The 72,089-nt window shown below is 44.3% G+C and overlaps 1 protein-coding gene and 1 long non-coding RNA gene across 3 annotated transcripts; one reads left to right on the top strand and one right to left on the bottom strand.

The window, feature by feature from the left end:
* Positions 1-22,100: 22,100 nt before the first annotated feature.
* Positions 22,101-52,153, bottom strand: C18H16orf72 (chromosome 18 C16orf72 homolog). 2 transcript variants are annotated; one of them, XM_032460744.1, is made up of 4 exons: positions 51,536-52,153; positions 50,820-50,900; positions 41,598-41,873; positions 22,101-22,442 (listed from the first exon to the last, which is right to left on the bottom strand). In XM_032460744.1, exons 1-4 carry the CDS (start codon positions 51,759-51,761, stop codon positions 22,180-22,182), a joined length of 846 nt encoding a protein of 281 aa, XP_032316635.1. In that variant the 5' UTR covers positions 51,762-52,153; the 3' UTR covers positions 22,101-22,179. The 2 variants fall into 2 exon arrangements, with proteins under 2 accessions (XP_032316635.1, XP_032316637.1); XM_032460746.1 differs by lacking the exon at positions 22,101-22,442 and adding an exon at positions 26,544-29,595 and having other exon boundaries at positions 51,536-52,146.
* A 19-nt stretch (positions 52,154-52,172) lies between these two features.
* On the top strand, positions 52,173-54,371 carry LOC116657580. Its single transcript, XR_004312741.1, has 2 exons — positions 52,173-52,695; positions 52,780-54,371. It is a non-coding gene; the product is annotated as an uncharacterized LOC116657580 (long non-coding RNA).
* The last annotated feature ends 17,718 nt before the right edge of the window (positions 54,372-72,089 follow it).

Genomic DNA, 72,089 nt, shown 5'->3' with positions numbered 1-72,089 from the left:
TCCTTTATGTCTACGTCTTTATCCAAGTCTGTATCTACATATAGAGAGAGGCGTCCATATCTAAGGCATGACAATCTATATCTACATCTGTCTACATCTGTATCTATCCGTGTCTGTCTATATTCATATTTATGTAATAGTCTGACAAAGAAAATACCATCAAGAGACAAGGTGAAGGCAACTTTCACTGGTCACTCCAGATGTTTCTGTGTTGTTAGAGTTTTTTCACCTATTTGTATATTACTGATACAAATCTCAAATTCACATGGCCCTGAGCCATGTCATATATCCAAGTGAGGCGGTCTTTCTTCCTGCCCCAGGGTCCCCCAGCCACAGTCACACCGGGAACGTCGGTCCCGGCCAGTGTCACGGGAGACAGAAATAGAGACATGGCCGTGGACTAAGGAGGAATCTGTCCCGACACACCGCCCCGAGGCCAGCTGCCCCGCAGGCCAGGACCAGCTCCTGAGAGAAGAACCCTCCTGGAGCTCAGGACACAAGGTGCGTGTGCTGTTCTCCAGAGAGGAGCTCAGAAGCGGGAGGCCCCTGCAGAGAGCACTGGTGCTTCCCGGGCCTCTCTGTGCAGTGGCGGAAACAGCTGAGGTGCCCCTGCAGTGGCCAAGACAGAGCTGGACCAGAAAGACGATATCACTTTGACCTGCACGAGCCAGACCCAAGGACCAGAGAAACCAGGTCATCTCAGCCCGGAAAGGCACTCAGTCATGACCCCACCAGGCCGGGGCTCACAGAAGCCCCAGCCCGCACGGAGGAGCCACAAGGACCCTGCAGACGAAGGTGACGGCCAGTCCACCAGGCAACGGGCTGAGGGCTTCATTCAGGCATGGTTACTTTGCCTGCACAGTGGAGGCTGTGAATCAAGGTCCTCACACTACACAGTGCACACACACACACACACCCACACACACACACACACGTGCATACCAGCAGTCCAGATTTGCTGGGCCTGTCTCAGAAGCCGACTCTGAGATGGAAATTCAAGTGCCAGTTGCTTATCAGAGACAAGACCCCAGGAAACACAGGCAGGGGGATGAGGCATGAGACGGAGCAGGGCAGTCAAGGCAGGATGTGCTTGTCAAAAGGTGACTGCTGTGGGCAGCCAGGCTCCGCCCTGCGGGGGCTCTCTGGGAGACAGTGCACCCCCCAGGGAGCTGAGGTGTTTATCCACCAGCTCCCATCAATCACTGGTGGAAGGACACTCCCTGGGGATGGGAGGCAGTGTTAAACCCCTGTGTTAGTTTCCTGTGGCAGCTGAACACAGAAGCACACACCGGACAGCTTCAATAACAGACACTGTCTCACGGTCCTGGAGGCTGGAAGGCCAAGGTCAAAGTGTTAGCAGAGGTGGCTTCTTAGGGGCTGGGACGGAGACTACATTCCCTGTGTCTGTGCTAGCGTCTGGGGGTTACTGGCGACCTGCAGCATTCCTTGGCTTGTAGCTGCCTCACTCCGATCTCTGCCATCGTCTTCACAAGGCGCTTTTCCTGTGGGCAAATCTAGGTCCAAATTCCCTTTTTTTTTCAATAAGATCAAAATTGTACTGGATGAGGGCCCACCCTAATGACCTCATCTTCACTTCATCATCCACAAAGTCCCTGTTTCCTAACAAGGTCACATTCACGGGTCCCGGGATAGGACTTCAACACGATTCAGCTCACAACATCCTCCCGGCCCTTCCAGCCATGCGCAGGCCAGCAAGGAAAGCCCCCTGCAGAGTCTCGGGCGTCATGGGTGCTGGAAGATGGAAGACCCTGGGACCAAGGGGACATGGGCAGGACAGCAGCAGGATCTGCTGCAGCCTCTGAGCTGGTGAGGCACATTCTCCTGGCTGCACTGCCAAAGCAGAGCAAATTGGGTTAGCGCCGAAAAGGCCAGCCACCCCTCAAGCATGACTAAAACATTAAGCGTTGTGCCTTAAAAGCAAAACCCAAGCGTTCGATCGGGCCACAGCTCCAGCCGGCTCAGCTGCCAAGCGGTTATCTGCCTAGTAACGGGAAGAGCTTCCTAATGGCCCTTCAAATCATTTCATTAAAAGTCACAGTGATGTCTACCGCTGAATCGAGTCACGCTGGGAAGGCCATTAGGTTAATCAAAATACGAGGGCAGCTCACCATCTACTCTTAATTAACAAATTAGGTCCTGCTGCCGACTCAGCAAAACCGAGAGCTGGCCAATGACCCTCGGGGCAGTCAGGGCACTCAGAGCATCCTTCCATCACTGACAGCCGGTCAGAACGTAAAGGAGGACCTCAGGGCCTGGCCGGGAGGATGATTCTCACGGTAAGCGACTTGGAAGACTTCCAAGATGGCTCTTTTACCACGAAATCCCTAACATGCGTTAATATTTGTTTATCCGTTTCCTCCATGCTAAAATTCAAGCTCTGAGGCTGACCACCCATCCTAGTTTACACAGGACTGGGGAGTTTTCTGTGACAACGGAGCTCCAGCGCTAACACCAGGGCGGTGCGGGGCACGCCGGGACAGTCGGTCACTCCAGCTGCATGAAAGCAGCAATTTGGTCTGTTTTGTTCAAGGCTGTGTCCCCAGGGCTACAAGGCCTGACACATAGCTGACCTTAAATCAGGATGAATTGGATGGAAAACATGAACAAATGAATGAATGAGATTATGAATGAATAAATGAATGAATGAGTTTCTCCCTGTCTCCAGTCCCACAGGAAACCAATTCAAACAGCCTGGAATGTATTCTTCCATGCTTTGCTATGCCCACCCCTCCACACACACACAAGTACATAGTATAGTATGAAGGCTGTTTTTCCTCAAAAGAAAAAAAAGAATCATGTCACAGGCATGAATCAGGAATTTGCTTTTTCACTTAATAATATATGCTACATCTCTCTCCAGATCAGTACGTATAGATCTCCCTAATTCTTTGTCATGGCTCATGGCATTCCATAATACGGAATGCTCCATAATTTATTCTGTTATTCACCTACTGGTAAAGTTATGTTTCCAGTTTTTTCCAGGGTGCACAATGCACCAATAAATATCTTCGCACATGTGTCCTATCATACTGGTGATTCATCTGTATCATGAGAGGTTCTTAAGGTCAAGGGGACTGTGCATTTTTAATTTAAACAGGCATCAGGGCTGACCTGGGTGAAGACAGCAGAGAAAGGTCGCCCCAGGCCAGTCCCAGCAAGCCTGAAAGGTGAGAAATCCAGTACCGAGCATCTCAGAGGCCCATTTCGCCCAGCTCTCACCCAGGGCTAGGGCATACCTAAGGGACTGATAATTCTCTGGGATGCAAATAAAATATATTGTGGTCCCTGCTTGAAAAATTTCCACAGTCCAAGAAAAGGGAGCAGGGAAGGGGAGCTATCATGTGCTGAACCCCCCCTGGGAGCCCAGTATTGTTCCAGGTGCTTCCATACACGGGATGCTCGCTGCACCTCCATCTTTAAACAATCCTGCAAGGGAAAAAAGATCATCTCGATTCTTCAGAAGAGGACGTGGGGGTCAGAGAAGTGACATGCTTTGCTCAGGGACAAACAGTTAATAAGTGATAAAGCTGGGATTTGAACTTGGGTGTGACGAGCCCCAAAACCGCTTGAGGCTACACCGGTAGGCTCGCCCTTGGCCATATTGGAGTCGCACAGGAAGCTTCAAAAATACCCCAGATGTTGGTTCCCACCCTAGAGGGTCTGATGTAATGGATCCCGGGTGTGGTCCCGCATCAAGGCTTTAAAAAGCTGGGTGATGCCAAGGCTGAAAACGGCTACAAGACCCCAGTGTTCTCACACTTAGCATGCATCACACCCACCTGGAGGGCTTGTCGGGGGCCAGTTGCAGCCCCCATCCCCAGTGTCTGATTTCAGGGCATGTAGGGTGGGGCCCGAGAACATGCATTTCTAAGAAGGTGCCACTGCTGCTGCCGGTCTGAGGTCCATGCGATGGAAACAACCCCCTGCACCATGGACCCACCTGTGCTCTCTCTCCATCCCCGCTTCACAGATGAGGACACTAGGAATCATTACTGACCAAGAGAACCCAGGCGGCCATCGGGGGTAGTCATACGGTCTCAGCCTCATAGCTTTCTTTGCGGTTTTAAAGGCTGAGAGAGCGACATTTGTTTGTAGGTCTTTGGTGCCCAGTCCCGGCCCAATCTGACCATTTTCTTTTTGCTTGGCATTTGTCACATGCTTAATGGGCCTGCCTTTATTTAAAGAAAGCCCTGGCTTTTTTGTCATTAATTCCTCTATAAATACATATGTACTAACCAAGAGGAGTGAGAAAGGTAACACATAAACTCCAGGATGACTGCCACCTGCACCAAAGGCAGCGTTTTCATTTTATTTCATCTCCAGGGAAAGGGGGCTGCTCTACAAAGCTCCCGGCTGCTGCCAGCTAGTTCACGGCAGTGCATCCCCGAGCCTCCCTCTGCAAAAAAGAGCCGAGATTCAATGGGCAGAAAAGACACTCAGAGGTCATCTGGGCCATCTCCCAGCATCTCCCATCTCCTGGCGGCATGACTTCCCGCTGCCCAGACACCCAGAGGAAAGCGGTCCCCCAGTGCCCCCTGCTGGCTGAGCTGGGAATGGCTGTGCAGCCAAAATTAACAGGGACTTCCAAGGTCTGTGGTCCCCAGGCTCCCAGCTATCCCTGCCTCCTCTCCTAGGATGCAAATTCCCCCAGAAGGGGCTTCATTCTTTCCAAAAGTGCCTTGTGTACCTGCAACATGCCTGCCTGATCATATACATATTCCCAACTTTCCCCCACAATTGTGTCTCTGAGAGTGAGATAGATGGACATTCATTATCTCAGCTGTTCACTAAACGTTCACTGGGGCTGCAGAGGTCTGACCTGCACGAGGCACTGAGAATATAAAGGAAATTACACTTAGGAGACATTCACAGTCTAACAGGGACCAGCAAACTCCGGCCAGTTGGCCAGATCTAGCCCATTGTGTTTTTGTGCAACCCGCAAGTCAGAATGGTTTTTGCATCTTAAAATTGTTTTAAAAATCAATATTTTATGATGTGAAAAGTATAGGAAATTCACCTTTCAAAGTGCATAATGTTGAATCAGATGAACACAGCTCATGTGTTTACATACTGTCTGTGGCTGCTTTCCTGCTACAGCAGCAGAGTTGAGCAGCTGTGACAGAGAAAGTGTGGCTCGCAAAGCCTAAAATATTCTCTCTGTCCCTTTCCAGAAAAAAGTGTCCCGATCCCTGGCATACTAGAAAGACAGGAGAGTTAAGAGGGAACTGGGTTTAGCTGAGCACCTGCTGTATGTCAATTTTGTGCAAGACGCACTACAGACACGATCCTGTGAATCTCCAGGACAGCCCCTTAGGCTGCCCTGATTACCCACACGTTACAGGTAAGGAAACTAAAGCTCAGAGAGGTCGCTCCACGTACCCAAGCCCACACAGCTAAGAGGTGGCAGAGCTGAGTTCCAACTCAGCTCTCCAAAAATGACTCCAAAAGTCGTGTTTATTCTACTCCCCTAAGCTGCCTCCCAGCTCACAATCTTAGCATGGAGTCCCACTTCGCAGACGAGAAATCTGTGGCTCACAGAGGTCCCGTGAGCACCCAGGTAGTGGTGGAGGAGAGACTTGAACCCCAGTGTCTGGCTACAATCCAGTGCTCCGTCCTAGACTGAGGCTCTGAACATGTGATTGGGAATCAGTTCATCAGGCTGATTCTCTGTAATAATAAAACCTTGGAACGTAAGAGTAGATACCAAGATGGAAGGAAGTGACAGATCTCCCGTTACTCCCGCCAGCCCCAGAGTGATGGCTGTTCTGCAAAATGGGTCTAACCCTCCAGTGCTGTGGTTTGTAAACCGTGCCCTATGGAAGGCACCAAGGGCAACAGGTTAGGTGAGAAAAAGGATGTCAGAACAGCGGAGCCAGGCGGCTCCGCCCTCCACTTCAATCAGCTGAAACAACGCTGCTTTTCTGTTTGGTAGACTAAGATGTCCGACAAGGTTTCATTTGGAAAAGACAGCTGTGTGATTAAGGAAATAAAGCTTGAAAAGGACCCCTCACCGGAGTCATTCTGAGCTGGCCCCAAGGTCCTGGGGCAGAGTGGGAACGTGTATTACCTCGAGGGCTGCAGGGCAAAATACCGCAGACTGGGCAGAAACAGAAGTGCGTCTCTCACAGTCCAGGAGGCAGGACGTCCAAGATCAAGGCGTTGGCAGGCTGGTTTCTTCGGAGGTCTCCTCCTCGGCTTGTAGGTGGCTGTCTGTGTGTTTATGTGGCATTTCTCCCCACGTGTGTCTATGTCCAAATCTCCTCTTATATGGATGCCAGCTGTGTTAGATTGAGGTCCCTCTAAAGACCTCATTTTAGGGTAATTCCCTCTCTAAAGACCCCATCTCCAGAGTCACATTCTGAGGTACTGGGGTGGGTGGGACACATTTTAGCCCATAACAGAGTATATCCTATAGGGCAAGCAGTGTCACCTGCTCCTCTCTCCCACAGGGTCCACCTAAAGGGACAGGAGGGACTGCAAGGAGGAGGTAGGGCTGCTTCCGGCCGGAGAAGTGAGTGTCCAGCATGGCTGCATCGGATCCTCAGCCTGCTGGGCACCCAGACTTCAGTGAACAGGATTTATCACCACAGTCACCAGGGTAATTGGAGAAAAGCAGGCTGTAGGAGCAGGTCCTGAGGACAGTATTTCAGCCACGAGTCCCCTGCCCCAGCCCCTCCAAGCTCCCTGAGTTATCGCCCCACACTCCCAACCTCCCCCTCCCCAGTTCTGAGGGTGCAGAGGCGAGTGTTTGTCTTTATGAAGGGCTTCTCAAAGTTGCCTGTCCGAGCAGCTGGCCCTGGTCACTGTCTCCAGGGATGCTGCTGCCAGACGGGCCTCCAGCTCAGCTGGGCTCCACCTTCACTGCACGCAGCCACCACCTAGAGCCCCCCCCACTCGCCCCCCAGCAGGTCTGACTTAATGGATCTGGGATGCGAGGCTAAGAGTGACACCGCCTTTCTCCCACGACCTGGTTTCCAGATCTGAGCAGAGAACTGCCCAACTTGAGATCCTGCCCAACTGCCCCTAAGATCGTGCTCCTCCCCAGCTGGACTCCCATCCCTGCCCTGGGCCCCCTCCCCCTCCCCTAGCCTCTCCCTTTATCATCGCCTCCCCAGGTGAGAGGCCACCCCTCAGTCCTCTGATTTCTATCCCCGGATCCCAGCACCACTGGACTCAGGTGGCCCCTCTTGGAAAGATACCTCATCAGGGCCCTTCGCCCTGATGGGCCATCAGGAAAATGTGAGATGTGTATCAGGAAGAGATGGGGGCTGCCATGTCCGCCTGGAACCTCAGATGTGGCCTTATTTGGAACCAGCATCTTCACAGATGCAATAGTTGAGATGAGGTCATAAGAGGTTGGGGAAGAGGAGGTCCTAAATCCAGTGACTGGTGTCTTTATAAGAAGAGGGAAATCTGCACACAGACACACAGGGAGAGGCCACGTGAAGCCATCGGCAGAGATGGAGTGAGGCAGCACCAAGCCCAGAAACACCCAGACTGCCGGCACTCACAGCCGGGGGAGGCGGGGATGGAATCTCCCTCGGAGCCCCCAGAAGGAGCCAACCCTCAACACCTCGGTTTCGGTTTCCTAGGCTCCAGACCCTGAGAGAATAAAGTCCTGTTGTTTGAAGCCCCGCGTTGTGTGGTCTTTTGTCATGGCAGCCCCGGGAAGCTGACAAAGGGCCCAAGAGCAGGTGCAGCCAGAAAACCCCAAACAGACCTCGAACAAAGCTGACCTCAGACTTTGACAACCAAGGGGTGGGGAACAGGCCTGGGGGAACTGACCTGTGCTGTACCAGGTGAGAGGTACCAGGGACTCCCCCCAACACAGACACACAATTCAGGGGAGTCCCGGTGTACAAACACAGGGCCCAGAAAGACGTAGCAGCTGGGAGATGCTCACTCAACCTCAGGGTCTTCCTCCCTGAAATGGGGTGTGGGCATCTACCCCCCCCGGGTGTGGCTTGGACAGCCGGAGGGTCAGCGTGTGTATCTGATGACCAGCAAGGAGGACATAACAGGCAGCTCCGGGACGGGGGAGGAGAGGCAGGGAGGACTGTGTCAGCATTTCATCCAGTATTAACTTCCTCTAGGACACAGCTAAAACCAAAGCCTTCTGCTCCCAAGGCGCCGCCCCCAGCCTATCTTTAAATACCTGGCAGTTCTGTGAGTGTCTGCAACAGGTGGGTGCCTCGTTAGTGGAATTTACTTTCAGGATTTTAATAAAAAGGGGATCTCACATGAGCTTCAGCTGATATCCCCAAAGCGGAAAGCTCAGAGGGACATGGGTTACACTCTCCTCCCCAAGAAGTTCCACAGAAAAAAAGCATGAAGTTTGATTGCTGAAAACTCCATGATCCTGGGCCTCTGGGAGAAGGGTATCAGAGGGGACACGATGACTTACCCTTGAATGATTAGAAAAGCTCCTAAGCAGGAGCTGGGGACCTGGTCTGTGGGAAGAGCAGCGTCGGGCCATCTCGATCATGACGGGGCGTCAGGTATCGAAAGCCCACTTGCAGGGTGAGCTGGTGAGCGCGCAGGGTACCTCCCGCCCTTGAACTCTAACCTTCACCCAGGCCCAGCGGGGTAGTGGGAGCGGCCACCCTGGGGCAGGCAAGCAGGGGCTACTACATTGCCTACACACAGAACTGAAGCTAAAAATAAAATCGACCACGAGCTGGGCCGCTTTTTATCCTCACCGCAGCAATTCTCCTCCCAAAAAATAATCTTTCATTGGTCTAAGTTCTAAACAGTTGCCGCAGTTACCGTTAAGTTTTAATAACATACACATAAACTTCAAATCAGCACGTTTTTAGTACTTTTCCCTTAATAAATCCCTTAATAAGCTTATCCCTTAATAAAATATTCTACACTGCGGTTAATTCTGAGAACGCCCGGCCACACAGCCAAACAGACTCAGCTCCCTGAGTCTGTCGGGAGTAAGTTTCTACCTCCTGGGCATTGTTCCCTCCAGGTGCGGTCTGAGAAGCCAGCCCGCCCTGGTGCTTCGTGTCCCTGCGTGCAAACAGCAGAGTCCACAGACCAAGGGCACCAAGCTGGAGTTATGTCCTAAAATCTTGGCATTTTGATTTGCTGTTGAGAGTTTAGGACAGTGGGACAGGGCAGCCTGTGAAGTGCACTATTTTTGCTCAGATAAGAGCAAATTCTAGTTCACACATGAAATACCTTCCTGAATTCAGAGAACATCTTTAAAAATGAGGGGGGAGGGTATAGCTCAGTGGTAGAGCACATGCTTAGCATGCACAAGGTCCTGGGTTCAATCCCCAGTACCTCATTAAATAAATAAACCTAATTATCTCCTCCCTCCAAAAAAAAAGAAAGAAAGAAAGAAAAAAGAAATGCATGCCTTTCTTTTAGTTGTTAATCACTTGTTTTAAAATGAAAGAACCAATCGAGAAGATGATGATTGTTAATGGCATCAGAGATCATTTTGCCATAAAGAGGAGGTGCTAACGTCATTAATGCCACTGATTCGTACACTTAAAAAGGGTCAAAACGGTGCATGTCATGTGATATATATTTTACAACAAATTTTTAAATTAATAATGTGCCAAAAACCACTGAATGGTATAATTCAGTGGGTGAATTATGTGGGATGTGAATATATCTGAATTAAGCTGTTTTTAAAGAGGTATGGGGGTACTTTTAAAAGATGATCCACTCTAGGCATCATATAAGCTAGATACGTCACTGAGTGGTGTTATTCCTATTCTACAGAAGAGGAAACAGAAGCTCAGAGAGGTGAAGTGACTTGCTCAAGGTCACACAGCAGGTAAGTGGCAGGCTCTGGATTCCAAGTCATGTCTCTGTGAGCCCTTTCTGCTCTGCCATCCTGTGGCCTTCAGCACCTGCCGTGGCCCCCTCCCACCAGGGACCATGGCAGTGGGGTCTAGCCAGAGCAGCCACTCCATGGCTCAGCTGGGGAAGGGAGTCAGGGCCAAACGTGGCGATCGAGGGAGTGGGCGGTAATGTGCTGTGGAAATGCACGTCCAGGTCAGGGAGCGGGTCCACGCTTGGGTTTCCCAGGCAGCGTGGTTCGCAAGATAGCTTAGAATTTACATGTGGCTAACCCCAGTTACATCAGCCCTCTTGGCCAGAGTCCAGGCCACAGGGAATTCAGCAGACTCTTGGCACTTAATTTGTTCACAAATTCAGGTTCCAGTGAGAGCCGGGAAGGCTCATGATATGCAGTAGTTACTCAACGGCTGAGGCAACTTTTGGACCAGGACACTGGTCATAGGCCACCCTTACTGGTGTTTATCCAAAGCCCAAAAGAATGGGTCTCAATGAGAGGCTGGACTTAAGCCCAGGAATCTCCAGACGTAACAAGTCCCACCCCCACCCTGTGACCCTTCAGGGGCTCCGAGACCCAGGAGCAGAACCAGGCAATGTTCTTCTCGGCCTCATTCCCACTCTTTTGCCAGCTCGTGGCTCCACCCCATGGAAGCTGAGAAGGAGGCAGAGTAGAGGCCAGACGTGCAAGGTGATGGGACAAAGCCTGGCTTCCCAGCCCTGGGGACAGCTCAGCCCTGATTATTGGCTCCTGTTTGCCAGAGACAGAGAGAGAGAGCCAATGAAAGAGAGAGAGATGAAGGGGACAGACCAGTGGTTCTCCAGGGAACTGTGTCCCCCAGAGGACAGCTGGCAGTGTCTGGAGACATTCTGTGTCATCACCACTGGGGAGGGGGTGCTACTAGGTAGAGGATAAGGATGCTGCTGGACATTCCACAGCACCCAGGGCAGCCCCAGCCCCACAACATAGAAGTACCCAGCCCCAAATGTCAATATTGCTGGAGTCAAGACAGAGATAAAGAGAGAGAATACAGAAACAGTGAGACACAGACACAGAAACAGGCATTATTTGGGGAGAACAAAACTAGGAAGGAACTTGCCAGTGGGGGAGGAGGGATTGGAGAAGAAGGGATGGGGAGAGGAGGGATGGGGGAGGGATGTGGGGAGGAAAAGAACTTGATCCAAAAGCCCCATCTGATTCAAGTTCCAAATTCAATAGGCTAACATTTGAAAGATTTGAATAATAATTAAAAAAAAAAGTCTGCTCTTCAGAAGAATATATTATCTGTATCTCTCCCAAAGGCTGGTAGAGTTCTGCCTGTAGCGATGCAGGAGAAGGCAAAAGAACTAAATTCAGCCACCAGTGGGCACAGGAGATAAAGAGACCCAGGTGCACAGCGGGCTTCAATCACCCCTAGGAAAATGAATTTTAAGTCATTTCTAATAAATAAGCCACTAGAGGTTGCAAGAGTGTATTTGCGGAGGGGAAGGTATAGCTCAAGTGGTAGAGTGCATGCTTAGCTTGCACAAGGACCTGGGTTCAATCCCCAGGGCCTCCCCTAAAAATAAATAAACCTACTTACCTCCCCCACAAAAACAAACAAACAAACAAACAAACAAAAAGAGTGTAATTGCTTCCAAAGGCTTTCAGAGCACTGGTTTCTGGTCTCAAACGCAGACCCAGATACACCCCAAAGACTCCCCACATCTGGCCCCTCTACAAACCTCCAGTGTCCCTCAAGGGCAGGGCTGAGCTCTTCAAAGCCTGAGCTGTCCCAAAACCCAGATGGTTCCCGGGACAAGGCAGAGCCCCAAAAGTATGTGTGGAATGTTTACAATGGCTAAACTTGACCTCTTTGTAAGTCCAAGTTCCTTCCAGCAGCCTCCATTCCTCTCTGCCTTCACTTCCTCCTCTCTCTGCTCCCCTGCTGGGCTCCAGCCACACTGGTTTCCATCTCATCCCTCAAACCCACCAGTCACCCTCCTGCCCCAGGGCCTTTTGCTCATCCTGTGCCTTCGTGGCTCACTCCCTCCTCCCCTTCAGGTCTTTAAAAATTGCCACCCCCTCTCTTTCCCTTTCCACTTCATTCCCATTCTCTGCTTTGTTTCTCCTTGTAGCACTTACCTGCTTCCAACTTGCTAAAAATTCCCTCATTCGTTTAGTGTTTATCTCTAGATAGACTCCTGCAGTAGAGATAAATATTTGCTGAATGAATAAATGGTCCTCTAAGCCTCACAATGACCCTCTGTGATCAGGAATATCATTCACCCCATTTAAAGATGGCGAGACAGAAACTCAGGGACCTGAAGCCCATTGGTCACCAGAGATCACACATCCGAGAAGTGAACCAGGATTCTGACTACAAGCCAAGTCTCTATGAAGGACAAGGATCACAGTGACCCTTGGAGGAATGGCCCTGAGATGGACGGACAGCTGGCTAACCCTGAGATGGACGGTCGCCGAGAGCCAGGCACAGTGCTGATCACCCTGTACACAGCCCTTCTTCTGACCCTCACGATGAGTACCATTCATAGCACTGCTTTACAGGTGAGGACACTGAGGCTCAGTGAGGTCATGTGACCTGCTCAAGAGTTCCAGGAGATGGATTCCAGCTTGGGCAGGAGGCCCGAGGTTTTCCTTCGCAACCACATGGCTGTGGGGCCTCCCAGGCAAAGCCTTTCCCCAGTGTCCTGTTCTGTCCCCGGGTCCAAGGACTTTGGGTGGGTTCCTTGCCCTGGGCTTGCTTGCCTAGAAAGGGGGCCATCTGGACTCGTTCAAAGATCCTTCAAAGATTCCCATATTAAAGCCAGAAAAAAAAAAAAAAGAAAAATACCATATAATACCATTTCTCTGTGGAATCTAAAACAAAATGACACAAATGAACTTATTTACAAAACAGAAGCAAACTCGCAGACATAGAAAACAAACTTATGGTCACCAGAGAGGAGAGGGGGAGGGGAAGGGTAAATTAGGAGTTTGGGATTTGCAGATACACACTACTATATATGAAATAAATAAATGACAAGTTTCTTCTGTATAGCACAGGGGAAAACATTTGGTATCTTATAATAACCTATAATGAAAAATATGAAAACAAATATATATATATGTGCATGTATGACAGAAACATTATGCTGTACACCAGAAATTGACACAACATTGTAAACTGACTATACTTTAATTTAAAAAATTAAAAACTAAATTTAAAAAAATTTTCCACATTAAAGATTTTATAAGACTCCTGGCAGTTTTCAGTCCCCTTTCATGTGGGTAAATGCTGCACTCTAGGGAGACGAGATGTGGTGTATGGAAAGTCAGAGAGAGCTGGGTGCTCGCCGTGGCCGGCCACACATTTGTGGGAACTTCCTTGAGGAGAGTGGATGCTGTGGGTTGAGCTGGGCAGCTAAAACCTTGCTATGGATTGGTTGACCTAAAGAAAAATAATCAGACGAAACACAAGAGTAAGAGGGAAGACTAAGAGGAATTCCACTTCGTACAACTTAGTTTTAAGAAAAGCATGGTTATCTCAATAAATGAAGCTGAAGTTTCTCCTGGACCTCAGAATTCAAACTATATTTATAAGTATCTAATTCAGCTACTATCCAGTTTAAATGGGCCTGTTGGGCCAGCTTGGGAAATGGTATCATTTTACTATTTTCTACAGAGAAAATATTTTCTAATTTACCTAACAAACAATTGATGAGTTTTTAAAACACAACCGATTTTTAAAGTGAAGCTGTCTATTTAGCAGTTTTTCTACAGTTCTATATGAAATATTTTCTCTTTCTGTAAAATTGAATTAACATACAAAATACTGCTTTATGCCATAATAAAAATATTAGACTTACTGTTTTCCTAATTATATCACTATAGAGTAATAACAGGCTTTATCGTCTCTGCAAGTGTTGTTAATATCGTTAATTTTTAAACATTAAAGAGTAACCAGATTGATCTTTTTCTTCTCTTTCCTTTCATCCATCGATAACAAATCTTGAAACAAATGTTCCTTCTTCAGTTTTATTCTCCTTGCTCTTTTCCCCTTGGAATTCTTTAGGAATCAAGGTTCGCATTCTAAAGACAGGCAATATTTTGCAGAATCAGATCAAATATTTTGCAGAGCTAAATGGGATCTTTTTAGAAACTCAGTCGAGTCAAACAAATGTTAACGGGACACAGTAGATATCATTGAATATTTGATAAATAGACCATCCATAGGTTACAAAAGCACAACGTTGGACTGGGGCCATTAATTCCTGGAAAACATTCCAACATGTTTTCTAAACCAGAGAAAGCCAAGGAGAAGAATGCACCTAAATTGTTTTGAAAGGCTGGGTTTCAAATGTGGGACAGTTGAGCTATGTGTTTGTAAACACAGCTATTTTAAAAAATGTATGACTTGTCTTCCAGTTAAAATACCGTGCAAATTCGTAAGGCTGAGCTTTGTCAGCTAAAATTAGTAAACAGAAGAACGGAAGAGCTCAGAAGAAATCATTTCTAGTCGAATGTATTGTTCATGGTGATAATGTTTTCTCTTTTGTAATTGTTTAGGACCAACAAAATCTTGATCATTATTCTTTCCGGAAAGACTGCCCTCTAGAGCTCTCACTGTGAATGAAGGACAGCTACAATTAGACACTAGAGAAGCTACAATAAGAAGCTAACATTTGCTGAGTGTTTATAATGTGCCAGCTACTGTGAGAGGCAAGTTGTACATAGCATCTCATCTAATCTTTCCAAGAAATCTGAGGTCTTGCATTTATTAGGACCAAGTTCAGGTATAAGCAACAGAGACCCAAAATGAGAGTTGCCTAATTAAGACAGAAGTTCACTTTTCTGTAACAAAAAAAATCTGATAGGAAGTGGTCCAGGGCTTGTGTAGCAGCTCCAGGAGGGCATGCCCTCCCTTCTCCGTTCCTAAAATGATTTCGTGTTCCAGATGGCTGCTCCATCTCCAGCCATTAAGCCTGCAATCCAGCTCAGGGAAAGAGGAAAAGAGAGAAAGAGGGAAAGGGAACACCCCCTCCCAGCAGTTTCCCTACACCACTTTTATCTACACCCTATTGGCCAGAACTTGGTCACGTGGCTACACATAGCTGCAAAGGAAGCTGGGAAATGTAGCCTTCATTTGGCGCAGCCCCAGCTAAAATCCAGAGAGAAAGAATCTTGGGGGAAAAGGAGCAGTCTTTGCCACAGTTAAGATTCCATCGTCAATCCTCTTTCACAGATGAGAAAACTTGGAAGTTATTAACTTGACCAAGGTCACAGCCTTAATAAGTGATGAGCTAGGATTTGCAAAATCCTATTTTGTGACATTGTTTCACATGCATCTGGCAATGGTAAGATATGAGTTATTAACTCTTCTATGTTGCTCAGAAGAAATGCTACAAAATGGTGCATTTAGAATTTTACTTTTTTACACTTTTATTTTCTCAAATAGATATTTTTAAAGTGCAGCTATCCCTGCGACTAACAAAAATGAGATTTCCTCCTCCAGAGGAGCCAGCCCCCTCATGCCCCAGAGGGTTGGCGAGCAGGTCCGCATTCTCCCTCTCCAGTGCTCACTGTGGCTATGACTGCAGCATCTTACACCCTTCACAGAAATTTACTCAAAATGGATCACACCTAAATGTAAAGAATAAAACGCCCAGAAGATAGCATAGGAAAAAGCCTAGATAGATCATCTTGGGCGAGTGATGACTTCTCAGTGATATTCAGCACCCCTCACCCCCAGCAAGGTTGGGATGGGCCCTGGATCTTTATTATTAAGTCTCCCAGTAGCTGACACCTACGCAGGTTCAAGGACCACATTTTAAGAAACACGGCCCCAAAGGCTTCCTTGATCCCTGTCTTGACATAATGCATCTTGAAGGGTCTTTCTAGCATTGTTCTCAGGAGATTCCAGAAAACAAGCAGCCTCCCAGGGGGCGGGTGCAGGATGACAGGGCCCTCTCCAGCCCTGGGGCTGGAGCCCAGTGTCAGGGGAGAGGTTGCAAGGGACAGCTGCCCTGTGGGCCAAGAGCCTCTAGATGGCAGTGCTCAGCCAGGAACAGGGCCGGTGGAAGGTCCAGGGACCCGCCCAGACATAAGGAGGAGCCCGGGCCACCACGCCCACCACCTTCCCCATTGGCTAACACGGAGCGGGCCAGGCAGGGAGCCCCAACACTCAGATAGGCATCAGGTGAGCAATGGATGAAGGAACATTTATTTGAGGCTTGGCATTATCAAGAATGATAGTAGCACATTTATTGAAAACTAGCTGCCTGGCACTGTTCTAGCCAAATTAAGATCATGCTGCGTGTATTTCCTGTTATAAGCATTTCCCCATTTCTTGAAAGTCTTCAAGGGCATGCTTTATAAAGGCTTCATAATTTCCTACCTAATGAAACTAATAAGATGCGTCCAATCAGTCCCCTATTATTAGGTTTTTATGTTATTTCTCTGTGTCATCTATCCCAAATATTACACTTTATATGGTCGCATAAGAAGCAGTTTCCAGAACTATATTCAATATCTTGTTGAAACCTACGGTGAAAAAGAATACGAAAACAAAGATATGTACGTTCACATATGACTGAAGCAGTGTGCTGTACACCAGAAATTGACACAACATTGTAAACTGACTAGACTTCAATAAGAATATATATATACACATTGAAGAAAAAGAGTACAAACAAACAAAAAGAAGCAGTTTCCACAACTCTGATTATTCCCTTCTTGGGATTAATGTTTGGAAATGGAATAGGATCAAAAGCTAGGACCTGTTTTTAAAGATCCTGATATATACAGCCAACTTGTTTTTTGGAATATTGTAAATTTGCCCTTTCAGGCGTAGCACACGTGAAGGCACAGCATCCCCGACACCCCAGCGCTGAGTCGTGTCCACTTACCTTTTCCAAACTGTATTCAAAACACAGCACCTCTTTTTAAAATCGGAATTTCACCAAGTCAGGTTGAACTTTTTAATCAAATATTGATTGGCCATTTGTATTTCTGTTTCTGAATTCTCTGTTCATATCCTCCTCCCCCCACTTGTCATTGTCCTATTTTCCTTTCAATTTTGTTTCTATTGGTGATGAACAAAAGGTTAAATTTATGCTCATAATCTTTTGTTTTAAAAAAATTGTCCATTTCTTTGTGCTTATACGGTTAAATATTCACATATATTTTCTTCCACTTTTTAACTGTTTATGCTTTACATTTAACTAATCTCTCAATGTATCTGGGAGCATGAGTTGATGCTCTAACATTTTTTCCCCCAAATACTCAATTTTCCCTGACACCACTTGTTGACTAACCCATCTCTTCCCTGTCATTTTGTGCCATCTTCTGATGGAATACCAGGTATTTTCTGGAGTATCTATCCTGTTTCACTGTTTGTGCCAACACCTAACTTTTGATTATTACCATTCTATAAGTTTTAAATTCTATCTTTTACTTCAAAACTTCGTTAGCTAATCTCAGCTATGAATTCTTTCAGCTGTGCTTAAATACTTCTGACCCATTTCCAAAAATCCCTTTGGACTTTTATTCTAAGTTCATCTGGAACAAATCAACACTCACGTGTGGAGAGGGTGTGGGGAGATGGGTGCTCGCAGACCTTGCTGGAGGTAGTATAAACTGGCCTTTCGGGAAGATGATTTGATAGTCTCTATCAAACTTAAATATATGTACGCTTTGACCCAGAATTTCTACTTCTTGGTATCTAGAAATCTCATACATAAGCACAAAAGATGTTCACTGCAACACTTTGTACAATCGACTGCAGGGAAATAAATGAAATGACATCACCAAGATAGGCTAATAAATTATGGGACGGCCAAGCTCTGAGATACTAGCAGTAGGCTGGTCCTCACGTACAGAGAAGGAAAGAGATTCTTGATTTAACGTGAAGTGAGGAAAAGCAAACAGCTAAACAAGTCCCTACAGTACAACTCAATTTATTATTGTTTTAATTATAGGAAATAGTCTAGAGCAGAGGCCAGCTTTCTGTAAAGGACCAGAGAGGAAATATTTTGGGCTCTGTGAACCACGAGGTCACAATTATTCACCTCTGTCACTGTAGCTAATGCAGTCCTAGACCATATGTAAACAGACGAGTGTAAATGAAACTTTATTCACAAAACCAGGCAGTGGGCTGAATCTGGCCTCAGGCCATAGTTTGCTGACTCCTGATCCAGAAAGATAACCACAAAAGCGATGTCAGAGTTTGCCTCTGTGATAAAAGTAGGAGGGGGTGGGGGGATTCTTAGGGAAAAAGAGGAGGACTGTGGGGTCTTGTGGCAGACCCCCTGGGCTCTAATCCCAACTCCATGGTCGCTGGGCCAATTCATCAGCATCCCACTCACCACCAGGAATGCCCAAGACAAGCATTGCCCCAGGGGGTTGAAGGACCAAGGGGGCTATTAGCTTTATTGTCGCTGAGGACCTTTCCATATTATATTTATCCATTTATCATATTAAATAAATACTTAAGATAGTGCTTACTAAATGGGAAATGCTATGCTAAGACTTTATAAATACTAAGTCATTAAATTCATTTAAGCTTGATAACAACTTGAAGTAAAAACTATATCCACATTTTAGATGAGGAAACTGAGTCACAGAGCCGTTACATGGGTTTGCTCAAGGGCACACAACTCACCAGTGATGGAGCCAGGATATTCAAATCCAGCCGTGTCCAAAGACTGTACACCGGCCCCGTGTCCAAAGACCGTACACTGGCATTACTTTTTTTAGTCCTGCTGTGTTGTTCTATTTCTTTAAATAGTGTGCCAGCTATTCTAATAAAGAATTCCATTTTTATACTAAAGGAAAGGCATGATTGAGTGGAAAAGAAGCTATTCTCTCCTTTTATGCTGTGACCACAAAACATCACCATTCAATTGGAATGAATGAATAGCAAAGTTAAACACATAAAATGATCCCGAATGTCACACTCCTCACTGAGTCACAAGTTCCACATAAACAAAGATTGTGCCTTGATCGAGTAAGGAAAGTCACACAGGAGACTATCTAAACTTTAGAGAGATAAAATTCCAAGTTTGAGTCCCAGCTGGGCATCCTCAGACAAGTCACTCAACCTCTCTGAGCAGCAGCTTCTCCATCGGCAAAATAGGCACATACACATACCTCTGAGGTTGCTGTAAGCTTGTGGTGGGATATGCATGCGGAGCAACCGAGAGAGGGTGGAGAAAAGGGGTTATCAGCACAACTGGCCTTTCATCTCCCTGTGGGCATAACACAAATTCCTGCAGGACTGGCGGACTTCCTGTTTGTTTTGGCCCCACCCTCCCACAGGCTTGCTCTGCCCACAGCCATGGGTTTGTCTCCTGCCAAAGACTGAGAGAAGGATTACAGCCACAACTGGGACCTAGGAAGGACTTCTGAGGCAAAGCCCTGGGAGGGCAGACCTGAGGCACCACCAGAACCCAGTCTGGTACAATCCGGAAATGGGAGGGAGTTGGGAGATGAGGAGCAGGGACTAAATCCTGAGAATAAGTAACTGCAAGTTACCATTCATAGATTCCTGAGTATCCTAAGCCAGGACCTCAAATCTAGGACTGGTGAAAGGGCCCATTTTAGAGGTGGGCATAGTGAGGCCCAGAAGGCTGGTCAGCTGTTCCTGAAGGAGCCTGGAAAGGTATCCATCCATTCTCCCAGGCACCCTGACTCACAGAGGCCGAAGCCAGCCCCATACACAGAGGGTGCTCAGTTGGGCCAACAGCATGTGTTGAACTTAAGCTTCCTGTAATGGTTGTCAGCTCTGCAATTCACCTTCGTCCTAGAGATGCCAGCCTCACTCAGGGAGCTGACCCCATGAGCATCCATACCACCCCCAACAAACAGGATTCATGGTGTTCTCACAGTCAGCCTAGGGTACTGTTACCCCGTTTGACAATGAAGACCCAGACCAAGCAGCGAGTTCAACAAGATCAGGGAGTGAGGTCCTGGCAGCGCATGTCCTTCCAAAGTGGCCCAGCAACTGGATTGAGCACTGGGGGTGGAGAGTAAGACGGGGTGGAAGGGGATCCTTGCGGGGAAAGAGGACTGCGGGGACTGCGGGGACTGCGGGATCGGATGGCAGAGTCCCTGGGCTCAAATCCTGACTCCAGGATCTCTGGGCCCATTCTTCAGCATCCCACTCACCACCAAGCATCCCCAGGACAAGCCCTGCCCTAGGAGGACTGTCCCTTTAAGGCTCCGGGGGGCAGGACCAGCCGTTTACTTCGAGCTGACTCTGCTCTGCTCTGCGTTGTTTCTGTCTTCCAAATTCCAGGTCCAAACAGGAAGTGAGTTGCTGCTGCAGGAGAACACAGGGCTCCCAGGCTTAGGGGGATGCTCGAGGCCAACCCCAGGTCCGCCGGTGGGGGTCAGGCCTCTGTGGGGTACATGGCTCCGTGGGTGGGGGAACAAGATTTCAGCATCTGCTTGCATCGCTGAATGGTGTGCGACTGAGGGAGGTTCTCAAACCCAATCCAAGTTCATCGAGTTGACCAGGTCAAGCATGTCACACCGGCAGGCATCTTTCAGCCCCTGGCGAGGCCCCCAAAACAAGAGGTTGTTGCACACACAGTAAGAGCCAGCTGAACTATACGCTCACAACCCCAGGAGGCAGTTAACCAGTGTCATCTCTACCTTACATGAGGAAACTGGGCTTGGATAACCTGCGCAGGGTCCCAGTCCCCTTGAATTTGAACCCAAGCTCCAGCTCAACAAGGAATGGTCACAAGTGCCATCCGGATAGGGCCAAAGCAGACAGATTGGGTTCACACCCTGGTTTGGCCATCCCGTTAACCTTTCAGTGCCTCTCTCTTCTCATCTAAAGGGGATCCTCTCATTCCTTCAACAGGCATTTACCGGATGTCTACTCTGTGACAGGTACTGTGTGGCAGGTAAGAATGAACACACATGGTCTCCAGGAAGGGCAGTGGTAAGCCAGTAAATAAAACCACTACAAGATGAGAAAAAGGGGCAGAGAGAATGATGGGGGAGGGGAGGGACCATGAGATGACACAGAAGAGGAGCCAAAGAATAAAGGGACAGCCTGCTCAAAAGTGGGCAAGAGGTCATCCCAGGGGAGACAGAAATCAAAAGAACTCCAGTATTTGTAATTTAAAACAAATGTTCACAAGGAGAGGCCTCTGGGGAAGGTTCCAGTGGGGTGGCCCTCGGACTCTGCTAGGTCATGCCCAGGAAGGGAAAGCACCCGCTGAGGACACCAGCTGGGGTGACAGCCGACCAGCCGCAGGCCCCGGGTCCTCCCCAGCCTCAGGAAGGGCCAGGTCGGTGACCAAGGTCTGGAAATAACTCCCTCCGCCTTCCAGCCTCCGCACACCTAGTGGGCGGGGAGCCCGTGCGGCGGTGTCAATCAGCAATTCCCGGAGGTGACCCCGGCGACCCCGCTGGCCCGCTACCCTGCCCAGACATGACATCTGTCAGAAAGGCTCCTGCTACCCTGCCCGACATCTGTCAGAAAGGCTTCTGCAGCTGGAGGGAAGCCCATTGCACGGGGGCCGCCAGCAGCCGCCAGAGGAAGCAAACAAACCGACTTAAAATTGGATTTCCTTGGACAGCTTCGTCTCCCGGGTGTCAGGTCCCAGGCAGCTCTGCGAAGCCCACGGGCTGCGCTTGGGCTGTGCGTGGGTTAAGGTCGAGGCCATGAGCCGCTGGGAAGAGACCGTTCCTTCCCTTTGGGATGGGTCTATGCCATCACCGCAGCCGTTCCCGTGACGCTCCCTGCCGACCTCAGCGCCCCCCTCCGCGGGCCTGGGGACACTGCCACCCCGCGTCACCACTTACCAGCCTCAGGACTGCGGCTTCAGCTCCCCGTCATGATATGAAGAGATTGCTCCTTTGCAAACCCATCGGCAGGATTAAGAAGTCGGCGCTCACCGTGAGCCTGGTTCCCCTTCCGTGGAAGGCATCACCCCATTTTATCCTCACAAACACCCCTCTTCACAGAAGGGGAAACCGAGGCACAGTGGTTAAAGCTGGCCCAGGAGGGCGGGTGACTGTAACCACAAGGATCCACGACCTCCGAGCAGAGCGGCCAGCCCAGCCCTGAGGGCCCCACAGGAGCCGGCTGCGCGCCTGACCAGCACAGGGCAGTGGCCACTAAGCCAGACACCCAGGTTTCACCCTCATCATGGGGGAAAGGGAGCAGACGTACCTGCAGCTCTAGCACTCAGTTACCTCTACCCTTTCTCATTACAATATTCATTACTCACACAAGGCACAGATCTGCACAGGCTGGTAGGTAAGAGGTCCAATCTATTTTAACTAAAAACAGAAGTGCAGTTTAGAATGCATGTGATTTTTTAGAGTTTTTCAGGAATACATATATTTTAAGTCCACGTACAGCAACTCTTTTTAAAGTGTACCCAGTATCTTGATGAGGTGGGGAGACTTGGGGCCTGGCAGGGTGTGGGTGGCATGCACCCCATCCTGATTTTCTGGAATGGGGAGCTGCTCCTTGTAACAGGATTCCAAGCTGAGTTAATGCAGCGGCTGCCGTGCTCCAGGGCCTTGTCTTCTGCTGTGTCCATCAGCCCCGTACTTGGCCCAGCTTCCCTCACAGCTGCAGGAGGCCGCACAACTCCAGGCCCACCTATACACACAAAGACATCCGGAGGAGACAGCTCAGGGAGACTTTTCGCCTTGAACCTTTGTGTACTGTTTTCCCAAGTGCAATTATCAATGTAATTTTAAAAATGTAAAGAGGTAATCAGGTAGTAGGACTTAGGATTCACTCATTTTATTCTTTAATTTCCCTTCCTTTAAAAACAGAAACCCTGTCCCCACCCTAGACCTTTGAATTCAGTGTACGTAGGTGGGGAGTCCAGGAATCTGTATTTTTAAGCCTCTCCCAAGGTGACACAGACCAACCAGGTGCAGGAGAGCCATCTCCTGAGTCACTCTTGGCCATGATTCACTGCACCCCGGGGATTTGTAGGTGCAAACTTCCTCCTGCCCAGCCCAGTGAGACAGCCTGCCCCAGAGGAATGCACTGGTCATGTCCAGACTTCCTCAAAGCCTGAAGGACTGAAGGTGGCTAGGCAGGCAGCAGAGGGGAGGGGCAGAATCCTCTGACAGCTGTCTCTGAGAAGCCCAATGCCATTGGTCACCTGCCCAGTAAGCAATCTGCAAAGGGCCAAAGCAATGCAATTCCCCTCTGCATTCTCCACAGAAGGCACCAGAAGTCCTTGGACAGTGGTTCTCACCAGAGGAGCTTGAAAAGTGCTTGCACCAGTGTCCCACTCCAAAGAGTCCCATCCAGTTTGTCTGGGGTACAGTTTGACCATGGCTGATTCTAATGTGCAGGCAGCTTAAGAACCACAGAATTGAAGGGAAGAAAAGAAATGGGGAAACTGGCTGGAGGCGAGTATAGAACCCACGAGAAATCCGTCTCACACTCAGAGAAAGGGATTTTATCCAGCCAGCCAGATGACAGTGGTGACCGTATTTAATGGCTAGCGTGCGTGTTTACCACGGGCCAGCTGTTGTCCTAGGCATCTTCACCTCCCCAGGGACCTGAGGCAAGGCTCACCTCACTGACCACATCCTGCTCTAACCACCATACCCTGGTTCTTGACAGACTGTGAAGGCCCACAAGGAAAAATAGGGACTTCTTGTGAAAAACCTAGAAAACTTCCCGAAGTCACCTTTTATATACTCATTCAAAAAATGTCCAAGTTCCCACGCTTGGTGCCGGATACTGACGTCGACAGAGCCCAGTTTCCAAACTGGCTGTGAAATCAATGTAGTAGTTCACATACAGTATACTGTTTCGAAAACTAGCCAGAAACCATGAAGTGGAGTGCATCACACACAGAGAGATTAAGAATTCTCTACAACTTGTTTAAGTTGTGGATGGGGATGTATATGTGTGTGTGTGTCCACACTAGGTCTTGATGGGAAAGGTATTTCTTACGGTGGATCACAGTCCGAAACGCTTGAGATGGGCGGAAGACAAGCCTTAACGTACCAAATATAATTGTGTAAGCAAACACAGTTCTACAGACATTTATGTTAACCTAAGAAGCCTCAAACAGAAAATCAGAACTTCGTGGTGGTTTCAAATTTCTAGATACACCTTGAAATCAACTCTGCTTTTGCGGCCATGAGATTCATTGTAGGAGAAGAGATGGGGGGGGAAAGCAATCAATCTCCACCATGGTTTGGTAAGTGTTCCCCACTCCCCCCAAGGAATTTCAGCCCAGCACCACCATCACCCCTAAGGAATAGATACCAGTGGTCTGAGAATCTTTCCTCAAATCGTAAAGGTACAGTGGCACATACCTTGGTGGATTCGCGAAGAACAACTGGATTATGAGTCCCCTGGGCCCCCAGGTGCAGAAAGCAGCCCAGAGAAACCATTGGTGGCAGGCTGCCCCAGTGCCCCCAAACGCTTCTTTCAGTCTGCTGCACAATTGTTCCCTCCTCATCGCTGCAGCTGGATAAAGCCTAGGACTCCCGGAGTTCTCAAAAGGCAACTCCGTGAATGACCAGAGCCCGAAACACTTAGGCAGCTCAGAGCATACACCCACCAGATCTGCAACAAAGGACTGCCACAGCCCTACTGGGTTGTGGCACTGGACACACAGCAAACACACCAGCCCAAAAGCGCCCCCCACCTTGGGTTCTGAAGGCCTGGCTCCCCAACCTGAGGGCCAAGGACTCATAAAGGTGGCGGGGGGAGTCATCTGTACTTGCTGATCTGTGGCATCCTTGGTAGGACATTCACCTTCATTTTGGAAAACAGGATCTCACAAACATGTAGACAAGCTTTTGCCCTAAAAACAAATCATTTCACAGACCACAAGCTTCACCTTGTGCTTGGTACCTATCTCTGGTTTCAAACTGTCCCAGGACATGGTGAAATCAGTCCATTTTCCAGACTGGATCTTCCACATTCCAGTCTCTTACATCACTAAAATGTATTATTCAACACGAACTCCTGCACAGCCAATCAACCAGCATATTTTAATGGCTACATACATGTAGGACTTATACAGAAAACTGTTTGGAAGGTTACTCTCCAAAACTATTCAGTTTTTACCTTTGGGGACTGGTGAAGGAGGAGGGCAAGTTGAAAGGCCCTTAATGCTAATGTCTGACATTTTAATTTCTTTACAAAAACGCATGTGTTAATTTTTTCAGTGGTACATTCAACAAAAACAAAAAATAAAAACAACAACAAAAACAAAAAACAAAACCAAACAAACAAAAACAGTCAGCCACATTCCAGGGACATACCTTGATATTTGTCTCAAGGGCTTCACTGATGGGAGGCAGATTATAAACGTAGATGTAAACGTATCCGTGGGATCCAAGTCATTAAGCTCCGCATAACTTTTTGCTATTTCACATATGATGCAACTGAGCCCAGAGAGGCAAACTTAGCCAGATTCCCACACCTAGTAAGTGAAGTCAGCATTCAGATCCACATGATTTCAAGCAAAGATTCTTCCTTCATACAAGGGGGCAAAAGGCAAATGAAAATCTTAAGATCATTCCTGTCTGCAAGAAGTACAGATCTCCAACAGTGACTAAGATGTAGGGGAAAAGGCACTCATAACCATGCTGATGGAAACTGTAAGTAGAAAGATCGGCATATACTGTAAGCTACTGTGTGGCTGGATTTTTGCGGTCTTCAAGGTTTTTTTTTTTTTTAAATATTAACTCAATACAAGTAAAATGAGGGGCCATCAGAAGTTTGGAATAAAAAAATATAGATAGATAGATAGACAGACAGATAGATAAAAAAAAGTTTGGAATAGCATCAATGTAACTTCCCAGCTTTGCTGAGGGCCACATTTGTTTTGGACTCTCAAAACTCTCTCGTGTCACAGGTGAGCATGTGCTGAACTCCACAGAGAACATGCAGGTCCAACACAGGAAGCAAAACCCGGTCAAATGCATCAGCACAACACACAGAGTGACAGCCAAAGTAACTGTCCCATTAAAACATCAACACCTCAAACGTTCCAGTGGGGAGTTTGGAAACTAGACTTATGAGGTCAGGCCATCTGAACTCATCAGAGTCAAAACAGCTTTTGGAGGAGGGAGCAGATACTATTAAAACACCTGATTGGAATAACCTCCTAAGTTTAGTTAAATATATTAATCTTACGTTTCTTTTAAGATAAACAAGGGATTCTTCTGACCACCTTTCAAGTCACTCTAGTCCAAGAGTCCAGAATGTATGTCTGAAGGATTCCCAACCCCATACCTAGACTCCTAATCATTAACCTACTGGACAAAGTGGCAAGCTGTAGCAAGTTACACGAGATAAAATGCTAACATAGTCACTAAACCTCTCAAAAAATTCAGGTAATAATCATGCCAAAAATTCAATGATTCACTCCTGGTAATTTTCTGAAACTAACTGTGCTGCCGTGTCCCCAGCTGAAGGCCCCATTTCCCAATCATCTCTTGGCATCTTGCACCTCCACTGCTCTCTGAAGTTGGCTCACCCTCTTGGTCAGACCTGGGCCACCCCCTCACTGCACCGGAAGTCAGCCCAGCTTTCACTGCTGCGCAGCAACCTTACCACCCAAAGCCACAGTGACTCAAGTTTAATGAGCTCCAATAGTACTTAGGAAAAACCTTTAGGCTACTTCTTTTAAGCCTGAACTTCATTTGATTGTATCAGTTATTCAAATGTGATGACCAAAACAAAACTGCAGACAAGCCCCATAGTTTTTTGTTTTTTTTTAAATTATTTATTCATTGAATGATTTAAGGTGTGTACCACTACTCCAGTTGGGTAAACCACATTGAAGAATTTGACTGCAGGTCTTTAGATTCAGCCAAATGCTTTCCATAAATTTTGCTCTATAAAATACTAAACATTATATACTTAAGTTTTTAATGCTTCAGCCATGCTCAGAACACTGCAGTATAAGGGTAACTCAACCCACTCATGCCAAGTTAGGGTGACAGGAACAGAACTCATGAGCTATGATGTCTAAAGAATCAGAGAATCTAGCTTAAGATGAAAAGAGGTTCTGTTCCCCCAAAGTAAACTGGTCAGTTTTAAAATCCAGCCTACACTGTTCTCAAGAGACTGGGGGGAAAAAAACCGTTATTTTAAAAAGTACCACACAAATACGCAATCTTCCATGACTTGTTTTGCATCTAAAATGGCACAAAGAAAGGCTGCAAGGATCCAGCAGTCAGAACTAAGTCTTCCTAAGAGGAGCCGCCTCCCCTCCCACTCCTAGGTCTTGGGTTATTCCGCGCTCAGGTGGCACGTGAGAGCCATGAGATGGAGGTGGGGGAAGGAGTTACGACTGGGTGACAAAGAGCATTTTGAATTAAATGCAGTGGAAAAAAGTAACAAATGCTAAGGTTTTTAAAAAGTTTAATGGAGCCAGTAAGATATATAAATTGTGTCCTGGCGGACGTGAAGACCTGCTTTCTCTTACCAAAGAAAATGGCACATGTTATATCAAAATTTGACAATCCAGAGTAAAGGGTATCGAGATTAAGCTTCAGAGCACCAACTAAAACAACCACCAAAAAAAAAAAAAAAAAAAAAAAAAAAGCGTTATTTAACTTGGAAAGAGGAACTAGAACCAAGGCATAAAGGGGAGGCTAAGTATGTGTTCCTCAGTCTCAAGATCCTTTAGGAAGAGGAGCTCTGGCCACTTCTGAGCAATGCTTCACACCACCAAAATCCCAGAATCTAAATTTACAACGATAGACAAACAAAAATAACTCTTGGTATATTCCAGAGGGAAGCTTCAAAGTATTCGTAATACACAGGCTTACCCATCTCAGTACAATGACAGATTGCTATCATTCTTCCTGCTATCATATTCAAACCAAAAGAGAAATGATCCACTTTTGCAAAAACTTAGAAATGCCTCACTTTCGTGCCTAGGTTTAGTATGGAGTTGACTTCTTTTAAATAAGGGCTGTATCTATAGTGAATACAGAACTTCAGTTCGCACATTTCTAACATTCCATTCACACCCCACCCGGTCAATGAATATTATGGTTAACTTAGCAAAGTTTCTTCACAGAATGATTATTAAATGGCTGAAGAAACTGCAAACAAAGTGCTGTGAGTAATTACTGGAAAAACCCTTACACTGATTTGCAATGGTCTTAAGGATAAAAACAGGAAGTAGCTCATACTGGACTACAAGTTTGCAAGGAAACATTTTCACTGTCCTACTTGATATATATATAATATGATAGAATAAATTACAGTACCTGGCAGGCTGACATCAGTTCTTCATCTAAAAAAGACTACCATTCAGTTCAAGATATTAAAAATGAAGATGAAACATGCTCTAAAACATTGTAGCTACAAGAGGTCTTATATTTACTCAAAAGAGGAATCTATTGAGAACTTTTATTTAGGTCTACCTAACATCTAGAGAACCTCCATGCGATTCCGTCTTTTCCAGAATGAGATTCCAAACTGCACTTTACAGGAGAGGGATTGGAGAGTTGGGTTTTGCTATTTAAGTTGTGATCACATTATTAGCAGATAAAGGACCTTTACCTTCCACCCATTCCAGCGGAAACTGCACAAGGTAGGACATTCATGAAAAGTGTAAAACAGGATATGAAAGACTAGAATACCTACCCTCCCACCATCCATCTCCCTCTCACTATTACTGAAGCAAAAAGGAAGCCCGTTCTCAAAGTTCATGACCTCTCTCCCTTAGGTCACCTTGAACGCAGTCTACATGTTTACATTTACCGTAAGGATAGTTCCCTGCATGGGAAGTAGTACTTGTCTTAAAAATAAAAATTTTTAAGCCTACAGGGTTAATCTGGGGGCAATTTAATAATATTGCTATTTTTAGAGCACTAACACACACAAAGTGAATCCAATAAAGTTCTGTGTATTGATTCAGTAATAAGTATTAATTGCATGACCATCATAGCACCTCATTACATCACACAATCACCAGAATTAGAAACTGCTTTCAAAACTAAAATAAGGGCACAGTCCAATAATTAGAAGTTGCACACTGCTACTGTAGAGAAACCAGGTGCATGGTACAGTGCGGCTGCAAAAATGGAAGCCTGGAGATTTGACGAGGAAGCCAAATCGTGTGTTTTAGACAATTTTAGGAACCTGGCAATACTGTTGAAGCAAAATACTCAACACAGCAGGAAATGAACCCCCCACCCCTGCAAAAAAAAAAATTCTATAACCAAATAAACATCTGATATTTCCTTTCCCTTTGAGAATAAATACAGTTAAGGTCACTTTTAGCCTTGAAACGGATATATGTTTGCCTATGATGATCTTGCTAACAACTACACGGTATCTGATGTCCTCTGCTAGGATTATAGTTTTAAGAAAGCCATAGTTACGAGAGGCATCTACTGTAAATACCTAGAACTTCCTTTTATGGCAACCACTATAGAATTCACTTGTCTTAAGCAGTGAACAAGGGAAGATGGCCTCACGTTTCCTTTGCAATAATAGTATATGTTGAGGATCAAGTGGCTTTCAAGCAGCATGGTGGGTGTGAAAATGTCTGCAGTTTAGATCATTCTGTTGCGTTTATGGGTTGGTGAGTCTGTAATGACATCGCCACACTGGGCTGAGGTACGCTTTCTAGTTCCACCATTGTCCAAGTGGAGTGCCATTTCTTCTGATATGAAAGTGTTCAAATCGACATCATGGAGTCCATTTCTCCTTCGACTAGCATTCGATCCACTGCTTACATGTGTAGGAGAGCCTGGGGCACTCGAACGCACGCTTATACTAGCCATTGCACCACTAAGACCTAGGAAGAAGAAAAAAGGTTTTAGAGTTGCTCGATTATTTAACCCTCTTGAAAGCAACCCACTTTACTTTCAACGTCGCCATAGCGTCAAAGGATGTCTGCCTATTTTCCTTGCAAGGGGGTCCCAGGGAGCAGCCAGGTTTTTTTCCCTGGAAAAATGAATCCTGTGGCTTTGACGTACACGATGCTTCGTTGGTAACATGACCAATGTTTACACTGTGGGTAACTACTCGTTATTAAAAGCTTATTATGTGGCAGGCACTGTGCTAGTTCTACAAATCCACCGTGAAATCCTGCCATCTACGCTATTGGGTGTGTCCTATATGAAACTTAGAGCTGAGGTCAGGAGGTGCTTGCCCTAAACAGGGGAACACTTGTTATCCAAAGTCACCATTCCAACAGATCCCTCTGCTGTGTGCGTGCACACGTAGGGGAGCAAGCAGTTGTTTCCAGGCCTGAGTGGGCTTATTCTAACATCCCTACAGATAAGGTGACTTTGTACTTTAACATCCAAAACAGTACACTATTGAGCCTGAAAAGGAGTCATTATTAAAAATGATCCTGGTACATCAGATACAAAGTGATTTTGCCCTGGACAAATCAGGCTGTATGACCACCCCACGGTCTGGACCGTATTTGGTAGATTAGCCCTTTGGGCAGCCTAACTCAGTATCATCTCTAATCCTTCAGGAGGGAGAGCAAGGGTGGTATAAAAGTCCTGCTGCCTTGCTTTCCAGGATGAGTTGCTAAATCCAGAATATACCCAGCACTCATAACTGGACACTCATCCCTTAGATCCCTGAACAGTTAAAGGAGGCAAATCTATGTTCCACTTCTAACTGCTCAGGGTCACCTGTGAAAGGCATGAGGAGAGGCCAGGAAACAAACCACAGCACTGCATTTAATAACCTGACATTAACTGCCGGGGATTTTCCTTATGCCTTCCCCCTTATGCTAGCCTAACATCAAGCGGGGATCTTGTTATCGATTGACTAAACTGATATGACCTAGTATAATGAATGTTTCCAAAGAATAGGACTTGCATCTTAGATTCTTGAAGCTTAGAGGTTGGTTTCGTGGGGGCCCATTTTAATTTACTCTGTAATTAAAATTTGAACATGAAGTTCAAAAAGGATTCTCTGCTTCCTCCCACACCAAATCTATTAAAATTCCCTTTGACGTTCTCACTCTACAAATACTCTGATCACTTCCAAACCCATGGCCTCAACCACCTCCCATATACACTACACTGATCATGCTCTGCAACCTCTCTCTCTAAACTGCTCCAAACACCCCACTCTAGGAACCAACCAGTCCCCAAACTGCTCTCCCTGGAGAAGACACATCCTCCCTTCCCACTGGTGGCCAGAGGGTATCTGGTCACATCCCACTTCAGCTCTAAGCCTTTATAAAGTTAGCGCCTAAAAAAATGAATAATAAAAGCACTAATATATTGGAGTACTTCTTGTGTCAGGCACTGTATTAAGTACTTTTTAATTTCATCCTCAAAATAACCCTATGACATCAGTATTATCTCCATTTTGCAGATGAAAAGCCAAGGTTAAAAGGTTAAGTCAGCCACCCAAGGTTCACAGAGCTAGTAAGCAAGAGCTGGGACTCAAGACTCATGCAGAATCTAAATTCCTACTCGTTTTATCCTATCCCAGCCCGCCTCTCATCAGTCACTCTCCCTCCCTTCCGCCCTCTTCACTTCCATCCTATGACATTTGAATCGTGCACTTCCAATATCAAATGATCTGCAGTTCCTTCAAATGGCCCGGCACGCACCCCGCAACCCCTGCTCCCCACTGCCTGAGCCTCCTAGTTCCGCCAGCACCTCCTCCCCTCAGGGGACTTCTTTCCTGGATCTCCTACCTCTCCTTTTCAGTCTCTTGCTGGTTCCTCTTCCCTCCCGCTTGACACTCTCCGCTCCTTCCTGTTCTCCAGCCTGCCAGCTCCTTCCTCAGGGGCCTTTGCAGGCTTCTTTTCCACCCAAGTGAAAGCCTGGACCCCGTAGCTTACCCACAGGCATCACTTTCCACACCCAGACCACAGAGCAGACATTTCTCCTGAGCTCCAGGACCCATGCTTATCTCTAACTGCCTGTTGGACCTCTCAAACTTAACATCTTAAAAAGGAGCCGGCATTGCTTCTCCCCAGCCCACAGAAGTTTATTAAAAGAAAGAAAGAAGGGAAGAACTGTCCTGGGCTGATTTCACACAGCACAGCCATTCACCTCTTCCTATAGACAGTGTCTTTTCATCACTATCTCGTGAACTTAACACAGTGCCTGGCACGTAACAGAACGCTTCCAAGTCCTACCCCTCACTCTGAAATTCACCAAATTCCAAAGCAGTTGATGTTCAGTCACCTCTCCAATGCCACGAAACATACCCAGGGGACTCTCTTCACTTCTGTCTTTGCCATGAAGTTAAAAATCAATTACTCCCAAATTGCTGGGTTTGTCGTCGTTTTCCACCAAGTTCTCCACCAAGACTGGGAGCTGTACCTTCTTTTTTTCCTAACCTCACAGCCTTTTTACACATTACTGAAAGGTGTTCACGTCCCTGAAATCTTTTCCTGCTTGTTTCATAGGAGGTTTTAAGGTAATTATGCTGCAAAATATGGGCCCTCGGCAGTACACTGGCTACTTCACACTTCAGTAATTAAACTCAGGATCCCCTTTATCATTAGAAACCAAAAAATAACTCCATCCCAATGCCTCTTCTGTTAATGCAGGAGCCACAGAGCTGTATGTTTAATACTCAAGGCTCATAAAACACTCCATCAGAAGTAAGGAGGCACCTCAAGCACATGTTTCTATTTTTTCAACTGCTATTCTCCATAAAAAAGAAGAGAGATTAAACATCAATTTGGTCAATTTGAAAATTCCCCAGTAACTTCCAGAAAACCCACAATCTTTCCCGTGGGTGTATGACTCCAGGCTTTGTTTGACAGCTAAAGCAAAATCACAATGTGCAACATTACCTATTTATTACCTACTCTCAGCAGTGAAAATTATTTTCCAAGTTTAACTAATCTTCCCCCAAAAGACTTTTCACAAGTGTCAAAAAAAAATTAAGATTAACAACCAAAAAATATGTATTTTAAACCCAAATTTTATTTTATAAACCAATGACAGCTACTAGAAGATGCTTTAGGAAACCTTAGCTAAGCCACATGAACAATCAGGCCTATACAAGTACAGAGAATCTACACATGCTTCAGAACTAAAAACTAAGCTGTATGGCCCGAGGGCATACAACGTAATTTCTACCAAAAACACACTTTTTCAAAAGGGCTATGGGAATATCAATTGACAAAAGCAGTAGAACAAGTAGTATGATTAGACAGAGAAGTCTCAATTGCTTAACACAAGATAAACTTATCAGTTTAAAAGTTTCTGCATTCATTTTAAATGATTAGTGCAGGAGTTGGGGGAAAAGATTAGGATGATTTAAATCATATTTTGAAAAGAAAGCTCCCACAAGGAGCCAAAACAAAGTTACAGTCCAGGTTATAGGAATCTAGGTTACATGGCAAATTGTTAAAAGTAGCACATAACTATTATTTTCATACCATGCTTAAGGTCATAAGAAAATCCTGTTTTCAGAATTCATGACATGTAATTCGTTTACCAGCACATAGTTAGGTCACACAGAGGCAAAGAAAGAGCAAACAAAGAGCCCAGCCAACCTCCCTTCCTCCTTCCCACAGCCTTCAGCCTGGAGGCTGCCTCTACCCTCTCTACTTGCCCTCCAGCCTCTTCAGCACCTGCCAGAGCAGAGACTAGCCCTGGAGGAGAGAAGGCAGCCTGCTTACTGTGGATCCACTCAGCACAGGTTCAGGACCCTCTGCAGACCTGTGCACCACCAGTTCTCTCGGCTCCAGCAGAAATGGGGGATGTGAAATCCCCACAATTTGGGCAAAGTGATTAACATCCTGACTTGGAACCCTAGGAAACTAGCATTCTTGCATTTGAAATAAATTACACTATTCAAATGGACAACACTCCCTTTACACAAAGTTGTGTTCTGAGGTTTTAAGTAACAAGCACTCATGTATAAATGTCGTGTCTTAAATACACCAGGGGAGTTCAATCATGGAAAAGTGAATTCCACTAGGAAGATTTGGGTAATTTGAAGTAGATACCACTCCCCACCCCAATCTGTAAATTGTAATACTGAATTTTTATTGAAGTAAAGCACACTAAATCAAACCAATTACAAAGATACATGTGTCACACCAAGAAAACATTTTCAGTTATGCTGACAGCCCAAAATGCTTTCAATTTTTTTCAAAAACAGTTTTAATGCCATGGGAAAAAATGCTCACGACGTTAAAATGGAAAAAGCAAGATACAATACCATATTTGCAGTATGATCTCAACTATGAAATAATTTTAATATTTATACATTGAAAAAAAAGACTGGAAGAAAATGCACCAAACATTTAACTGCAGTTCTCTCTGTGTAGTGGGATGACAAGATAGTGAATTTTTTACTTTTCGGAAATTTTCAAATTTTCCAAGAAGTTAGTATTTATAAATTAGAAAACTAGTAAAAAAAAAAAAAAAAACTTGTTAAATGTTAAAACTGCTTCACAACTACCAATGGATTACTAAGGAAGTATTATGTTGAGTAAAGTGGCTTTGAGGCATGGCTACATGGATTCCTTTTTTCACTCAATGAAGAAACTGTCCAAAAAATTTTTACTGCAAATTTCAAAACAGTTTTGTACATTAGGGTTGGAAGCTTTAGCTAGGTCCTACCTCCAGAAACTTCAGCAGCTAGTATCTCAATATATAGAAAATGCCAACTTTCCATCAAAAGTTTATAACTGCCTTAATTGCCTTTAATCATTGTTGTTCTCAGAGGCTGGTCTGAACAAAGGGCATAATTTAGAAATTCCAGCCTTCAGAAAGAAGAATTTCAATGAAAGCAGATTCTTTGAAATAATCAATTTTAAGCAATTAAGAGATGAAATTGCTTTGGTGCATTAATCTCTTACATCTTAATTTCCAAATAAGTTTTTAAAACATTTTACTGTTAACTATCGACAGTTCTGTTATTTCAGGAAGATGCAGACTGCAACATTCAACAAGCATTTTTTTTATTAAGAATCTACTGTGTTCCACACATTGTGCTATGAGTGTGGGCAAGAGAAAAAGGGATTCTTAAAAGCGGATGGATATAAATCCCCCAAAGGTCTCTAATTAGCTCTCTGCAACACAAAATTACCAAGAAGTTTCTTTCATACTATACCATCAATTTAAAAGGAATAAATCTAAGTATCTGTGTTAGCTGTCAATGTTTGTTTCTACACACTTACTAGCTTTATCAATGGAAGGAATGAAGAGTGACAGGAAAGGGGGAAAGACAGAGAACTAACCATAAATACTCAAATTTTGTCTTAAATGTACAGATCTCAACTGTCTGGGGAATTTTACCAGGAATATCTGTTCTCAGCAAAATTTGGTAACTTCTCTAGTATAAAAGGGCCAAAGAATGTTTTGCCAGATTAACAAAACCTATAAAACCTGCGCTCAAAGGAGAAAGAAAATCCTATTGGTCCATGCTGCCTAAAATCACAGATTTCCGAAACTCTGGGGGAAGAAGGTTAACCATTTTATGCATTGAGTACAACAAATCAGGAATCTGCCTTTCATTTATTTCTAGGTAAAAATTCCTCTCTGACCTTATGCCCCTGAGTATGATTTCAAATGACTGCATTTTTCTTATAAGGCCCAACACCCAGTCTCTCCAGATTCAAGAATCTTGTCAAGCAACTTAATGATTTGAGAGATTAAGGATCACCACATACCTCACAGAAAAGACTTTTGCTAGACAAAAAAAGGAGAGGCCAGATAATGGAGTCTATTAACTTCTATGGCGATGGCACTGTGCCTCAGTCTGACTGCCTGGGATTATACACTGCAAACTAATACAATTTTATTAGGCTAGAAACTCTTTGAGAGTATGTGATTCACACCTCTGTATCACTTGCCCCTATCACAAGCCTCTAATAAATAGAATGCTTGATGTCTACTGTGTTCAGTAAATGCTGGGCAATAGGAATGGTTACAGAATGACAATACACACTTCTATTTTTAAATGACCATACCTTCCACAGAAAGATTTGAACTGCAGAAATCAGAACTTGTACCACCACACACACACACACACACACACACACACACGAGGGTTTTCAAACAAAAGGCTTCAGACTTCAACCCTCGCTAAGGAACTATCTTCTCTTAACTCACAAAGCACTTTCTCAAAAAAGAACGAAAAATTTCCTTTCCTTTTTTGGGAAATTCTCCAGTATCATATTAAAGGCTAGACTGCCTGCCTTTGCCTAAGTCCCCTTCAATACTTACAAATGTAGTAGCCCACTGTCACTCTTTAAACTTAGGTTGTTTAAACATGAAAGGAACTTGAACTTGAGTAAGGTGATATCTTAAAGTCAAATGCCACTGACAGCAATGGTTCCCACCAGTGACACCCTCTGTGCTAGAGGCCTTTGAGTTTGAACTGACAAACTTCACAGAGGGTCAACCCAGGCCCAATGGGGTTAGTTCCCTGTACTACAGCCAAGAATGCTATCACAATGATTTTTAGAACTAAAACCACGTGTCTCTGATTCTTATGGAACAGTCTGAACCAGAGCCAGAAACCTACAAAGACCACCTATGAGATGATGTGAATGAAAGCGAGGTTCTGAATCAAGTTAGTAAATGAGTGAAGTCTGACTTGGCATCCAGCTTCCTCTCCCATCCAGGTCTCTGTCTTTCCCCTCCATGAGCACGTACATGCCCCATTCTAACTCTGGACCCTTTTTACCTAGTACCCATAATGACAAATATAACTTAAGAATGTCGAGACCAGATTTCAATCTAAGGTTTTCTAGACATAGCAGTAGCCTGGGCAAATCAGCTCAGAATCCCTCCATCCAGTAGACAGAACATTACCAACTTCATCAGTCTATACAAACATGAAACAGTCTATACAGAAGATCTTATCAAGTAGTTGACACTAAGTTTTAAATTATCCCTTCCCCTGGAATGATACCTGCAATTTAAAAAGCCATCCTTACTGAAGAGGGAGAAAGAGCATCCCCAAAGGCCACCCAAGCTCCAGGTCTATTTGTGTAGTAACACCATCCAGAGGCAAAGAAGAGGACTCACAGGACTTAACTAACCACAAGCCCTCCTCCTCTCAAGGCAAAGAACACTTACACTGTGTCATGGAAGGGTATGCACCTGGCTTAGCTTCGCACTTTATCACCTTATAAACAAAACGTATCTTTTCATAGAGGAGACTGCCCTGGAGAGGTTAACCATCTTGTCCAAGGTCATACTGGGAATGCAGTCTCTACAGTCTGAATACTCTTCCTGCTACGATGAACCAGAAATACAGGTCTCAAGCTATTCAGCTTCAATACTACTTATCCAGATTCACTTATGGGGGAAAACCCCAGGAAGAAATACCAAACTCAGGTAAGTCCAAAGACCTTCTTCATGGCACCCCTCAGCCCTACTAAGGGGGGAGGGAGAGAAACCTTAAACATACAAATATGGAGATACTGCATTTGGGAGCCAGACAGATCTGGAATACATATTCTACCATTTACTGATCTGGTCTATTTTAGCCAAATAAGCCTTTCTTGGCAATAATCCAGGTTAACTGTGAGGATTAAATGAGACCCTCCCTCAGCAGCATCCTGATATGAAGTAAACACTACAAGAACTGCTCTAATGCTGCATCCATCACCCTCAGGCCCCACTCCAAGTCTCTGTTCAAATTTGAAGAGCTGAGTTCGCAGCACTCCTAAGAAGCACCTGCTTATCTCCATTCTGTGCACACTGTAGTCAACTGGGGATCTGTAAGCCTCAGCTCTTTGTCAAGATTCTCTGCTCCCTACCCTCCGTGTTGACTTAACAGACCTCTGAACTGTCTTAAGGGGCAGAACACATCTACACCACGTTCTGTTAAAGCCTGAAGCTGTAAGACAAGGCCCCTGCTCCCCACAGTAGTCCCAGTCTATCCGAAGAGATAGCTATGGAAACAAAGCCAATAGGGAGAGCAGACACACAGCTCAGGGAAAGCTGGAGGGAATGGGCAGAACTGAAGGAAAGCTTTGTCACAGAAGAGATGTTCCATCAGTCTTAAGGGATGATGAACAGGCAAAAGCAGCAGCTCAGAAAAGAGCATGGAGGTGTTCAACAGATTACACAGGATGGCTAAGACATCTGACCCAAGGTCAAGATCAAATCATAAGGGCCTGGCAATGTCATGCTGAGCTCTGACCTCACCCTCTAGGCCATAGGGAAACAAAGGTTATTTTTCAGATGAAGTGACAAGATCAAAAAGATCACTCTGGTGGTCCTAGGAAAGGTGGACTGGTGAATGGCTCAACTCAGGACTGGGAAGCAAGAGCAAGGAGATTATTTCAAGGGCTCAGGGCTCACTTCCTCCAGAAGAGACTTCGTTGAACCCACGGCCAGGCTGCATTATAAAACATCTTTTTCTGCCCCTAGAACATCTTAGACATACCACATTGGTGACATGAAATTACCTAAGTACGCACTGGCCTCAACAGAAAAGGAAGCACCCTAATCAATTATATATTCCTAAAGACTCCACAGAATCTGCCACGTACACACCTGTTGAGTGGTGAAATGAGGATGTATTTTTGCTGTTGCTGGGGCTGGAAGGACGAGTCTGCGAGGAAACCTTATGTGAGACAAATGCCTGTAGAACATCCTGGCGGAGATGTCCGCCCAAGGACAACAGGGTATACGTGTTTAGCAGTCAGGAGGGGGGTCTAAACTAGGACAGATTTTGCAAATTAAGACTGAGATGGTCCTTAAGGGGACCGCAAGAGGAGGTGGCTAGGGCTAAATCCTGGGCGATGTATCCTAAGTCGGTGAAAGGTCAGAGGCCGAAGCAGCCTAAAAAGAGAAGACAAGAAAAGGAAAATCTCTAGAAAAGATGACTAAGAAAGATAATCAGAAAGGCAGGCAGGGAACCACAAAATGGTCCAGATGAGTTTTGGTCTATCTGAAATCTATTTACATAAAAACAAGGTGCCAACTATTAATCCAGCTCTCAGTCAATTTTTGATAATGTTCTTATTTCAAGACAAAGATTAACAATGAAAGGATAGAAGTCAATTTAGCATATGCATATACATTTCTTTGATTTCTCTGTAAGTTTACTATGTATATGACTAGGTACACAGAAAATAAGCAACATATGTTGCAAGCAAGTGCCAAAATAAAGCACTGGATCATATTCCTTAAACCTCAATAACCATTAGTTGACCATTTTGATTGAAAACTTTGATAACCATTAATTTATGAACTTTTGATTGAAATTATATACTTAAGTCTAAGGCTCACAAGGGTATTGATCAAAGGATCTTATTCATGATCACACCATCACTGTCTACATGAAATATTCTACAATTATGTCTTTGCCATTTTTCTTAAAATAAAGAACATATTTTAGGTATACATGGGTATACTTGGTGCAAGTGAAAATTTAGGAGCTGATTATGAAAAAAAAGGGAAAAATTATGGGGGTAATCCTAATTGTCCTCTTTTTTAAAAAGAGACGGGACATGAGAAGATCTGTAGAAAAGAATAAATCAACGTGACCTATACTCATGTTTGCTTTGATTATAAACTTAAGAAGTCTGCCTCAGCATACCAATTCTTTTCCTCTCTCTCCCTTGGCACCCCAAAACTTCATGAATTTACTCTCCCTCCAATGTAGAACCCCAAAAACTTGACCTCACATTTTGTAGATTTGACTATGCAAATTATATGCAAAATTGAACTCTGACAAGTAATACCCTAATTAAAATGTTTCCAAATACATTTCAAAAGATCTGAACAGTTTTTACTTTAATTTGTGAACTATTCAATAAATCAGATCATGAGGACACCTGGTTAGTTAGTCATTAATCTGCTTTACAATTTAGCTAATAATGCTCCATTAGAAACGGTTCCAATTAAAATACTCAAATCAGACTAGCATTCTCAATACACTTGATGTCCTCTAAAACCAGTAAGCACAAAACTCAGTGTAATTTCTGTTTCTGTATACTCCTTTCAAGGGGCCCTATTACTTCCCTGCAACTTCATGTTTTAACTACATGAATCCAGTGTATGAACCCTAGGAATAAGAACACACTGCATCTCCAACATATTCTAGATTGGCACTGCTTTGTAAGTTTACTGAAGGGAGATGTTATTTCTCTATATAGCTTTATAATTAAACTTTTTTAAACAATTGAAACATAAATCAAAATTATAAACAGTATCTCTCTAAAACCACATCCTCACTAAAACTCCCAAAGTTCGGTAAAATAATAAATCACAAGTTGAACAAACTCAATTTAAGAAAATGCAATGGGAATTGAAGAATACGGTAGTTGAGGGAGTGGGCCGCTGGCATGCCCTTTTTACAGTGTGTACAACTGCATTAAGATTTCATAACAATAAAAAAAAAAAGGTTTTATAATAAGTGTGGCATTTATGTTTCTCAAAACTATCTTCTATAGCATAGTATGATACAGAAAAAAAGATCCTTTAACAAGAGAAAATGGAATGAATAAATCCACTTGATGATAAAGAAAATCAAAATATGCTTAAGGAAAGACAGCTACATCAAATACTACCATGCACTAAAATTAATCTGACAAACTATGTACATTTTTAGTAATTTTTCCAAATTGAACGGTAAGATGTGAAACTCTGTAATTCAATAGAACAGATCAGTCTGTTTCGCCTAAGTTTCAAAAGTTCTGATGGCATTAACCGTTCTACTACCTTAGAAACAGCAAGCAGTCTTTAAGAACTGTATCCATACATCATGGACTCTCTTGCAATAAAAGGTTTCTGTGTTTTTAAATTAGCATAAAAAAACTCACAATCAGGAGGGAAAAAAACAACACTTTCTCAAACTCCACGTTCTGGTTGGGGTTTTAGGTAAAGAATCAAAGTTTGCCAAAGAGAACAAGAATCTCTGTAAGCATCAAAGCTTTGATGACAAAGAAGCCCTTTGCATATATCCCAGTTTTTATTACTGGGTTACTTTGTTTTAGATGACCTACCCTATGGCCCAGAAATGTTAACTTTTAACAGGACTCATAACCTAACTCACTAATTACTTCTATCTGCTTAGCCACTTGCACAATCCATGTTCCATCCTGGCTTCAACCAAGACTTAATTTTGTTGTTTTATTTTTAAAGCAGTATTGAATGTCCTACAGAAGGACCTCTTCAATTCTATCTGGAAGTCTGTATTAGAAAACAAACAACAAAAGACTTAACTACTTACCCCAGGCTTCTCCAGTAATACTTAAACCTCTAAGCCAAGAATGCCTTTTAATGGCAGGTCTAGCCTGGGGAGATGGTGATGGGCCTGTCCTCTGACAATCCTGACTATCAAAGCAAGGACCTATGAAGTCAATTTTTCTTACATCTTTCCATTCCCTCTTGGGTCATCAACTCTCACCCTCTACAGGCACACTCAATAACCTAAGGTGTCAAAGGGAGTTCCCATGAGAACTAGCCCAAGCTACCTGCCTTACGTGCCTGTCACTGACAAGGCTCTCCAAGCAATTATAAATGCAATAGAATTCTTAAGACACAAGAACTTCCTCTTTGACTCAGAAGAGTAAGAAAACACGTACAATATAAGTGCAAAGCAATAAATTCTAATCAATGTTGCAAAAGATTCTGTTATTGTAACACCAATCAGCTCAAACTAACTTTCTAAAAACGTTTTTTTTAGGATGGGCTGGCTAACATTCAAAAATTGCCGATTTAAGTTCTTAGCTTACATTCTATTTAAACATTTCTAGAGCAAGTAATGACTATAAATAGACAAAAAAACAAGACAGTATATCTGGACCTAAACCTAAATGTGAAAATGGGTCCACAGGCACACTCTTAACCATTTTTCCAAAGAAATATGTTTAAACGGCTTTACCATGCAGAGCTATGGCTTCCCGGAAGGGTTGCAAATCAGTCTCTACAGATGAGCTAGTTTCCGTTGAAGTAGCTCGGTTAGGGGACACTACAGTCAGTCTTGGGGGAGCTCTAGAGTTTCGTGGTGGAGGAACTTTTCCACACAGGAAGCTGATCAAATCTTCTCTACGAATAGTTCTTCTGCGCTTTTTAACCCAAGCCAACACATCCTTATTGCGTCGCTGATAGCCAATCTGAATTCCAATATCAAAACTCCGCTGATGAGTATCCACGCTTTCTGTTAGAAGAGAATAAGAAAAAAGATACATGATGATCAGTAGAGCCAAGCTGCATTCTCTCTGAAAGAAAACCATTTTACAGGTTAACCAAAATGAGTATCATGAAGTATGGGCTAAGTCTATCAGTAATCTATTAAACTGAACTGTATTTGTATTTCATTCATGTTTGAAATGTTATACATGGCATCTAATCATAATGGTCTAAATTCAGTTAACACATCACATAGTTCTAGAGCTTCCACCTTGTTCCTTTTAAGGAAAGAAAAATTTCAGTAGATAAAAGGGACTACTTACTGTTAGCCAAATTACCACTTTATTAATGCTATTTCCTTAAAAAGTTCACTAGACTTAATCAAGTTAGCTTGTTTAATAATGCTAGGAGTGGGTAAATTATGAAGTGTTTACTGGTGCTATACTATACCCAGCTTCGCCTGAGAGAAAAGGTACACTGAGTACCTTGAGAGCCGTACTACTGTCCCCTCACTGCAAGTGAGGAAACAGGCACTGAGTAATTCTACCACAGAATTCAAGAGCTGGAATTTTTGTTCCAGAGTTTGTGGTTCTGAACCACTAAGGTATACCGCTATCTTTCAGAAAACAGTGAATTCTCATGAATTCTAAGTAAGAGCAACACACTGTTTATTGGTTGACTGAACAGTGCAAATCACTCAGGCGTGTTCACCTTCCATGGACCATGTCATTTTGGAGATGTACTCCTACTGACAAGTTCAGCACCAAGAACTGGGAACACTTTCAAAGTAACAGCAAACATTTTAAAAATAATAAGGGAAATTAATTCTGACTGATTACTTAACAAAACCAAACAGCATCATTTCCCTAGGTATGTTTTCATTCTGCTTCCAGCTCCCAACAGTTTTCTGTATTCATAACCACTCCCAAAAGACCCTGTCTTAAAATCTTTCAGACTGGTCTCTCAGTTTCCCTGTAGCTGTCCCCTTGACATACTGAACCGAGTTTTCAACAGAATGATGCCTGCCCTTTAAACTCTACATAATTTAAAAAAGTACTTGGAAATTTAAGTCACTGCAATTTATTTTTAGTTGAGCTGCTATGCTAGCAGAAGATCACCAGTGTATCTTCAATGGCATTAAAGAAGATGGTTCCTTTATCCCTGGACCTTTATAAAAGTACTAATTCTTTTTTTTAACAAGAATCATTCCTCTATAATTTTTCCTTGATTTTTGATTTTTTAATTCTTTGCTACATCTAAAGTAGACTCTGAAGGGAAGAACATAATGAAGAGCTGTGCCCCAGAAAGAAAAGACAATAATCCAGGTGTCACAGAAGCTCCCAAGCTGCATGAACCTGCATCATTAAAAAAGATGGCAAGAAGGCAGCACAAGCAGAACTGTATATAACAAGGCCTATCCCTTAGCAGATGATCAGTCCTTTCTGCTGAAAAATTAAAAAGAATGGAAGAAGTTGCCATGGGAGTGCTCTAAGAAATATTAAACTCCATTACAACTATGAGAAAGATTATTCTGATTTTAAAGATATACAAAAAGCAACTTGTAAATGATGAACGCCAATGTCTCACTACTAGAAGGGCCAAGTTACAATGTGAATCAATGTCTTCTGACTTCTCATTTCATCATAAACAAAGCAATCATGAACCTCATTTTAAAGATAAATAGCCTTTAAGAGGATAAACAGCACTTTCCCATCTCTTAAAGACTTAGATGAAGCCAGCCTTAGATAAGGGGTGGATAATCTCTAAAATGACCTTGTAAAGCTGTATCTAGACTGTAAGTGATTCTGATAGATCTGGAAGCATTTAAAGAGAAATCAAGTCAACTAAGCCCATCCCATGGGACCAGAGAAGGGAGGATAAACTAGTTACGAACCTACAAGCAACCAGGTTTCTAGAAACCTGCTCTACGTAAGAGAGTTGTTACAATCATGCTCTTCTTAACTAGAGAAGTTTCTGTTTCCAAACAGAATGACTCAGGAAATTTTATTTTTTGAGAACCAAATGGGGGTAGGCCTGGAACTGGAAGTATTAAAAGCTGAAAGCATGAAAGGGGTAAAAGAAACAAGTCTGAGGTAGGCATGGGTAGTGCAAACTAAGATGAAACAGGCATGTAAATGTACACCAGGCAAATGAGACAGTAAGTAAGAAAAATTGAACTTGATGCAAAACTCAAGAGCCAAAGTGAAGGGGCCACATGAGGTGTTTTAAAAAAACACCACCACACACACCCCAACCTGACAATCCCGGGAAGAAAGAGCTTTGCAAAGTTTTAACGTGTTTTGACTGAGGGCACAAGGAAATCCCAAATGCCAGATCTGCAAGGGCTGATGCTTTAATCAGAGCTGAACAAAGTTGGAACACTCAGTATTTGTAGTTTAGAAGGCAGTTATGTAATAAGCTGTGAATCTCTTTTTAAAATGTATGCAACTAACCAATCATTTTACCTCAAAAATTCTGCACAAGTCTCAACATCGGAACCAACCAAAAGCACACTAAAAATCAGGCATTTTGTGAACACACTTTTACAGACCAAGAGTAAAGGAGGAGAAAAGCAGATGTAACATTGAAAATTTCAGGTACACACTTCTGCACTGTCTGGGCATAGTTTGGTTTTATACCACTGACAACATATCCTGAAAGCCAAATCCAATTATTTTACCACTCAGATTAATCCAATCTCAATTATTTCCTTAAATAGAGAATCTTGTATCAACACTTAAAATAGCATTTAAAATAGTCCTTATTATATTTGTGTTTCTATGTGTCTCTTTTTGTATTTTTTGCTTTTGTTTTAAGGATATTTCATTATTTGATACATGAATACTCACAACTGTCAGATCTATATCGTTGTAGTTACTGTTCTTAAAGTGCCCCTCTTTGCTAACAGGTGCTTTTTGACTTGTGTTCAACATTATATGATACTATCATAAAAATTAAAATGTTTTAAAAGTAAAAAATAAAATTTACATAGAAAAATAAATAATAAAATAATAGTCCTTATGTTTAAGAACTTTAAAGAGTTACCTGGCTGAAAACAAAACCCTCCTATTATATCTTGAACTAAGTGAGAACTAAACGCTTCCTGGAGAGTCTTAGGAATAACTAGATTTTAATATGTACACAGGTTAATTTAGTGTCCAGTAGGATAATACACACACGTACACAAGGATGGCCTCCTGAAAGCTCTCAACCAAAAACTGCTCCGAATACACCTGAACCAACAACTAGACACCCAAATTCTAGAAGTACAGAGCACAGAAGCTGTGGGGACAGTCTTCTGTCCAATACTTTCACTGATGCCAAAGCCACTGTGGAAAAGGGCCATAAGCTTGAAGGTCAGGCAAAGCCCAAGGGCATCAAAATGTCAATCTAACCTTTAATCACAACACATTCATTTCCTTATTCAAGAAACAAACTGATTCACACAAATCACAGTAGACATCCTATGTTGCACATTGTTTTAAAAATGTTTTTATACAAGTAGCTAAAATTGAATTCAAGGGATTTCTAGAAGTCTCATTTTCCCACCGTTGGCAAGGGGCAGTGGGCAAAGAATCACACCGACTTCTGAGATGAAGACCAAAAGCAGAATTTTCTTACAGGAAATGCAGACACAACGAGGTTTCACTATTTAGTTTTTTGATACTCACATACCTTAAGTGAGCTAGCCAAAACAGATACCCCAATTTCACAAACAAGGAATTGGAACTGAGGCTCAAAGGGCCTTGTCCAAAGTTAGTAAGTGGCAAAGTTCCTTCTACAACACATTTCTTCCTCAACAAAAGAGAAGCCATCTCCCATTCTCCTTAAGAGGATCTACAAACCAGAAAATCACAGTTAAATCAAAGCACACTTCTAAGGAATACTAGTGACTATAAAACATTTGAACTCAGAATTAAATCTGCACTGACCAACTAGCCTGCTGTAGAAAAAAAAATATTTTCAGTGTTTCATTAGAAACAAGTATCTGAGTAATGGCCAAAATAAAACTATTTTTCAATTGTTTTGAGGAAATAATTTCTATGTATTTCCTATCGAAGTCGTATCCAAAAATAAACACTAACTTCTATCTAACTTATACGTGACTTAACCTTCACCTAGCACACACAAAGGATAGGAATCAGGGAAGAATCAGTGGCCACGGTTGCCTACATCCAGACCTTGTCCTCCCTTTCCTAAAGGTACTCCAAGTTTTTGTTTAGATAGCTTTCAGGAAAGCTTCCCCCGCAAGTTGTTCAAAAGGTGAAACTTGCGGTTTACTCCCAAATGAAATGTGTATATACCCAAACTGTGGCTTCGATACTAGTTCTGAGTAACCATGTGACCACCTCTGGCCAAGAGACAGGAAAAGTCATTTACTGGTAGTTCCTGGGAAAGAAGCTTCTGGGCTCTTCCAAGCTCGGGTGAGTGACCCTAGGATGTGAGGTGCCAACATACTGAAATTAGCCTTTCATGACTAAAGCTCACATATGCAGACGCAGGCGCACACACACCACACACACAGTGCAGAGCTGCAGAGCAGGGAGCCCTGAGCCACTAGACTCAGTCAGTCCCACCTTTAGGCTTCAAGTTAGAGAGCAGCCAATCCATGTCCACATCACTGAAGTCAGCATGATGTATATTTTCTGGTATTTGCAGCCAAAACATTCTTTTACAGAGAAGTTATACATAACAAAATAACTGTCTTCCATAAAACTTCACTAAGAATCTACAAATGCTATTAACGATGCTGTTTCCTAGAATAAGCCTAAGAATAAAGTAAGACTCAGGGTTTCTAACTGTAATCCATACTAGGGTGTTTTGAACAGTCTCAAAGCTCAGTAGTTTTTTTCCAGCAAGAAGAGTCACAAACCAACTCCAGAAAGCCAAAAGCAAGCTGAAATTTCACTATCTGCCTCCAGATAGAATATGCTTTCTTGGACAATTTGTTTATACACCAGTCACTCGTCCACAAGCTCTCCGTATGCTCAGCTCACTTTCGGTTTACATACAAGTAAGTCCAAGAAGGCCCCACTGAAGTGAGACAACGTATTATAAAGATTTGACATCAAGATGGCTCAAAGATAAGGACTTTTAAAGGTATTATACTGTTTTTCTCACCTGTTAATCCTATTTACATTTAGCCCTTTTAGGGAAAGACAAAGTACACACCAGAAAGATTATTCCAATACAAGAAAATAAAGACAAAATCTAAATGAGAATTTCATTTTAAAGCACTACTCATAGCCAGAAACATCATTTGAAAAATAGAACCTGACCTGCAACAGTCTATGCTTGAGGACTCACCACACGCCACACGAAGAGCTTGTACTCTAAGTTGTAGGTACTTTTTCCCACTTACAGTGGAGGAAATGAAGGCGCACAATGGTGAAATACTTTTGTTCCATTATCTGTCTCCAGAACCATACAGCTGAACAGTCTAAAATGTGAACTAGAGCAATCTCAAGAAGACTCCATGATAAAGATGTAGCCTGCCATCTGCAAGTACTGCTAGAGCAACAGGAGCAACAGTCACACTTGGGGCAAAAATGCCGTTCAAGGAGAAACCCAGAAACATCTTTAATAGGAAACAGTATCAAGAGGAACTCTAAACATAACGTGGTAAACTGGTACGCAAATAAAGTTTCAGACAGTTTTAAAATGTGGAGGCAAAGAAATGGAGCTCAACATAAAACAAAAGTCAAAGAAGAAAAATATTCCAAGGTTGAGAGAAATACCAGAGAAGTGGTGAGAAGTGGCTCCGCTGGGTGTGACCAGGTGCTGGCTCACAGGTGGATGCTGAAGAGCGAGAGCAGCAGTAGCACCTCTGGCTGACCACGAGGCTCCACAGGACAGCCCTGTCCTAGGACAGCCACCAGTGCAACCTCTCAACTGAGCAAGTACCCCGAACAGTAAAAGGAATTCAGAATTCGGTAAGAATATATTCCTAATGAGTCGTCAGGAGAGAAACTGAAACAGGTCACCCAAGGAAATGGGAGGTGGATTTAAGAAGCAAACACAGGCTTGAGCAAGCATTTCTCAAGTAAGCACCAACTTGGGCTAGGTTAAAACCACCTCAGTAACTTTTCACTCCCTTTAGTTGCAGATATCAAAAAATGTACTAAACCAGCAACACAGCATCACTGGATATTTAACAAACATTCCTTTTAGATTTACCCAAAGTGAAAACAAAATCAATCAGAATTTTTCTTCCCTTCCAAACAAGGATGCTAAATTGTGATCCAACTTATTATGTGGAATAGAAGAAACCATACATTCCAATTTGCCAAATTCTGTCCACACTGAGAACACAATCCACTCCCCTCCAAATACTTCCAGCCATATTCAACCAAACCAACTGAATTTTCAAGTTTTCAAAACCCCACAGGCAATCAAAAGGGGCCCTCTACTAGACTTTTATCTCAATTCTGACCTTCTCATGTGTTCATTTTAGGTGTTATCAAGAATCTGGTGAAAAAAAAAAAAGCCAACTTCTACTAGGCTGCGAAATGAGCCATTTTTAGCTTGCCAGATAAGTGCTTAATCATACAAAATACAAGAGCATTACCCACTTAACAGGGATCCTTCAAAATCTCCCCCCATGTAAATTACATTTGAATATTTAATCAGAACTGTGAACACTCAATTTACCACTACTCACTGCTGTATGCACTGTGATAAATTTATTGGTTCTATTTAAGGTACCCAATTATTCTTACAGCTGCATTCTTGTTCTCTAAAGACCACACCCTTAAAGAAGAATGTGAGGATCTGGAAAGCTTATCCACTTTCCCTGAATCAGTGAAGAATAGAATGATGTTGCTATCCTACCAAATTCCACAAACCACAATTAACCATTCCTAAGGTAAAAAGGGATGTACTTCATTTTACAGAAATAGGATACAAAATAAAACTAAGGCTAGATTAATAATCCAGCATTTCCAATAATGCAAGAACTTCATGTGATATTTATTTTGAAAGAAATTTAATGTCTTTAAGTTTTCTGAACAAAGAAAACTAGTACATTATAAAAAGCAATTTCAAACTAAGTAATCAAATTAGGGAATACTTCAGAGCTCACCTTCTGAGCACATCTTTTCATATGAAGAATTAGCACTAAAGAGAGCTGCCAGCTGTAGCCCTAAAAGAGATACTTTCCAAGAGCACACAAAAGCACCAAAAACTAAAAATCAGAGGCCATTCAGTTTTGTATGGCCTCATTGAAAAGCCTGAAGAGACACAGAAAAGACTAAAAATGTGTTACCTTCCCCTTAAAACAAAATAACTGCAAAAATAGTGAGCTGATAAACAGTGATACCTCCACAACAGAATGCTACTCAGCAAAAACAAACCAAAAACTCCATACAAAAAAGAAAACTATTTAATACCTGCAATGTGAACTCAAAGGATCAATCTCAGAAACATTACGGGAAGTGGAAAAGTCAGGCACAAAAGGCTACACACCATAAGGAAACATTACGGAAACTCGAAAACCATATATATAGCTATCAGGGGTGGGAGTGGGATGGCAAGGAATATATATTACATTTACCAACAATGCATGCTTGTCAAACTCAACCTGTACATCTTAAAAGGGTGATTTTACCTGTGTAAATTATACTTAAGAAAGCTGAGTTTCTTAAAAAAATGTTTCAGTATTATTTTAAAACTCCCTGTCTGGGTGAAACCAAAAGCCATTCCAAAAAGTGTTCAAAATTCTCTATCAGTAATGGACGTTAAAGTCAAAATTTAAGGAACTCAGATACATAAAAATCAAAGTTGACCACTAGGGCACCATTGAATCATGTTTCCCTTTTCTCAGTAAACCTACACTATCGGTTCCTCATTCCCTAAAATTAACGTTCTACTCACCAGTTTCAGTTACATCCTCAAATTACCATTCCAAAAAACTGCAGTCTACCCAAGAAATCCAAAATAAGGAACATTTTTTTTCTATTGAATGCTATCTTAATTTGCTCATTCTTACCCAGTAAGAATCTGGGAATCAAGTCCCTGCACAGCCTGTTTTAACCTATTTTGCTAATTTTAAAATGCACAAAGCTCGACTGCAGTTATCAGCCGGTTCTCGAGGTTTAGAAGCGTTTAATTACATTTTTAGTAAGATTAACACTCAAATTCAAATCCTTTTTCCACAAAAAACCTTGCCAGAAATCAAAACCAAATTTCCAAATCTTCAAAATGAGTAAAGCACAAAACCTATACCCATTGTTACTGAGAGTTTGATGGGCAAGAACATTTATTTACGGATCTTCACGTGGGGCAGGGGAATTAACTGCAGAGGCACTACCATCAAACACAAATCAACTCAAATTGATCAGATTTCCTACCAACAATGTACAGATGCGTAAGGTAGCTTTGAAGGCTTGTGTCCGACGGAGTTGCGAAGTAGCAGCATGTTAATATGCGCAGACTATTCCAATTAGCTAGTTTGCGACAGCAGTTAAATGCTAAGCCACTATGACGCTCGAAAATGCCTAATTCCAGAAAATCTTTTCTATGAGGCGCTTTTCCAGAAGCACCTCCTACCTCTCCGACTAGAGATACAAACTATTCTTTTCCCTGGGTGCCAGAGAAACACATTTCATCGTCTCCCTGATCTGGGCCTCTGAACCTCGGCACTACTGACGTTTGAGACATGGGTGTGGGGAGGCTGTCTAGGGCACCTCAGAATATTCAGCAGCCTCCTCTCACTCAAAAGAGCACCAGACATTGTCAAATGTCGCCGACAGATGAAGGGATCAAACACCTCCAGCTAAACATCAGTTATCTAGTTTTATAACACCCGGAATTCTCAAGTTGCGAGGTATTCAGTTAGCGGCTGGATTCAGGAAAAGGAAACACTACGGCGACCTGGGTCCAAGCAAAGGTGGCCGATGCACTCGGAACGCCGGGCTTACACCCTGACGCAGGCTGCCCTTCCCCTTAGTCGGCAATGCAGCAAGGTTATCTTTACCTTTGTAGAGATTGGTGACGGCGGTGGCTGCGTTTTGGAAGGGGACCCAGAGAGAAAGTCCTGGCTGCTGACACACTCGGTCTGAAAAACGACAAAAGGGGGCCGGGGGGGGGGGGGGGGAGAAAAAAGAAACACACAAAAACAGGGAGAGAAAGAAAAAGAAATGTTACTTGGGCGTCAATCACTCCGGAACGGCCATATTAGGTTTCGCCATTTTGTTCAAGGGTTTCGGGATCCCGCACTGGGTAGGAGGACGGCAGGAAGGGGGTCGCGGCGGGGTGGCCCGGTGACTCGCGGGGGTCGAGGGAGCAGCCGGGGGCCGAGCCGCGGCGGAGGGAGGCGCCTTCTCGCAGTCCCCGCCCCGAGGCCGGCTCCGGCACAATAGGGCCGGCCGGCCGCCTCCCTTCGCCATTTTGTGACCGGGGGCCCCTCCCCTACCCTCCCGGGCCCGGGGCGCCCCGCCGCCCGGCTGCAGGAGCGGGCGGCCCCCCCAAGCGGCCCCAAACGGGAGCGCCCCCACGCGGGCCCCCGGGCGCCTCCCGAGGGCCTGCCTCCCGCGGCGCCATCTTGCGGGGAGGGGGCGGCGGGGCTGCGGCGCTGCGGCCGGACCCCGCCAGCCGCCCCCAGCCAGTAGCCCCCGGGGCTCTCAGCCGACGGCTGGGCCCCAGGCGGCAGCGGGGGCGGCAGCGCAAAATGGCGGCGGCGGCGGCCCTCACCTTTGTAGAGCTGGGCCACGGCGGTGGCCGAGTTCTGGAAGAGGTGCCACAGCTTCTGCTGCTTGTGCTCGGGCTGCGCGGCGGCCGCCGCCTCCTCCTGCAGCTCCGGGGGCAGCTGCTCGTCCTGTTCAGCCTCGGCCAGGCACTGCCGCTCCCACTTGGAGAACCAGTGCTCGGGCCCGTGCTCCTGGATCTCGGCCTCGCCCTCCTCCTTCCGCTCCTCCATCCTCCGCGGCCTTCCGCGGCCTCGCCGCCGCCGCCGCCGCGTCCTCCTCAGGCGGGGCACCCGCTGGAGCGTCGTCGTCGAGCGGCCTAGAGGCGGGGCCCAGCGGCCGGCGACGGCTCCTCGCGGCGGCCCAGACCTCCTGCACCCCGACGGCCTGCGAGCCCCGTCCCGCGGCCCCGGGCTGCCCGGAACGACCCCCGCCCCGGGCCTCCCCACCCCCGAGCCCCGCCGAAGGTCGCCGCGGACCGAATGAACGCCGCCGCCCCTCGCCTCGCCGGCCTGAACTCGTCTACCGCCCCGCCATGCCGCCGCGGCCTCCCTAAGGCCGCCACCACAGACTGCCGAGCTCTCCGCGAAGCCCGGCCTGCGCCGACGAGCCCACCCCAACGACTGAGGAACGTCGCCGCCGCCGCCGCCGTCGACGCCTCTGCGGCTGCTGGTCCCCGCCCTCCCCCGCCCACATGCTGACTGGGGAAGCACCGCCCACTCGGCCCCGGCTTCCCTGCCCGGTTGGGGAGCGCCCGCTTCGAGGGCCCCCATTGGCCCGACCCGGCAGGTTCCGCTTGCGGGCCTCTGGACACAGCGCTGTGATTGGTTCGTCGGCCTGTCCGCCTGACGTAACCAATGGGCGGGGGAAAGGGAGTGAATGTCAGGAAGGATGAAGACGGGGAAGGAGGGGGAGGAGCTGACAGTCGTTGCGCCCGGGCCAGCCGAGGGAAAAAAAAAAAGACAAAGAAATGCGCCTGCGCACTTGCTTGCGGCCCCCAGCTGCGGGGCGAAGGGCGGGAGTCACGTGACCCGGTCTAGAGACCGCACCCCGCGGGGGCTTTTCCGGCGCTTACAGCCCCAGGGGACGCAAAATCGAGTTCAGCAACCGGGACGGAGGGGTGTGGTGGGTGGCAGCCTGCTACTCCAGCCCCGTGGGCTTCCAAAGGTAGGAGAGAAGTGGGGAAAGTGAATTAAACACCCAACTTGAGTCCAAGTTTGCAAAATGCCTTCTCCCATCTGTTTATTTCAGAGACCCATTTCTTAGATGGGCAAGTTGAGCCTTAGAGTCCAAAGAAAAACTTCCAAGTTGCTAGGCCAGCGGGCCCCTCCTCCAGCCTGCTCGGCGGCCAGTGCGCACGCGGCTCCGTACGCGTCACGCGTGGCGGGGGCGCTCCCGCCCGTCCCCTGCAGGCGTTCAGGCGTCCTTGGGAGACACCGCTTCTTGACAAACTGCAGCGGCCACCCAGGCGGACCGGGAAGCCGAGAATAAACCCAGGCAGGAGAGCGGGTGCCGAGGCCGGGCCTTGTCTACACTTTCAAGAAGTTGACGGCCCCCGCACCTGTCCCAAAAAGCACACTCCTGGGCCACGTGCGGCCGCCTTCGTCACGCGCCAGCCCCCGCCTCCTCCGGCCGGAATCCGCGTGGCCGCTCCAAGTGGGAGGCCCGGCTTCCAGGGAGAAAGTTCTGCGCCAACTTCTCGTTAACCCGCCGTGTGCAATCGCCTTGTCACCCTCGGCGAATCCGGGCTGCGCGCCTGCTGTGAGCCGGGCGCCGAGCTGCGGGCTGCGGTCACCCGGCCGGGGGCATACGCCGGGGTTCAAGGTCTGGGGAGGAAGCAGCCACGTAAAGGGGTGATGACCGCACAGAGGCAGAACTGGCTGTGTAGACTCACACGCTGGCGGCGGGGGCTTGAGCCACTCACTGTGGGGCTTGGAGAAGTCCGCCCTGCCAGAGCGAGCTTCTGCAGAGCAACTTGGCTCCAAAGCCATCACCTTTGGAATTAAATCTGACCTCCTCACTGCGGGCTACTAATTCCTGCAAGATCTGGCCCTGCCTGTTCTGTGTTCATCTGAAGGCCACCCTGCTTGCTTGTTCTGCCCAGCGACACTGGCCTTCTTTGAGACACCAAGTTCTTTTCTGCTTCAGGGCCTTTGCCCTTGCAGTTCCCTCTCTCTGGAATCTTCTCTTCGTTGTCACCATTCTTCAGGGCTCTGCTCAAATGGCCCAGAAGCAGAGACCCCCTTCTCAGACCAGCCCTGTTAAAGTACCACCCTCCACACTCTGTATTGATTGGTTTTATTTTTTCAAGCTTGTATCACTACCTGAAATGATTTATGTCTCCTCTCACCAAGAAGTACGTTCTTGGAGGACAGGGATTTGGGCAGTCTTGTTCCTGGTAGAATCTTAAAAAAAAAAAGTAGGAAGAAAGGGGGAAGGAGGCCATGGCAGAAAGGACATGCCATGGAAAAGTAGGGGTAATAGAAGAACCCCAAGTTCATTAGGCCAACCGGAGTGGGAGCCGGCAGCAGGCAGGGCACTTTGTCTACTCAGTATTAAAGGCACACAGACTAGGTTCTGTTTTATACAGGCACTACAAAAACAATTTATTGATTCTATAATATAAACAAAATTTTTTTTCAATAGGAAAAATTCTTCACTTATTTTTACAGCACAATAATTTGAGTCTTGACGTTTTCTGTGATAAGTGAGATTTTTCTGGGACCTATCAAGGTTTTAAATCACACACACACACAAGAAATGACTGGAGACCAGGCTACTGTTAGATGATTCTTTTTTTTTTTTTTCCATTCTAAATTGTCTTTTAAAAAACCTAAGCAACAGTATAACACATCCACACCTGGTAAGTGCTCACAGCCGACCTGCAAAAGCTGTGGAGTGAGGCTCACAAGTGGCCACTGTGAAATCCAGCGTGTGCCAAAGGCTGTTTCCCAGTGGTGAGAATCAGGGAGGGCTTCCTGAAGGAGGAAGCATTTTCCCTAGGCCCTGAAGCACAGGCAAGGCTCCCGGAAGGGAGAGGCCCCTCAGAGTGAAGGGACCCATAGATTCAAAGGCACAGAAGTGGAAATGGCTGAAGGAACTAGGAATGATCTGGTTTGACTTGAACATTTCCTTTCTGAGGATGATGAGCTCATGCCATCTAGTTTGGCTTTCTAAATAATTGGACAGGTACTTTCTAGCTGTATGTCCTCGGGCAAATTACTAAGTCTCTCTGAGCAGGATAAATGGAGATGATGTCAGAAGTCCTAGGGTTCACTCTCAGGATTAAATGATAATAAGTGAGAAAAGAACTGAATGGCACACAAAATCACTCAATAAAGGCTAGTACTTAAGGGGTCTGGGAAAGTGCTCCTGGGTGAGCCTCCAGCCTCCAGTCTAGGAGGCTGTATGAGCCACAGTGAATATGACATCTCTCAGCTAAGCTCTGGAAACTTCACATCCATTTAAAGTAACTAGAGCTTGATGACTCAAGAAAATGTGGGTTAATGTATACTTTCAATTTTAACATCCTTCCCGGCTTTTCATTATCTATGGAAACACTTTTTAACATAAAAGTTCTATTGCACAGCTTGTTATGAAATCGATCTTTTGTTTTCCATTTTGTCATCTATCCTGGGCCTCTTCTCCATGTCAATAATATAGTAGTCTCATTCCCTCTTATTAATAGTCATATGGCATCCCATGGTATGGGCAGATCATAATGCATTTAAGTTCTCTGCTAAAGGGCATTTAGATTTTCAGTGTTTTAATATAATACATTTATTCAGCATCCTTGTGCATTTATATTTCCACATTCATGCAATTAACTTCCTTTGTATAAATTTCACAAAATAGAAACATTGGGTGAAAGCACTATATTTTTCTATTTTCCCTAGTTCTACTATTACTATTATATTATTACTAGTATTATTATTAGTTATAATTATTACTATACTATTACTATTATAGGTACCCTACATTTCAATTTTAGGAAGTCCAATTATATGAATATAAAGTGAAAGTTATTCTACTTCCCTCATTATAGATCCTCCTCAGTCCTATTCCCAAGAAATAACAACCTCTAAAAACTGTCCCTGTGTATGTCATATAAGGTATACATGTAGCTATATGCATATATATCCCCCCTTAAGGTAAAAAAAGGTGATTCATTTGGTGTATACTATGACACAGACTTTTTTCTCTTAACATAATTTGGACATCTTTCCATGTCAGGACATAAATTCTTTTAAAATAATGTGAAGCATTTCAGTGTATGGACTGATTATAAAGTTTTTAACAGGTTTTCTAGAGTTGGAAATTTAGTTTGTGACCAGTCTCTGGCTATAAGAAACAATGCTGTAATGAACATCTTTGCATATATGTGCTGCAGGGAACATTCTCCCGTGTATGTAACATATATGTGTGTAAATATATATCTTCAGAAATGGTATTTTGGGGTCAAAGGTATATGAATTAAATACTTTATAAGAAGTTTCGAAAATGCCCTTCGGAAAGGCAGGACTTGGTACTGCTTCCAGTGGTACATAGTCCTGTCGATAGTATTATAAAAAAACTTTGTACTTTGCTGATCAAATAAGTGAAAAAAGAGTATTCCTTTGTAGTTGTACTTTGATTAGCCCAGTTCCCCAGCTTGTCAGTGTTTTTTTTTTTTAATTTTGTTTATGCTTTTTCTGTTTTTCTTGCCTTGCAATTTTTTTTTAAATAGGCAAATCTTTTATAGTTTCTGAGTTTTGCGTCAGGCTTACAGAGGTTTTCCACACTCCAAGATTGTGATCGAATTAAAACTGAAAAGGCAGCCCGTGTGTTTCCTCACGTATTTGACTACTGATCAGAAATGTCAAGAGACTAAAGGATACCAATAGCTTCTCACAATATAGAATGCCCGCATTCATCACAGTAGGAAGCAAAAGTGGTCTCATGGGTTAATTACTGCCGGAAAGGTCAAAGTTAGACACAAGGACACACGTCAAAAGACATGAATAAGTCAAATAACATCCTAAGCACAAAAAGGCAACACTAATAACAAGATAAAATAAAACATCCTTTATTGCACATTTAGCAGCATACAAATCAGCAAGCATGTCTGAATAAGAGCAATGACTTTGTGTGTTTTGATATATTATCCATTCAAGTTTAGGACCAGTGTTGACACATTAAGTGCATTGACTCCTGCATTTCGCTTCTGTTGCAGGGACTATGAGAAGTCCTGTTCGGCACATGCAGGTTTTAGCAGAGGAAAGAACACAGCTTGCCCATTTTGCCGCCTCCTGACCTGGCTTCAAAAGTTACACGCTGCTTCATCTTTGACAACCCACATCTTTGCATGTGCTTATTGGTCATTTGTTTATCTTCTTTGGAGAAACATCTGTTCAAGTCCTCTGCTCATTTTTCAATTGGGTTGATTTTTATTATTGGGTTGTCAGATTTCTTTATATATTCCAGATACCAATCCCTTATCCAGATAGATGATTTGCAAATATTTTTCCCCGTCCTAGAAATTGTCTTTTCACTTAATCGATAGTGTCCTTGGTGGCACAAAAGTTTTAAATTTTGATATAGTGCAATTTATGTTCTTTCTTTTGCAGCTTATGCTCATATACCTTTTTAAAGTGAGCTAAAATTTCACGTAATGTGAAATTAACCATTTTGCATACATTAAAATTTTAATTTTGTCACAAAAATGCAAATAGCATCTTTAAAAAAAGAAAAAAAAAACACCTAGTAAAAACATTGCTGAAATCTAATATTGTTGCAGTCTGAAGAGAGAAAAATAATCATGGCAATCTTTTTTTTTTTTTTAATGGAGGTACTGGAGATTGACTCAGGATCTTGGCGTGCACTCTACCACTGACCTATACCCCGCTCCCAAAATGACAATCATTTCTTGAGTATTGACTAAGCACCATGCACAGAACTGAGTGGTGTAGGTCAGTGGTTCTCAGCTGGGGGTGATACTGCCCCTCAGGGGACATTTGGTAATGTCTAGAGACATTTTGGTTGTCGTAACTGGAGGAAAGGGAGATGTTGTTACTGGCATCTAGTGGGTAGAGGCCAGGGATGCTGCTAAACAGCCTACAATGCACAGGACAGCCCCACAACAAAGAATTATTTGGCCCGAATGTCAGTAGTGCTGAGGTTGAGAAACCCTGATTCATATCTATCAGTGGTCCCCTTTTACAGATGAGGAGATTGAGGCTTAGAGAGGTTAAATAACTTGTATAAAACCACATGGCTTGTAGGTAGGAGAACCAGGATTGAAGCTCAAACACTCTGTCCCCAGAATCCCCATCCTTCTTGCTGAAGCAAAGACAGCAAGAAGGGGATGACTTAGAAGGGGAATGAATCCAAACATCTAGTTGAGAATCACATATTCTTAGTCCACAGTCTGATCTTCCAGTGAGCCAGGATGGTGAAGTGAACCCTCAGGTGAGGAGCCTCAGGCTCTCCGAAGGCTGCTTTAGTGTTCTCAAGACATGGCAGCTGGCTTCGCCTGGAGTGAGCCAGCTGAGAATACCAGGTGGACGTGATCCTTTTTATGACCTAGACTCAGAAGTCATAGAGCATCCTTCTTCTACATTCTATTCCTTAGGAGCAAGACGCAAAGTCTGGGGCACATTCAAGAGGAGAGGAATTAAGCCCCACCTTTTGAAGAGAGGAGTGTCTCACAGATGTAGGGAACAGATTTTAAAACCACAACTAGATTTCACCCATGCAGCATTCAGCTCTCTACTGAAGGTGGGATTCTTTGATCATTCATACCATCCCTAGACTCCAAAGGTGGCAGGGCTTTCCTGGAGATGAGGGTGACCCAGAAGGCCCACAGCTCACATTTCACAGTCATCTTGCACAGGAACAACTAGGTGACCACCAGTAGTGGGGTGGGGGGAATGTGTTCTGATCCCCGCTTTTTAATACCTTTTCAAGAGCAGAAATGGTGAGCTCAAGATTGAATCCAGTCACAACCCACTTACCTCATTTTGGTATGGTAAACTGAAGGTAAACTCTTGTTTTAAATTATAACAGATAAGAAACAAAGTTAAATTTTAAAGAAAGATTTTTAACAGAAATTGGAAGCTTTATATGTTCTCCTCCCCTTGTTATGAAATATAGCTAACCGAGGGCAAGTAAATTCTACTTGCCTTAAAAACAATAAAAAATCGTGCTGTTAGTCTGTTACCTATGAGACAGAAAAACTTTTACATAAAAGTAACACAGAATCTCAGACCTCACGGGGGAAATGGTGGATTTTCCTAAGGATCTCTCAAAACTGAGTATATAATGAAATATACATAACAGAGTCTGCTAGTGCCCTTCACAATTACCATTCCATGGTCATTCTTTGCTAACAGAGCCTAACTTATTCAAGGGGGCAATGTGCCCATCTTAAGAACTACATTTCCCAGCACCCTTTGCAACTAGGAGAGGATGATGAAATAACAAGAGGAAGTCATTGGGTGGGGTTTCCAGGAAGGCTATTTAAAGGGAACTGACTCAGCTTGCCCTCTTGCTACTTCCTCCTTCCTTCTACCTGGAACACAAATGAGATTGCAAGGGCTGTGGCAGCCATCTTTGACCATGAGGTAACCTTAAGGAAGGAAGCTATATGTCAAGGATGGTGGAGCAGAAAGGAGGAAGTTGCTGATGAATTTGTGGATGTCCCTGGGCTAACTTCAAACTTTTGTGTTTTTTTAAGTAAAGAAAAAGACCCTATAGTTTATATAAGCAACTGTAATCGGGTACTAACAGCTGAACACAATCCGTTATTCATTACAGTATGTAAAGCTCCTGCTAACTTTCAAAGTGGTAAATAAATGTGATATTTGAGGATGTCTGTGCTTTCGCTTTGCTTTACCCACTGTTGATGCAACTTTTTCCCATTATAACACCATGGTCCTTCTATGACTGGTCCTCAGCCTGGATCTGTAGCTGCACATTGCTGCCGGTTATCAATAGTCATGTTAAGAATGTGATCTCTCTCATTCTGATTGCTATCCAAGGGGTAAATCACAGGCAATTAAATGCATTTTCAGAAAGGCTGCCTATGGCCTTCCTGACTAGCCACAACTTTGTGGGTGGTACCCAGGCCTGGATTGGAGGCACACTTCAACATAACAGTGATGTTCCCTTGAAAAATGCCTCATAATAGACTGTGTTTCTCAGGTCTCTTGCTTCTGGCTGCTAAATGATTCCTTCATTTTCCCGAAGACTGTGACCCACCTCTCAAGACAAAAACAAAGGCTCAGGTCTGCTTGCCAATGTGGGTGTCATAAGAGAACCAACTTCTCACTTAAGGCAAGATGTCTACACAATCTAGAGTCGCCCTGTCTGACCACAGCCTGCGTCCTGAAACGACAGTAATGCAGGCCCTCGTATGCAATCCACTAACCGCATGATTCTCACATGAATCACCTAGTGATCCCGTGCAAATACAGGGTCTGTATTTCTAACAGGCTCGCAGGTGATGCTGCTGCCGCTGGTCCACAGACTGCATCTTCAGTAGGAAGGCACCTCCTGGCTTTCAGACTCCTTCTTGTCATTCAGATCTCAGTTCAAATGCCACTTCCTTCAAGCAGCCTTCCCTGACCAGCCAGTACAAAACGGAGCTCCCCAATCCCTACCACCCCACACCGTCACTTTGACCACTTCACTTAGATCTCTCCTCAAGGTGCTTATCAATCTCGGGATGAACAAGGCATATGCATTCTTTCATCCCCACTAGAATGTTCTGGGACAACAGAGGCCATGTCTGCCTGCTGTCCAGTTCATCTCTACATCTCCAGGATCTAGAACAGTGCATGGCACACTTGATAAATACCTTCAACCTCTCCTTCAGCCAGAATGTTCTTCCAGAGGTGAGGTCGTTGCTCTCAGATATCTCAAGACTTGAAAAAAAAGTTAATTTTTCTGATGCGAAAGATACTGTGTCTACTATGAAAATGTTTTCAAAAATATAAGAAGAGACCATTACCTAGTTGAGTTCTCCCAGAAGCAGAACCTGACAGAAAGATGAGAGGGCAAGTTGTTGATTGGTCAGGGGGACCCTAAGGCAGGGAAGGAAGGCAGAGAAAGGGAGGAGCCAATGTGGGGTGTGTTCATGAGTAGGTTACTACCATGGGCAACTGGGGTGCAGTCCAGCTGGGGACCTCCAGGAGTGAGGAAGCTGGGGTCCTGGCCGTCACTGGTCAAGGTCGGATGGATGGTAATAATGCTACTCACTGGGTTTAGCCCACTTTCCCAGAGCAAGGCCTTACCAAAGAGTCACAGGCGCTAGCAGAGAGATGATGTCATAGTCCAGGTGGCAGCCAAGGAGATAGAAAAGGGTGCCATCAGGATCTGCCACTCAGAGTGGCGCTACCACTATCCAGGATAGAACTTTGTTGTCTTTTCTGGGAACTGCCTGCCCAGTGCCCCATCCCCAGGTCACCAAGGTGCAACCCTAGAAGCCTCCTTTTGGGGACCATCGCCAGCCCATACATTTCTAGCCTATGTGCAAACAAAGACAAAGAGCACCTTCCAAAAATTAGTTTTTTACTAATTGAGATATAACTCACAGACCATAAAATTCACCATTTTAAAGTGTATGGTTCAGTAGGTTTAGTATATTCACTATGTAGTACAACCATCACCACTGTCTAATTCCAGGACATTTTCATGACCCTTATAAGACACCCCATGCCCATTAGCACTCACTCCCCATTCCCCCCTCCCCCAGCCCCTGGCCACCACTAATCTACCTTCTGTCTATGGATTTCCTATTCTGGACATTTCATAGAAAAAGGATCATACAACATGTGGCCTTTTGTGTCTGGTTTCATTCATTTACCATAAGGTTTTCAAGGTTCATCCTCACTGTAGCAGGTATCAGTGCTTCATCCTTTTTATGGCTGAATAATATTCCATTGTTTGGATGGACCACAGATTGTTTATCCATTCATCTGCTGATAGGCAGTTTGAGTTGTTTCCACTTTGGGGCTATTATGAATAATGCTGCTATGGATACTTGTGTACAAGTTTTTGGGTGAACTTATGTTTTCAATTCTCTTGAATGTTTCAAATGATTTTTTAAAACAGTTCTAAGTACATTCTCGTAGCCAGGTAGGCAGCAGCCCTGGCTGAGGGTCAAATACGCCCTCACTCTTATGCACTTGAAGGCATCCCAGGACTTATACATGTTGGTGGCAATGTCAATACCCTACAGTCGTCTTCCCCAGGTGGAACAACCATTTCAGCTTCAGAGTTGGGGTTACGGGGCAGAACTGGTCCTCTGAGAAATGAGGAGCTGAGGGGATGCCCAGCCACGCACCTGCGTATGTAACAGGACCACATGTGTTGTGTCTCTGCGCTCTCCAGAGTGTATACTGGGCCAGCGTCCCTGGAGTTCATAAAGGAGGCTATACTTCCCCTGCCTTAGGACTCAGCCCAGAGTCTCTGAGCCTGCCTGCATCCTTTTACACAAGCTCATATTCTTTTTCATGGCTGAGTAGTATTCTGTTGTATAAATATACCACATCCTATCCAGTCATCTGTCAATGGACATTTAGGTTGTTTCTATGTCTTGGCTATTGTATCTAGTGCTGGTATGAACATTGGGGTACCTGTGTCTTCTCAAATTAGTTTCCTCTGGATATATGCCCAGGAGTAGGATTGCTGGATCAAAGGGTAAATCTATTTTTAGTTTTTTGAGGGCTCTCCATACTGTTTTCCATAATGGCTGCACCCAACTGCATTCCCACCAACAGTGCAGAAGGGTTCCCTTTTCTCCACACCCTCGCCAGCATTTATGGTTTGTGGACTTTTGAATGACGGCCACTCTGACTGCTGTGAGGCAAGTACATTATTGTAGCTTTGATTTGCATTTCTCAGATAATTAGTGATATTGAGCCTTTTTTCATGTGCCTGTTGGCCTTTTGTATGTCTTCACTGGAGCAATTGCTTGTTTAGGTTTTCAGCCTCGTTTTGGATTGGGCTGTCTGTCTTTTTGTCTTTAAGTTGTATGGGCTCCTGCCACAACTGACATGACATTTCTTCAACTGATGCTCTCAGTTAGGAATTTGAAAGTTGGACTGAGTCCAGAAAGTGAGAGCGGTATCATATTAATGGCCTGGTTATTCTGCTCTTCCTTGGAGGACGTGGAGTAAGCCAGGAGCCACTCCTTCTAATTTGTTTCTTGTTAAGGTAGAGCTTCATGCTTTCTGATGTATGCACCATCCCACTGCTCTACCGTTTTAGCATTTTTCCTCCCAGCCTTTTAGAGGAAATCATTCTTTCCAGTGAAGGCCTGGAGCTGGCTTCTCTGGGCTTGGCCAGCCAGTTGTGTACCCACCTCCTCCAGTGACATCTCGAGGTAGCTTGAAATCAGCCACCATGGAAATTTGCACATGTTACAAATCAGAGATTTTCTTTTCTGAGATTTAGTTGTTAAACATTTACCAGCACACCACTGATTTTATTTACACTCACCCAATTCACATGCCCATCAACTAGTTAACGCTCTTCTAAAGACTACCGGGAGTTTACATCCTCGTAAATGAAGACAGCTGAGGTATAAGTAAACATATAAACAAACAAGATAATGCTAGGTAGTGATAAAGTATGTAGAAAATTAAATAAAACAGCTGATACATTGAATATACTCCTTTTATCCTTTTTTTTTTTTTTACATCATATCATGAACAATTCCTTAAGTTATAAAAAGGTCTAAGGAGCGTTCTACTTCCTGGCTGCATAATATTTATTCCTTGTGGGAATATGCTAATTTATTTAAGCTTTCTCCTATAGTTAAGTGTTTCTCAACCTTGACACTATTTACATTTTAGGTCAAATAATTATTTGTAATTGATTTCTTTTTTTAATTTGCTTTTGTTTTGGGGTTTTTTGGGGGGAAGGTAATTAGGTTTATTGATTGATTGATTGATTGATTGATTGATTGATTGATTTTTAATGGAGATACTGGGGATTGAACTCAGGACCTCGTGCATGCTAAGTGTGCACTCTACCACTGAGCACTGCCCTCCCCGCTCTAATTAATTCCTACTCATTAGAGCCATCCTGTGCATTGTAGGATGTCGAGTAGCATCCCTGGTTTCTGCCCACTAGCTGCCAGGAGCAGTGCCCCCCACACCAGTTATGACAACCAAAAATGTCTCCAGATTTTTTCCCCTGGGGAGAAAAGTCACGTTGGTAGAAAATCACAGCCACGGGTGGACTTCCCACTGAGAAATAAAGGGTTCCAAGAGGGAAGCAGGTCTCCGAGTGTGACCCCGGACCAGCAGCAGGAACACCCTCCCTGGGAACTTGCTAGGAATGAAAACTCTCAGGCACCTCTCCAGATAAAAGAAATCTGAATGGCTAGGGGTGGGACCAGGCAGTCTGTATTGTGACGAGCCCTCAGGGGATTCTCACACACACTTCAATTTGATAGGGGGCTGGGGATGACGGCTTTAGAAATCAAAATAGTGCTGGAGGTCGGAGGCACTTGTGATGCACGTCTGTGGTTGCATCATGCTACTGCTTTCCCCTCTGGCTGATCCGAGGCTGCTGTAGGTGATTAGTGCAAATTAGCTGAGTTCAGGTGTACTTTTGATTTAAGTACCACCTTTCAGCTCAGGATTACCAAACACCACTTATTTTTACCCCAGGGAGGCTCTGGGAGGCTCCAGGGCCAAAGATAAAATTAAGAATAGAAAGCAAATGGGGTCATCTGACCCGAGGCTCTAACCACCGCTTGGGTTTCACCGCTGTCTGTAAACCTTAGTTCTTTAAATAAAGAGCATTTTGGTCTTTTCAGATACTGAAAAACCACAAAAGGCGAGGCCAAGCCAAGATGTACTGCTTGCAGTTATCTCTCCCTCTTGTTATCATCTTGGTCCTCAGGGTACCATGAATTCAGTTCAGAATGTAGCCTCTGGTCCAGGGAGTCTCAGTACTGGCAGTACTGCCCCATCCCCGGGGGAATTTGGAAAGGGGGCTGGGTTATCACAATGATGGGAGCCTCTGGCATTTAGTGAATTAGTGCCACGGTTGTAATGCAAAATGGTGCAGTCCCTTTGAAAAATAATTGAAGAGTTTCTTTTAAAATTCAGTGTACACTTATGATAAGATGCAGCCATTCTTCTCCTAGATATTTATCAAAGAGAAAAGAAAGCCTACATCCACATTTATACACAAATGTTCATATCGGCTCTATTTTTTAACAGCCAAGAGTTGGAAGCAACTTGAACATCGATCAACACGTGAAAGATACACGGGCTGTGGCACACCCATACAGTGGACCACCGCACAGCGATAGGAAGGATGGGGCACACGGTACAATGGATGAATCTCAACATAATGGTGTTGAGTGAAAGACAGACAAAGAAAGAGTATGTGCTTTTTGATTCATTTCCTTGGCATAAAATTATTTAAAATGCAAACTAATCTATAGTCACAGAAAACAGATCGAAGGTTGCTGGGGATGTGGGGGAGGGCAGGGAGGGACGAGAGGGAGGGATTATTAAGGGGCTCCCACGGTAATCCCCCTGGGAAAGGAAATACCTTTGGGAAAGGTGATAGTTATGTTAATTAAGTCTCCGTGGGGCAGCTCAGGACCTGGCAGCTGTTTTCTCTCAGCTGAGAGAGAGGGGGAGCCCAAGGCAGAAGCCACAGTGTTTCACTCTGGGCTGTGACGTAACAGTCCCGTCCTGCTAACTGAACAGCTCTAAGTCGGGGGTTCTGACGACCCCCTCCTTAGGTTCCGTGATTTGCTAGAAGGGCTCACAGAACTGAGGAAAATGGTTTAGTTTCAGTTACTGGTTGATTGTGAAGGATACAACTCAGGAACAGCCAAATGGAAGAGCTACACAGGGGCAAGGCGTGGCGGGAGGCGAGCGCAGGGGGCAGGCCCTCTCTGGCCTTGCCCATCCGCCCAGCACCTGGCTGTGTTTTCCAACCCCCGAAGCTCATCAGCTCTTGCTGTTCAAGAGTTTGTACAGAGCTGAAATCTCCAGCCCTCGCCACCTCCAATCACGTGATCCTTCTGGTGACCAGCCCCATCCTGAATCTGTCTAGGGGCCCCCCACCGTAAAGCACCTCAAAGCATGAAGTCAGACAAGATGGAAAGGGGCTCCTTGTGAATAACAGAAAACACTCCTGTCATTCAGGAGATTCCAAGGGTTTTAGAAGCTCAGTGCCAGGAACCAGGGATGAAGACCAAGTATACTTCTTACTAGACTGTAGAGGTTAAGCAACTCACCCAAGCCCACGTGGCTGTTGTGCTGACTGTCCACGGGCCACCTGCCTCCCCCAGGTTCACTCTGCATCTTCTCTCTGTGCCCAAGCCCAGGAGGCTGACCCGTGTGGCCCGTGGCCACGGACAGCGATGCCCTCTCATCTCTGGTAGTCCAGCCAGTGGAAGGCCGGGAAGAGAGCAAAGGGAGAAAGGGAAGATTCAGGGTACTTACTCCCCCAGCTTCTTACCCATGTGCTTGCAGCAGGTTGCTCTGCCCGGACTCAGGCCATCTCCCTAGGGCTACCCAGTCTGACTGCTGGTGACCACTCCCTCTCCTCACCTTTTCCAGCACAGGAGTGGTAACTCAGCTGTCACTGGACCCAGAGTTCAACATGATCCCCTGTACTGCTTCTCCTCAAATCACCCAATTTGAGTGGCCACTTCTCTGGTGCAGGGACCCTGGCTGATACAGAAAATAAGCAGGAGAGCTGGGACTGGCCTCATGTGATGACATAATTATTTGTCAGGTTTCTTTCTAAAGTTCACCTTGATGGCTATGTACATAGGAATCATGTCATTTCATGTAGTAAATCAAAAATAACTTTTAAAGATACACGCACCCCAGTGTTCACAGCAGCACTGTTTACAATAGCCAAGACATGGAAGCAACCTAAATCTCCATCAGCAGATGGCTGGATAAAGAAGTTGGGGTATATATTTACAATAGAGTACTACTCAGCCATAAAAAGAACAAAATAATGCCATTTGCAGCAACATAGATAAACCTGGAGATTGTCATACTGAGTGAAGTCAGAGAAAGAAAAGCACCATATGATATCGCTTATATGTGGAATCAAAAAATGATACAAATGAACTTATTTACAAAACAGAAATAGTTCCACAGACATAGAAAACAAACTTATGGTTACCAGAGAGGAAGGTGGGGAGGGAAAAATTGAGAGTTCAGAATTTGCAGATACTAACTACTGTATATAAAATAGATGAACAACAAGGTCCTACTGTCTAGCACAGGGAACTATATTCAGTATCTTATAATAGCCTACAATGAAAAAGAATAGGAAAAGGAATATATATATATATGTATAACTAAATCACTGTGCTGTACACCAGAAACTAACACAACATTGTAAACCAACTGTACTTCATTAAAAAAAAAATAAATAAATAAAATACCTTTTAAAATTAAAACCAATTTTTCTTATCACAAAATCAAAACATTCATTGCAGGGAAATGTAAAAATACAAATAAATGGAAAGAAACAATCAAAAAATTATAGAAGGATAGATGAAACATATTTATCCTTCCTTTACTTTTTCTATGCATGTACATATATACATTTGTTTTACAAACTTGGAATTTTCATATACACACCGGTTTTCATCTTCTTTTTTGCCCTGCCATACATTTTAGTTAGCTTCTCACACCTTTACATCCTTTTAAATGGTTGGTTGGCATTGGATTGTGGGGCTGTGTCATCAGTTTTAAAGCTAATGTCCTATTAGGGGCATGTAGGTTGTTTTCCATTTTTGGTTCCTGCAAGTCATACTATACTGAGTTGGGTTGGATTTTTTTGTTTTATTTTGGTCAAATCTTTGCATACATATCTATTTTCTCCATATAAATTTTTAAACATAGAATTGATGAATTCAGGTGGCACATTTTAAGGCTTTGGGTGTGAAATGCTTATTTCCTCCCCATCTCCACCCTTGCTCCAGGCAGGCTAAGAGATGCCTTTCACTCTCCATCCCCACCAACACTGGATATTAAATGTTTGCTTAAAAATCTCTGCAGATCACTTCAGTGTGATATTTTAATGTAAGTAAATCTCTTCTACCTGAAAAAAAAAGTGTTTGTTTAATGCATGAATTCGAATCAAGTAAATTAAAACTAGCCTTCCTTTGAATAGATCTGTGCAGCAAAAATGAACATTAGAATTGTAACCACACAGCCAAAGTGAAATGCAAATTGATGCAACAGTCTGTTAAAATTAGGGCACTTCACAGTGTGGAAATCTGACAGACACTACCTCTGCCAGGTGATCAAAATTCTCATCAAGAGTGAGAGTGGGAAGGTATAGCTCAGTGGTAAAGTTCCTGCCTAGTACAGTGCAAGGCCCTGGGTTCAGTCCCCAGTACATCTATTTAGATAAATAAATAAGTAAACCTAATTCCCCACCCCCAAAAATTTTTTAAAAAATAGAGTGAGAAATCATCCTGGAAGCATGCACCCTCCATTTAGGAGATAAGAAGGGTATTTTACCTCCATGGTGTTCCTCCACAAAAGCCACCAGGTAGCCTCATGATGAGAAACACATCAGATAAACAAGATCCTACTGTAGAGCACAGAGAACTATATTCAATATCTTGTAATAACCTATAATGAAAAGGAATATATATATTATTACTGAATCACTATGCTGTACACCAGAAACTAACACAACATTGTAAATCAACTATACTTCAATTAAAAAAAACTACCATGTATCATCAGAAAATTAATAAAAAATTAAGAATACTTATTAAAAAAGAGAGAGAGAAATACACAAAGGACATTCTACAAAACACCTAAGTGGTCCTCCTTGAAACTATAAGGAAAGTCGTAACAGTCAAAATGAGCATGTCCACCATTGATACATAGATAAACAAAATATGCTATATCTGTTCAATGGAATATTATTCAGTCATAAAAAAGGAGCAAAGCGCTATATACCTGCTACAACATGGAGGAACCTTGAAGACATCGTGCTTAGCAAAAGAAGCCAGACACCAAAGATCACATGTTGTATGATTCCATTTATATGAAATTTCCGAAATAGGCAAATCTAGAGAGGCAGACAGTAGATCAATGGTTGCTGGGAGCTGGAGCCTGGGGCAACAGGGAACCAGCGCCACGTGGCTATATGGTTTCTTACAGAGGTGAAGAAAACATTGTGGAATTGGTAGTCATGATTGCACAATTTTTGAATATACGAAAACCCACTGAATTGTGCACTTTGAAAGAATGGATATTGTAGTATGTGAATTACATCTCAATTGAAAAAAATACAAAAAAGTCTGAGCAACTGTCACAACCAAGAAGAGTCTAGGGAGACAGGATGGCTCCATGTCACAATGTGGTGTCCTGAATTCTGGGACAGAAAAAATGCATTTGGTAACAACTAAGGAAATCGGAACACAATATAGATTTTAGTGAATGATAATAATATAATGGGTTCATTAATTGTGACAAATCTATAGTAATAATGTAAGAGATTATAACATCAGGAAAATCAGAGGAGAAAGTAGGTGTGGGGTATATGGAAAATCTCTGGACTATATTTGCAACTTTTCTGTAAACCTAAAACAGTTGTAAAATTAAAAGTTCGTTAAAAAAAAAAAGCAATCAAGGCATACCCAAGGGTGATCATTTGGGCCACTTAAAAAAAAAAAACTACAAGGGTTCTTGCCTCTGGCCTTAAGGATTCAGTCGTTTCTGATTTTGTCTGCAGGAAAACTGTCCATTTGGTAACTGAATCCACTGTTGGCCTGGTCGGGTCACCAGGGAAGGCGTTGGCTGAGTAGAGTATAAACACCAGTGATTCTATTCTCAGTAAATGCTGCTCACTGTGAACCCTCTTTCCTTCCCTTCAGTTTGTCTGCAGCATGTCCGGACCTGAATTATCCTGTCCAGGCAAGTCCTGATTCTGGAAGGCTTTGAGTATTGAAAAATATTGGGAGATTTCAGTGGATTTGCCTGAAAAGAAAAATCTTACCTTTTTTTTTTTTTTTTAAACAGGTGGCTAACTTCAACATTAACACCACTGCTCATGACCAAGGAAATCAGATGATGCAAGGCTGAGCAAGGGTATCTTTCAAATGACATAGTACTTTAGGTGACATTCAGGACACTGTTTTGCAAGGGCGCACTGCTGCCCAGCTCTGAGAAGCTGCTCTTGCAGAAACACCAAGAATATCGACATATTAAATACAAAGGGACCACCCCCAAGCTTGGGAGCCAGGATCTTGTGAAAGTTTATATTAAGAGTAAATGTACTTCCCTCAAAACACATCAGGGTCCTTGAGAGACCTGCCTGGGTCTGTTCGGACAAGAGCTTCAGCCCTGAGGACCTGTTCTTTGCCCAGGGGCAAGAAAGCTCAGCACTTCTCTGAGAAGACATTTGGCTGGAAATGGTAGCTCACGGAAAACTGTGTTGTGTTAAATAATTTTCCCTTCTAGAATTAACATGTTCTTCAATAAAGACACCAATTTAGAAAGCCCCACCCCCACCCCCAAAAAAGGAGGAAATATACTTGAAGAGCTTAAAACGTTACGGGAAAACAGGGTAGTGGACGTCACCTCTGTGAACATTCTGAGAAATCATTTAAGTTCACTAAAATTATTATTTTACCAACAATAAGAATAACCATGGGTAACATTTTTTGCACATGCAGCAATGCTACGTTTGTTCCCTTTCCAAAAGAAATCCTGCGATCTTTCTCTCCACAAAACCAAGTATTGAGGCTTAAGCCTGAATCATTCTGGATACATACCCCTTGGAGAAGCTTGACCCAAACAAATTCAGTAAAAGAAAGTGCCAAAGAGCCACATTCTTGGCTTTTATGAGTTCCTAAACAGGCTTTTGAAATTCATGGCAGAGACTATCATCTTGAAAGTCAAGACTTTTGATTTGCAAGATTTGCAAAAGAAAGCCTTTTTTTTTTTTCTGGTAGGGTCTCTAATTTGAGTATCAAAACTTTGGATTCAAAAATGAATCCCTGAAGAAGTCTTGGGATGGAGTTTATGCCACAATTAACAGTATGTTTGCAGGGAAATGGATGAAAAGTCAGATTATCCTGTCCCTGAGGCTGAAATTTTCAAAATAAAGGAACAAACCTGGGGAAGAGGAATTAAAAATTCCAGGGGCTGGCAAGTGGGTGAAACTGGATTTGGTCATAAGCTGATGAGCTGGGCATTATTAAAATTATGTTCATTACTCTAGTCTCTCCTTTTGTCTATTTTTTGAAATTTTCCATAATAAAAATTTTGCTCTTGTTAGTTTGAACGTGGAAGCTGGGAGACCCTCAAGAAGTTTCTTGAAATTAGGCAGCCAGGAAGTGGTGGTGCCTGAACTAGGGCAGCGGTGATGGAGAGGATGGAGGAGGCTGGAGAGAGGTGTCTGGATTCACAGTGTATCTGGTGGTATCCCACTGAATTATTGCAACATCTCAAGCCTCAAATCCCCATGCATTTTCCCTCCTCCTTCATGTTGAGAGCTTACTGTACCTGGAACTTGGCTTTGGGTAGAGAAGATGGGTTGGAAGAAGAGCAGTCTAGGTGGGGTTAGTCACTGAGGTGGGCTCCTGAGAAATGTCTCCGCCCTGGACACCATCTACAGCCTGAGGGACTTAAGAAACCTCCAGATGCCTATGAGTTTTAGTCTAGGAGTCATGGGAACCTCAAAGGGTTTTCAATAGACTGTGGTATGAGATAATTCTAAAATTCTCCTCTACCCCAGCTACTGCGTGGAACAGTTCAGAGTCGGCTGCTTGTGGAAATGGACCAGTTACGAGAAGCCAAAGCATTCCAAGTACTTTATATAAACATGCACTGCTACTCCTCAAAGCAACCTTGTGAAATGGGGATCAATATCCTCAGTTTGAACACAAGGAATCTGAGATCAGAGAGGTTGAGTGATGCCCCACTGTCACACAGCAATTACCTGTAAGGTTGCCAAGTAAAATACAACAAAACCTGGCATGGAACATAGTTATATATTTTTAAATATTCGCTGTTTATCTGAAATTCAAATTTAACTGGGTGACCTGTATTTTTATTTGCTAAATCTGTCAAGCTTCATTACTGACCAAGCGAGGATTGGAGTCCAGCGTCTGGCTGCAAAGTCCTGGTCCTTCACCCAAACTGCCCTGACTCTAGGGCAGTTTGCGCTGGTTCACCTCCATCCCGATGCTCATTGCCTCACTGGGGCCTTGCTGACAGAGAGTAACTGGCAAATGTTGATTGAGTGAATATGTAGAAAGATGTGCAACATTAGAGAACTTGGGAGTTTTCCTGAACAATCAAAAATTCTAGTATTGTGAGTCTCGTCTGGTGGGTAAGATTGTAGGTTCTATTATCAACTCCCTGGGTTCAGATCCTGCTACCATCGTTGACCCACCAGCTCCATGATTTGGGGCAAGTCACTTAAGCTCTGTGCCTCAGTTTCCTCATCTGTAAAATGGGGGGGGGTGATAAAAATAGCACTAATAATAGTACTTTACTCATAAGTCTGTTTTGAGGAGTAAATGAGCAATGCCAATGCCATCTTCCCAGAGA

This window comes from Camelus ferus, chromosome 18 (assembly GCF_009834535.1).
Source record: "Camelus ferus isolate YT-003-E chromosome 18, BCGSAC_Cfer_1.0, whole genome shotgun sequence".
In the NCBI taxonomy this organism is placed as follows: Eukaryota; Metazoa; Chordata; class Mammalia; order Artiodactyla; family Camelidae; genus Camelus; species Camelus ferus.
This window is presented reverse-complemented; position numbering and strand designations above follow the sequence as displayed.

Coding starts and splice junctions, on each gene's coding strand:
- C18H16orf72 (XM_032460744.1), bottom strand. CDS start 51,761: ATGGAGGAGCGGAAGGAGGAGGGCGAGGCCGAGATCCAGGAGCACGGG. Junction 50,901..51,535: donor CGTGGCCCAGCTCTACAAAG/GTGAGGGCCGCC, acceptor GTCGTTTTTCAG/ACCGAGTGTGTCAGCAGCCA. Junction 22,443..41,597: donor GGAAGCCATAGCTCTGCATG/GTAAAGCCGTTT, acceptor TTGTGTGTATAG/GTGGGCCTGGAGTTGTGCGG.